The sequence below is a fragment of the Abramis brama genome (assembly GCF_963993115.1).
Source record: "Abramis brama genome assembly, chromosome: 19".
Classification (NCBI taxonomy): Eukaryota; Metazoa; Chordata; class Actinopteri; order Cypriniformes; family Leuciscidae; genus Abramis; species Abramis brama.
Genome location: NC_139981.1, coordinates 25,206,797 through 25,278,885, shown reverse-complemented (window position 1 = coordinate 25,278,885; position 72,089 = coordinate 25,206,797). Strand labels below are relative to the sequence as shown.

The following is a 72,089-nucleotide window of genomic DNA, read 5'->3' as shown; positions in this document are numbered from 1 at the left end:
GTTAGCAAGCACCGCCCCGTGGCCAGTGCCTCTGAGGAAGGATCTCCTTTCTCAAGCCAACGGCTCGATCTGGCATCCTCACCCGGAGCTGTGGTCCCTTCACGTGTGGACCATCAATGGGTACCCGCTGACCTCCCACAGGGAGTGTTAAACACAATCATGCAGGCCAGAGCTCCGTCTATGCGACGTCTCTACGCCTCCAAATGGTCGGTGTTTTCTGGCTGGTGCACAGCTCGTGGCGTGTCACCCCTGAATTGCGGAGTGACGGAGGTTCTCTCCTTCCTACAGGAGCTGCTGGATAAGGGCAGGTCCCCTTCCACGCTCAAAGTCTATGTGGCGGCCATAGCAGTGTTCTCTACGACAACGCTTGGCCAGTCTATAGGAAGGAACGATTTAGTAATTCGCTTCCTTAGAGGAGCTAAGAGACTGAATCCTCCCAGACCTCCCACAGTCCCTATATGGAACCTTTCTACGGTACTGGAAGCCATGAAAGGTCATCCTTTTGAGCCCTTGCAGAAGATTGATCTTAAACACCTGTCGTTCAAAACGGCGTTTCTTCTGGCTCTCGCTTCAGTGAAGCGCATAGGGGACTTACACGTGCATGGAATTTGGGCCTAATGACTCTAGGGTTATACTCAAACCTAAGCACGGTTATGTTCCTAAATCCCTCAATACACCGTTTAGGGCACAGGTCATTTCCCTGTCTGCCCTACCGGTCACTGAAGGAAATGAGGACGAAAGCTTCCTCTGCCCAGTCAGGGCATTAAGAGCTTATGTGTCTCGCTCGTCTGCCTTCAGACAGACGGAGCAGCTCTTTGTTTCATTCAGCGGGCGTTCTAAGGGACTAGCCGCTTCGAAACAGAGCCTATCCAGATGGATAGTGGACGCAATAGCGCTAGCTTACACAACCAAGGGCATGCAATGCCCATTGGGTGTCAGGGCGCACTCCACGAGAAGCATGGCTTCATCGTGGGCCTGGTCAAGTGGGATTGCCTTGCAAGATATCTGTATGGCGGCAGGCTGGGCCTCTCCGTCTACATTTATAAGGTTTTGCAACCTAGAGGTTCCCGCACTACAAGCCAGGCTACTGTCGGTCTAGTACGGCCAAATCTCTTAAACTGACACTGTCAGTCTTGAGTTATACGGCTATTGTGAATAGCAGTGCTGCTCTAAGCTGCCATATACGGAAGATAGTGGCTAAACCCCTCTTCTTCCAGGATTCCCTGTGAGTCCCCTAGGTGATTGTGCACTATATGAACTCCGGGCTGTCGCCCTTTGAGTCTATGGTGTCAGATCCCAATCAAATAAGTGCAAAATTGTCTTTTATTAATACAATTGAACTGTACTCCACAGTGATTAATCCAAAAAACAACTTATAAACTGCATTGGCATAGCAATACCAGTGTTTCTCACAGGATTTTTGGTAAATCTGTGGTGGGTGGACCTTGGGCCTTCTAGGGGGGTTTGGGGGCATGCCCCCCCTAAGAAAATTTTGTGCATTTTAATGTTAAATTCATCAATCTGGTGCACTTTGAGAGTTCAAAATTAAAAGTGCCAACCCATATTCAGTGTGCAAATTAAACAAAGAAACATTCAAACCTCTTTTAGTTGTGTCTGTCTACATTACACTACTACATAATAATAGTTATAATATTAATCCCATGACAGTAATAGCCATATATTGTAAAACAAATGCACAGAAAAATAAAGGACGGTCATTAAAGCGGTAATGTTTGCACTTAGGTTTTATTACGCATTTAGGAGAGTATTGCAAGAAGCTGCTTACATTAACCTTACTTTCGAAAAATAAATAAATACAATCATGATTTTTCATGAAAAATTATGTTAGAATTGTAGGCCTAAAATACCTTGGTATCAGCTTGTTTTCATCAATGGTATAATTAATACAATTACAATTAATTTGGTTTGTTGTGATTAATTTGTGTTCATAATCGGCAAAAAATCTTCTAACAAGATTAAACACATATGAACAATTAAATTATTATTATATTATTAATTATTTTTATATCTTGAAACTACCCAAGCAGCGTTTCGTGCTCAGATGTGACGGCGGAATGAATACATAACCAAAATGTGATTGCAGAATATATTTAAATTATCCATCAAATTGTCATTTTCTCCTTACTGTCTTGCGAGTTAACAATAATGCCTGACCAGTAAATTACTTGGTGAACAAAGAAAACATTTTGGCATTAGGGATTGGAATTAGTTAATGCCTAAAAATGTAAAAGTTTTACCTTATAAATAGAATAAAGTTTAATTAATTTTAAAATTCGTCGCCAGAGTGAATGGGAACATGATTTATTGAAAATATTTGAAAAAAATATAAGTGTTTCTTAAGTCAATACTTTTTAATGGCTTGTCAACTTTCCATTCCTCCGCTGCGTGATTCTGCACCACCGGATTGTTGTCAGCGCGAAACACATTTTTGAGCTCGTGAATGCTGATTCTTGTCAGCGCTGGATTCTAGTCAGTGCTTGAGCGCTGGTCTATGACTGGAAAAATAATAGTCGTTGCAAAAGTAACGATAGGCTACATGTCGCATTTAACTGGAAGATTTTAGAATGTTAGGCATTCTAAACTTTTGAATAAGAAATAATATCAAGTCGTCAAAAAAATACAACTCGTCAAAACTCCGCGAATCACAAGCGCGCGCGGTGAGAACACTCACAGCACATACTCGAACTTGACTGCACATCATATTTTTGACATTATTGATACTGCTTTCAATCGTAATGCAATAGAAATGAATACAAAAAAACCTGCGTAGTGCCTACCAACAACACTGACGGTCGACTTGCGGTCAGGACTAGAGCGGGTGCGGACGAATGTTTTTTTTTTTAGCGCTGCTGAGGTATTCTTTCACGCGCACCATAGATGCGCGTGCACACACAATATGATGGATATCACACTCTGCGCATATGTTTTACAACATAATTTAACAAAAACATAGTCCTAACACTTTTTAAATAGCCCACTTAAACGTACAGTATGGCATTTTTCGCCACTAGGGGTCGCTAACCTCTTTACAATAACAAAGGCGTAGTTTGATGACGCAACATTTGCTAAGAATTATGGATCTTGTCGTCAACGTCAAGCCGACCGATCTAATAATGTTTATGGATGACTGAATACATCGATGCTTTTATCATGTGTGATATGAAGCAGGCCGGGATTGCTAAGAGACAGCTATCAGCTCCAAACGCGACGCGAGTCCCGCGGATATAAAAGGAATATGGACATTTCATTCTACCGAACTACACGCAGAATTACAACTCACAGGTCAGTTTATTAGACAAATTAAACTTGTGAGGTAACGGAGCGCTGTTTCACTTGGTCTAACATTACACTAGCACACTAAACTGCATTTGAATGTGTTGAAATGTATGTGTTAGTTTGTCTGTATGAGACTAGCAGTAAACTAGATCAACATTAGAATAACATACAGATCATATTCTGACATTTTATCATTGTTGAACTATAAAACATTGATTAGTTTTATGTAAATGTGCTCACCTGTTTAATAAAGTACATGTAGGAGCGGTCGAAGTCTCGGACGTGGAGCTCTCGTTTATATACTGTCTATGGGAGCTCTCGGCATCTCGAAAACACCGCGCTGATATTGATTCTTGTTTTAGTTCTCCTTTTTTATCCAAAGTCTGCTTGCCATGGTCCATAATGTTTGAACGAAACAGCAACAGCGTGCAAATAGACATTGCGAACTACAAAGTTGTCCACGTCTGTCGCTTTGGTTACTATCAGATGGCTCTGGTTCATAGCTCTGGTTGCCATGGCAGCACGAGCGGAAACCAGGGACAACGCGGATATGACGCCATTGACGGCGACAAAACGGAAATAAAGAAACGGGACGTTTCTCGAATTAAATTACAAATTTCTCCTGGTTTGAAAGTTGTTGGAAACAGTCGGGATAATGTAAGTACACAACTAAAAAAAATATATAACAGATATAGTGATTTTTGCTATTTTTAAAGCAAAAAAGTTACATATTGTGCCTTTAAAGTGTTTATTACAGCTAAATTACTAAATGCTTAAAATGAATATAAGTAAATGAACAAAAATTTGCGTTACATATTTAAACTCGTGAACGCCCCCCATTAACGCCTGAACGCCCCCCTTTCAAAAATCTTGCTTCCAACGCCCCCCATTGTTCTCTGAACGCCCCCTGGGGGGCGGTACCACCCCCGTTGAGAACCACTACCCTAGCAGGTATACTGCGCCCCCCCCAAAATTTTAATGGGGAAATTGTCAGGTTTTGACACATGGCTGGATGAGGCAGGGGGCGAAAGCAGCTCTGGGCTGGACAGGACCAGCGGCGAAAAGGGCTCTGGGCTGGGCAGGACCAGCGGCGAAGAGGTCTTTAAGCTGGGCGAGACTAGCGGCGAAGTAAACGCCTTTGGGAAAACTGGCTCTGGCTCATGCTCGAAGACTGGCTCTGGCTCTGGCTCTTGCTCGAAGACTGGCTCTGGCTCTGGCTCTTGCTCGAAGACTGGCTCTGGCTCAGGCAGGTAGGCAACCGGACTCGGAACCGGACTCGGAACCGGACTCGGAACCGGACTCGGAACTGGGCTGATGGCTGGATTAGTGGATCTGGTGGGACGTGGAACAGATCTGAGAGCTACCCGGACAGACACCCAAGCTGGGTCAAACATTTTGGAGGTTAAATCAGCACTGTTAGAGATGTACGTGCTCTGGGCCATGTGATCTCAGACAGAGGTCCAGAACGGATACAGGGCTTAGTGGGGAGTGGTACAGTGGGTTTGTCTGGGCTGGCAATATGAGTTGGTTTGGCTGGGCTAAATTAATTTGTGAAAATAAAACTCTCCCGGCAGATGGCAACTGCTTCTCTCCAGTCCAGCCCCGTGAAATCGGGAAGTGGTCGAGGATCAATGTATCCGACTCCGATCATAAAATTTGTTATAATGTTTTCATCACTCCAATCACTGTTAGCAGCCAAGTCACAAAACTTCTCCATAAACTCCAGCAGATCACAACTTTCTCTCACCATCTTCACGAGCTGATCCCAGCACATCTTTGAAGGAGGTTATGTTCCGTGACTCAGAGAGGGAAGATTCTCACTGCAGTCAAACAGTCTCCTTTCTTTTTATGGTCGATTCTTCTGTCACAATGTGTGCAAGCAAATGAAGACCAGGTAGTCAACAGACTCCAAATAACAAGTATTTTACTCAAAATCTGGAGATTCCAGCACACAGAATACACACCATCTTACATGGACGAGAATCGACAAACACTGAAGGGAAACACAGGGCTTAAATACACAGGATGAATGAGGGAACAAGACACATAAACCAAAATCGCAAAGACAGGGGAAAACAAGATCACAAAACAGAACTCAACACATACAGAAATGTGACAATAAGACATTTTAATTCTGAATTATAACTTCAAGTTCAGTCTTTTTCGACAAAAAAAATAAATGACAAAGCTATTATATAGCTTCAGAAGACTTATAACACAACCCATAACACATGAGTTGTGAACTCATTGATTATTTTTAGGATCTTTTCTGGGACATTTTTGGAGCTTAACCATTTTTACATAAATTGTTGCATTGAATTGAACTAGACAAGTGTACATAAGAATGGTTTCCTGAATGATTTACACAAATTTTTTCTGCTTGTTTCATGCAGTGATCGGTAAGCGATCGGTGACTGGGGTTGCATTATGCCTGAGATCTGCTTTTGGGTTCCACAGACAGAAAGTCAAACAGGTTTGGAACGTCACAAGGCTGAGGAAATTATTTACTTAAAACTATCACTTTAATAACCTTACTAACAGTAAATTTTGTACTTTGCAGGGATCTCGGTAAGCTGAAATACAAGTTTGAACAAGAATAAAAATCCTCCTGTAGACCTGAAAATCATTGAAGTGCCTGGACCATCCACCAGAACAGAGGAAAAAAACACGGAAATCGAAGCTGCGGCACCTCTTCACTTTTCTAACTCTTTAAGTACCTCACACCAACTTGGTCCCATAGTGACATTTTTGACCACAAACGAAATTGCTGACCATGTAAATTCTTATTGAAGTGACTGGAATTCACCAGTGAACATTCGCAGAACAACAGATCATTTTACTGCACCTTAACTCTGTTATAATGGAAAATGTTTTCTGCTTGTTGTGACATAAGGAATACTGTTTCCGGGTTGAAGCCTCTACTTCTACTTCCTCTATCTTGTTTCATGAGAATACTCAACAACCATTTATGAACACTGTTGATTCAAGTCACACATTTAAGCTTTTCAAAAGCCATAGTGTACATTACAGTCTCCAGTCTCAAGGCATCCCAGACTTAAACATTTTATGATTCAAAATAGCTAAATATAGGTTAGGATCATAATTTTCAGGAATATTACAGCACAATGAGTGCATATTAGCACTGTTTGTTTGTTTTTGGCATCTGATAGAGCTTTTGGACTTGGAAACAGTGATGTCAGACTTATCATCGGACTGAAACACAAATGTTTTAAAGTTAAGTAAAGATGGACATTTTTAATTAATCAAAATGTATTTTTTTTACATTGATTCATTTCGTGGAACATATGCGTTCCCATGCATTTTGTTGAGATGTCTTTTCTTGTATAGCCTATTGTATATACATGGTTAATTATTCATGTTGCTTATGTATTAACTTTTTTTTGTGTATTCATTGATATTAATCTATAGTTAGCTTTTTTTCCCATGTGCATGGAAGTGTATGTATTAAAATGAATATCAAATATGTAATAAACAATTCTTATTTTGTATTTGGTTCAATTTGTTTATTATAATAGAAGTCAAAGGTAACCATAGTAACAACATGAAATTAAATATAAAAAAAAAAATGAAATTTGGTTCCTGGAGGCACCCAAAGTGGTTCCACACAGTGCCTAATATAAGAGTTCCTCAGGAAACCTGTGTGGTTCCTCAGAGAACCACCCCTTTTTAAAGGGTGCCTAGAGGATCTACAGACGGTTCCGCCGGTGTGGCAAAGTGAAGAACCCCAAAAGGTTCCTCCAGGCACCTTTTATTTTTACAGTGTAGGTGTACATTATCACTTTTTAACGGACACCCTGCAGCCAATCAGAATCGAGTATTCACCCAGACCATGGTATAACGAAGAATAAAACCCCAGATGTTTCCAAGCAGCACAGCAGTAATGACTTTATGAACTTTTTTACTTACAAACTTTACTTTACTTGATAATATCAGGAAGAAAATTATAACTATGCAACTGTCTACTACAGTATCACATCAGGCAGTGCATTGTCGTCTCCTTGAGGAAAAATTCGATTCATTCATTGCTATAGGAGAGAAAGAATTTTCTAAACTCGTTAAATCATCTAAATCGTCAGCATGCATGTTAGACCCTATACCGACTAAGCTATTGAAAGAGATGGTTCCAGAGGTCATATATCGTCTTCTTAATATCATTAATTAATCTTTGTCATTAGGATACGTACCAAAAACTTTTAAGCTGGCTATGATTAAACCACTTGTTAAAAAAAAACACAACTTGATCTTCTCGAATCTACCTTTTCTGTCAAAGATACTAGAAAAGGCAGTATCCTCACAACTATGCTCCTTTTTAGAAATAAATGGTATCTGTGAGGATATCCAGTCAGGATTTAGACCGTATCCTAGTACTGAGACAGCTCTCATTACAACATCACAAATGATTTGCTCTTATCATCCGATCGTGGTTGTATCTCTCTATTAGTGTTACTCGATCTTAGTGCTGCATTTTATACTATTGACCACAACATTCTTTTAAATAGATTCAAAAATTATGTTGGCATTAGTGGAATTGCATTAGCATGGTTTAAATCATACTTATCTGACCGTTATCAGTTTGGAGCAGTAAATGAAGAGATGTCATATCGATCACATGTTCGGTATGGAGTACCACAAGGCTCAGTACTAGGGCCGTTGCTGTTCACTCTGTACATGCTACCCTTGGGAGATATCATTAGGAAGCATGGCATTAGTTTCACTGTTATGCTGATGATACTCAGCTCTATATTTCTTCACACCCTGATGAAACTTACCAATTCACAAAATTAACGGAAAGCATAGCTGATATAAAAAAAAAAACTGGATGACTAGTAATTTCCTACTATTTAATTCTGAAAAAAAAAAGAGATTCTAATTATTGGAACAAAAACATCCTCACGTAATAACCTAGAATACTGTCTAACACTTGATGGCTGCTTCGTCGTCGTTTAGGAACCTGGGTGTGCTCTTTGATACCAATCTTTCATTTGAAAGTCACGTTTCTAGTATCTGTAAAACCGTCTATATATATTTTTCCATCTTAAAAATATATCAAAATTACGTCATATGCTCTCAATGACAAATCCGGAACAATTAGTTAATTCGTTCATGACATCAAGGCTAGATTATTGTAATGCTATTATGGGTGGTTGCCCTGCACGCTTAATAAACAAACTACAGCTGGCCCAAAATGCAGTAGCTAGAGTTCTTACCAGAACCAGTAAGTATGACCATATTAGCCCCCTTCTGTCAACACTACATTGGCTCCCTATTAAACATTGTACACATTTTTAAATATTGTTGATTACTTACAAAGCACTAAATGGTTTAGCTCCCCATTACTTGAGCGAGCGCTTAACGCAATATAGTCCTTTACGTCTATTGCAATCTCAAAATTCCGTCCAGTTGATAATACCTAGAATATCAAAATCGACGGCTGGTGGTAGATCCTTTTCCTATTTAGCACCAAAACTTTGGAACAATCTTCCTAACATTGTCCGGGAAGCAGACACACTCTGTCAGTTTAAATCTAGACTAAAAACACATCTCTTTGACCTAGCATACACATAACACATTATAAACTTCTATAATTCTATAAACTGGGAACACTTCCCATAAATCCTGATGTACTCGTTACATCATAAGAAGAATGGTGTCTACGCTAATATTAGTCTCTCTGTTTATCCCAAGGTTTACTGCAGTCTGCCGGATCCAAGCTGTATACAGATCTGATGAAGGACCTGCGCCTGGACACGACGACAACACAGTCCTGAAGTGTCAACTAGTCTCTCCCCTGTGAAGGCCTCCTTCCCTTTACCTCTGTATAGATAAAACGTTAAAATAATTCCAGTTCACATGGCTACGCGGAAGCGATAAATAATTCTGTATTATACATTTTTAAGGCCAGATTTGTTGAGGTCAAGTTCTAACACTCTCAATACTAGCGATGTTACATCAATAAAGATACCAATAGTTCAGTTATTTCATGATGCACAAAAATGTGGATTATACAAACACCCAGAATATACATATCATTAATCGAACACATGAGCAAAAGTCCACCTTGTCATTACTTACAGGAGTTCCCATAGTCTTTGCAACTAACAGATGAATCGCATATCTCTTACCACAAGCTTCGTTAGTCCCAGACAAATGTACCGAGGCATTTGCTGCAAACAAGGATATCCACCTGGTTAGCTAGAGGTCCGTCAATTGGAAAAGTTCCCGGGAAAACAACACACCACACATTGGTTCCTACCCCCTTATATACACATGAAATAGTCATTCATGAAGGTTTGCGTTTTTTAAGTTTGCGCAGAGATAACTTTTTTTCCCCAAAAATTTTCAAGGCTTGCACCTTGGAACCTACTTCAAGGTTTGCGTTCTTGAGCCACCAGGCACTGTTGTTGTGTGGATGAGCGGGCCGGAGCACATTAATGGTTTTCTGTTAGAACGGTGTCTAAGTTAAAAACTAACAGTCTTTGCAATGGAAGTGAATCAATCAAAACTAACTTTAGCTGGACAATCACTTTATTCTAGAGCTGCTGTTAAGCCAAAACAATCTCTGTTACTTTAATTTCCTATTATCACTGTAAAGCTGCTTTGAAACAATCTATATTGTTAAAAGCGCTATATAAATAAAGGTGACTTGACTTGACTAACCGATTCTGCGGGAGTGTGGGTGAGGCCCTGATACCGCGGCTCCACTTCACGTTCACTACTGCGCAGACTCAGGTCCCGAATCAATGCAAGATGTCAGTGCAATATTGGGACATTGGCGGCTTCACTTTTCTACAATGGAAAAACTTTATATACTTTAACAATATTAAGCTCAGATAGAAGAAAGTATTTTAACAGAAACAAAAAATTGCATCACCTTTTAGTTTTCAATCACTTCATGATTTATTTATGTAACTTGCAATAAAAAAGCAAAGATCCCCTTATTTATTTATTATTCAGCCACACTGGAATAAATGCATTTGATAAATGAATCAACATAAATATTTGGTTTCACTTTATATTGATAGTCCCTTTACCATATTCTGTTGACTATAAGTAATGTTGCACCTACATGTCTGCTAACTCTCATTAGAGTGTTAGTAGAGTATTAGTAGACTGGTAGGGTTAGAATAAGTTGACATACTTGTATAGTTACTTAAAGTCAGGAGAATGTCTGTTGGATGAGCATCACAATAAAGAGTTAGCACACATTAAGCAGACAGTCCATTAATTTTCTAATAAGAGTTAGATGACATTTAGTTGTAAAGTTTAAACAGAATGTTCAAATATGACCATCAAAATATAGTGTTACCAAATATTTTTATTATCTAAAACACAAAATTGTACATACTTAAAAATTAGTGTAATTTTACCATGACTTTATGGCCCCGTGTCTGAACACCATAACCTTACACACTTTGAACAATCGGGGGTCTTCAGCAGTGGTTTTGGAGGGAGTGGGGGGAATGCTGGCATGAGAATGCAGCTGTCCCACAGAAAGAAATGCTGTTGCGTTAAACCAGAGTTGGCAGTACCTCGGCTCGATCTGCTCTCCGTTAACACTAAATGGCATGTTGATCCCATTAGCAAACAGGCTTCCATAAGTGGATAATCATTTTTCATACTAAATAAAGTTTTTTTTGCAAGCAACACATTAAAATGCATAATTTGTTGTATGTGCTCATTAGCACAAACAATGCTGCATACTTGCACAAACACAATGTGCGCATGTACATAAAAGGTATGTGTGTCACGAACAGCAAATGTGCTTCTTTCTGCACAAATCGTATGCAAGCTAATGCAGTCATTCAGAACATGTTGTTCTAGAAATTTCTGTATCTCGCTTTTAATTTTGGAGACTGGTGATGTTCAGTGTTTCCTCTCTGCACTTCAGAGAGACCTGTGAGTACAGGAAGTTCATACTTACTAAACATTGTTTCTCCAGCCAGTGTACACACCCACAAAATGTGTTGTTGTCTGTGCAGCTGGTAGTTAATCTGCATTCTCATCTGTACACACCAGTGAAGTTTGTGTGCACCTGATATCAATTACGCACATTGAGGTTTCTCAGCTCAGCAACACACATGGCGACATAGCAACTCTCGTTATCTTACCACACTAACTTCCTTTTGTGAAAACACACATCTGCAAGTGCATATACACACTTAAGCATGCACACGTATGAATTGTATGCGAGAATACCAAACAACCCTTATGGACACATAACATCAATTTATCTCAAACGTTCACTTGCTTTTACAGTTGCTAAAACACACTTTACAGCTAAGTGTACTGGAAGTATTATCAATTTGTTTGTTGGTGTTATCAAATGTATAATTAATGTAGCCAAAAAAAGTGTGTATGTGTGTTTGATATTTTTACTTCTTCGCTTTCTGCTCTGTTTGCACAGTATGTATCCTGGATGGTGCACTTGACAAGTTAGTGCACAGACCTGCATCTACTGGACTATGTTTCAGGGTCAGGGGTTAACCTCACACATGTAAGTGGGGCTGTCGGTTTCAATACAGTCCAGAGACCACATTGCTGTCTGCCTGCACCCACACACTCTCTGACAGTATGCTATTGTATGTTGTTTGTTTCTTTGTACAAAAGGTCAAAAGGAAACTTTACATTAAAACAAACACAGGTAATTTTCATCCTGACATAGATATTTTCTGTGTATTTTCTTACACAAATGTATGCGTTCACACATGCTCTCAACAACATGTATTCACTGAGTAACAGAGATCTTCAGATGAGTGTGCAAATATAAACACAAGCTCTGTTACAACATATATTGAGGTGACTAGGTTTCCACAAAGATAGTGGTCTTCTTTAGACACCATCTTGGATCTAGATAGAATGCTCTAAATAGCAGCAAGATACAAATAGCACTCCTACTAGTCTTACATTTAATTAGATTTTGTCATTAGCATGATGCTAATCTAGCTGTGTAATACTCTAACAAAATGCATAACACACACAAATAAACTACAAACTAAACTACAAATAACACTCATTATGATGTATAGCCGAATGTACTGACAAGCTTTTATGCTAAACTACAATATACTATATGTCACTGAATGTCATTTCTATTGAAAATTGTATGTTGTGTATTTAAATATATTTGTAATTACAAGTTGCAATTTAGTATTTAATGTGTGTGTGTGTCTGTTTAAAGTAAAACTTTTTTAATTTAAGTATCATTTGTAAGAACTGTGTTAAGAATATACTGTATATATTCTGATTTTGACTATACTACTATGAGCTACTAGGTTTTGCAGATGCCACTAACTGTCAACGGTGTGCTTTACTAAACTTGATGTGTGACGTTTAACAGGGAATAAATAAGAGCAAGGTGTTCTGATCAGAGGTGGGCACAAATACATCAAAAACTATTTTGTTACAAACTACAAATACTGGCTCATGAAATGTAACAAAATAAAATACAAAATACTGATGTGAAAAATGTATTTAAATAAAATACAAGTAATTAGTATTACTTGATACAATAAATACAATAATCTTAAAGGGTTAGTTCACCCAAAAATGAAAATTCTGTCAGTATTACTCACCCTCATGTTGTTCCAACCCCGTAAGACCTTTGTTCATCTTCGGAACACAAATTAAGATATTTTTGATGAAATCTGAGAGCTGGATCACTCCTCCATAACTTGCTGGCCCAGTAAATGTATTAAAGAGATTGTTAATATAGTCCAAGTGACTACAGTGGCTCAATCTTAAGTTTATAAAGCGACGAGAATACTTTTTGTGCGCAAAAAAACAAACAAAAATAACGACTTTATTCCACTTTTCATTTCCTTCTCTCTGGGCCTCGAGTTGGTTCACGTAGTGTTTTAGCGCAGCGCGTCTGTGTTGTACGTCACACGCATCACACACATGACAAGCGTCGACCAATAGTGAGCCTCAGTGGTGACGTACAACACAGACGCGCTGCGCTAAAACACTATGTGAAAAAACTCGAGGCCCAGAGAGAAGGAAATGAAAAGTGGAATAAAGTCGTTTTTTTTGTTTGTTTTTTTTCGCACAAAAAGTATTCTTGTCGCTTTATAAACTTAAGATTGAGCCACTGTAGTCACTTGGACTATATTAACAATGTCTTTAATACATTTTCTGGGCCAGCAAGTTATAATGCCTTAGAAGCCTATGGAGAAGTGATCCAGCTCTCAGATTTAATCAAAAAATATCTTAATTTGTGTTCCGAAGATGAACAAAGGTCTTACGGGGTTGGAACAACATGAGGGTGAGTAATTACTGACAGAATTTTCATTTTTGGGTGAACTAACCCTTTAATGCCATTTTTAAGAGGAGCAGCGCCACTTCTTCTCCTGTGTTCAAAACTCATTCACTTCTTGGAGGGAGCCCGGTCTTCAGGGTGTCACGTGATTTTCGTGCATCTAACCTGGACATTGCCATTGCCAACATCAGACCGAAAATATGGCAAAATCATTTACTATGGTGATAAGCATATGGTGATTTTTCTTAAGTATTTAAGTATTTGAAATACTCTAAATACACTCCCTCAAAATATTTTGTTACAAACTACATTTTATTTTTTCCACACCTGCAAAATACAAATTACAAAATACACTAAAGTAATTAAATACGTATTTAAAATACATTTAATTGAAATACTGCCCATGTCTGGTTCTGATGCTATCATTGTTTCTGTGATCAGATCTGCAGGTTGCACACTCTGTAGACTGTGGGTCATGGCAAAGGTTCTGCAGAATTAAGCTTTGAAGAGGTTTTGGCTTGCTGTCTTGAAAAGCATGGTTCATTTAGTTGTTTCATGAATCTTCAAAGACATTTTGATTGCTTTTTTGACTAAATTTAAATAATATGAATCAGACATGGTATTTTGTCCATCAACAATATTAATATCTGCTATGAAAAAAAAAATAGCTTAAAGTGTCCTTATTATGCTTTTTCGGATATTACATTTTATGTAGTAGTGTGTAATACAGCTGTTTGTCAATGTAAATGGTCTGCAAACTTTCAAAGGTCAAAGTGCACTATAAATGTTATTGTTCCCAAAAGAAAGAACCAATTCTAAATTGCTTGAAACAAGTCATCAGTAATTCCAGTCTTACTTCCTGCACAAATCTACATAGATTTGTAACAAATTTGCATAATGCCATCCTATGTTCTTTCATTGGCTGCTAGCGAACAACATCTACTTTGTCCTGCCTTCAAACACTGTAGTTGAGGCCTGAGTTGAGGCCTGGAAGAGTTTGGTTCCTGTTGTCTACATGTCGAGAAGAGATTCTTTTCTGTGCTGCGAATGCAGGATATGGACTTATGCTTGAATTGATACGGTAAAATGCACGTGTTAAATTTAAGTCCACATGAATGACCAGACCCAGAGTTTACCAGCAGAACATTGCTCAGAGCATTACACTCCCTCCACTGGCATGTTGTTGTCCCACAGAGCATCCTTGTGACATCATTTCCCCAGGTAAACAGCTCACACACGGCTGTCCAAGAGATGATCCTCTCATAACCATCATTCAAATTTTGTTTGACTTGTGCCACAGTAGACCTTCTGTTGGCTCAAACCAGATGAGATAGACTTTGTTCGAAGAGCCTTCGGTGCCCAACACCCTATTGCCAGTTTGTGGTTTATCCCTCCTTGGGAGTAACCCACAAGCCTTGCCGTTTCAGAGATAGTCAGGCCCAGTCGCCTTGCCATAACAATTTGTCTCTTGTCAAAATCACTCAGTTCTTTATTCATGCCCATTTCTCGTGCATCCAACACATTATGAGGAATGATTGTTTGCTTACTATCTAATCTACCCAAACCTTAATATGCTGCCTTGTTAGGAGATGATCAGTGATATTCACTTCACCTGTGACCGATTATAATGTTTTGGCTCATCTGTATATACAAGTGCTGAGGAAGCCTTTGTCACAGTCACCAGCTCAGTCACCAACTCTGTAACCTGTCTGCACTACACTTCCCAGCATCCCTTCTGGTCCCCACCTACACTCAGTCAGCCATCACCACACCTGCTGCTGATCATCACCAGATACTGATTCCCTGCACCTGCACTCCCTCATCAACATAGCCTATATCAACCTGCATCACCCTCACATCAGTGTCTGGTCTTGTTAATGTTACTGCTACGTAAACAGTCAGACTCCTTACCTGAATACTCACCTGAGATCATCCCGTCTGTCTCCTGTCTTCCGTCTGTCTCCTGTCTTCCGTCTGTCTCCTGTCTGTCACCCCAATCCAGATCTCCAGTCATTGTGTTCAGTCATTGCCAGCTAAGTCTTCATCACCTATCAAGTCACCATCCTTTCACCACCGTCTGGTTTAATAAACCATTTCGCCTTACCATCTGTCTGTTCCCTTCTGTGAGTGTGACAGAAGACCAGACCACAAAGAAGCACAGGATGGGCATCCTCCTCACCCTGGAGAACCCAGTTAACTTTCTTCTCACTCGCTTTCAAGATGGTCGGCTGATCGAGGACTATGTAGAAGAGTTCCTTGATCACGCGCATGAAGTACCCTGGAATGAGGACACATTAAAGATCATCTTTTGGTGTGGGTTGGATGATCACCTGTATCAGCAAGTTCCTGCAGCTGCAACAACAGGTTCCTTGAAGAGGTACATCAAAGACGTTCTACGGTTATGTGGATCACCTTATACGATAGAGGAAGCTGCTCCAGAGTCTTGTCCCGCCGAGACGACCCCTACAGAGTCTCAAGATGGAGCCTCTATTATACGATAGAGGAAGCCGCTCCAGAGTCTCGTCCCGCCAAGACCACCCTTCCAGAGCCTCTCAAGATGGATGCCGCCACCCTTCCAGAGCCTCTCAAGATGGCTGCATCCACTCCAGAGCCTCCAGTCAAGATGGCCGCCACCACGCCTCGGTCCCTAGCCTTCGACCCAAGTCCAGAAACGACTTTCGTCTTCACCCTGAATTCAGAAGCGACTCCAGTCCCCGTCTTCCAGAACGATGAACGATCACTTCCTTCAGCTCCTCCTTGGTCCTCTGTCTCCACCGTGCCCTTCTGAGTCCCCGCCTTCACCTCAGTTGCTAGAGCCATCAGCTTCCCCATGTCCCTCTGAATCCTCAGTTTCACCATGGCCCGTCAGACCTCCGTCTCCACCCTGTTATCCTCTCCCACTGGTTCTGCCTCTGTCACTCGCCGCCCTGAAGTCCTCAGCCCTTCAGCCTTCATGGCTCCTCCCTCCATTGGCTCCATCATGGATCATGATCCTGCCCACTGGACCATTTGTTGCACGAGGTCGCACTTTCCAGGAGGGGGAAGTACTGTCACAATCACCAGCTCAGTCACTAACTCTGTAACCTGTCTGTACTGATTCCAAGTATATTTAGTCTTTTCCCTCCAAATTGTTTGTTTTTAGCCGCAAGAAAACTGATTTGTTGTCTACCACATGGAATAACGTTTCTTGGCAACCAGTAGTGGGAACGCGCACTAGTGACCTAACCACCAGGCACAGTACGGGACTTGCTACTGCTAATACATATACGACATGCTGTGAGTAAATAGAACATGCTGCTGCTGTACAATATAGCATACATACACTAAACTTGCCAATTCAAGAAATAAATGGAATGCATAGCTGAAAAATTTGGATGACTAGTAATTTCATACTACTTAATTCTGAAAAAAAACCCAGAGTTTCTAATGATTGGACCAAAAACCTGGTCTACTAACCTAGAAAACACGTCTATTGCGATCTCAAAATCGCAATAGATTAATTTAATATTCAACAATATTATTGATCTGCCTGCATTGAAACCATTATATGAGAACTGAACTGAGCTGGACGATGACATCACGGTTTTCTCCAGAGCGGCTATATATATATATATTTATGAACTAAATTAATAATTTTTTACAACAAAAATGAAACATCACTGAACTTATTTATGCTGGACTGTGACACTATTTTCTTCTGGAAACAAACTTTGTTGCATTATTTTCCTTTTATCTCTGTAAAGCTGTTTTGAAACAATCTGTATTGTAAAAATAAATGTGACTTGACTTGACATGAATTACCCGTAGTAGATCTATACATGTGGAGCTGGGGAAGGTGGAGGGTTTCTGAAAGCGCGCTGTGCTGCTAAGGCAAATGCTAACCAAATACATGTCACATGTATGATCTGTTTCCCTCCTTCATTTTGGTTTTGGTTTTGTCCTGTGACCTAGTTTTCCTGAGTTGTCTGATTTGTCATTATATTTACCTGTGGCCTGTTAATCATTTCATCTCATCCCTCATTTGTTCTAGTATGTATGCTTCCTGTTTATTTAGTTGGTTGTCCGATCTCGTTTATGTTTAACATCAATTTGAGTGGATGTATTTGCCTTTCTCCCGTGTTTCCTTTCTGTGGATTTATTAAAGACTGTTTTGGAATTCTCATTCATCGTGCACTCCTTACTACGGAGCCCCACACATGACATGCAAAAAAATAGTAGGCTAAATCGTACACACAATTTACTAATTCGGTCCCTCGATTTATAAATTGTGCGCACAATTTACTAATTCGTTCCCTTGATTTATAAATTATGTGTATGATTTACTAATTTGTTCCCTCGATTTGCTAAATCGTGCGCACGATTTACTAATTTGTTTCCTCGATTTGCTAAATCGTGTGCATGATTTACTAATTTGTTCCCTCACTTTATAAATCGCGCACACGATTTAACCTACAATTATTATAATTTTTTTGCATGTCATGTGTGGGGCTCTGTACCTTACTAATCACGTTACATGACAATTTGAAGGTTGATCATGCAACCTAATTGGCTACTGATACAGCAGGAACCAATCAGCTGCGCTCTATAGAGAAAGATGCAATTGCAAGTAGGTTGAGTTAAGGACCTATTTGCATGCGCCATGTAGAGTTTCATGACAGAACTTTGCATAAATTAAAAAAGAAAAATTGATTGAAATAAAAAAACAACCTGTGCTTGCAAAGATAATATGGCTGTATAAGTTTATTTTTTTTATGTTTAGACATTTTACAGTAAAAGTATTTATCATAATGTACTTTAAATAACATTAAAAAATAATGTCAGAAACATATCAGTTCTGCTGTTGTTCATAAATACCAGTAGTGATGTTGTACAATGTAGATGTTGTCATGACAAGCCCTTACAAAAAAATAAGTTTATTCAAGTGTGTTATTACTATACTTCTTTTAAACAAAAAAATAAGAAAGCCTACTGGAGATCGCTTCAGCCTGGGAAATCAATACACAACCTTGAATAGATAAATTTCTTTGGAGCCAACTGTTACAAATATTTCTTTCTTTTTTTTAAATCTTTGTTGATACATTTTCTATAATTCTCCCTGAGGCTGATTTGCTAATTACAATACCCAAGTATCTGACTACCTGTTTTACCTGTATTCCAGATATACTTGAATCATCCAGATGGTGAACAGCCATAATCTCACTCTTAGACTGGTTCACTGATAAACCAGAGGCATCAGAGAACAGTTCAAGTGCCTCTAGAATAACAGGGACCTTCTTTGTTATTCAGAAATAAACAAGTATCATCGGCGAGTTGACTAATAGTTAAAGTGAAATCTCCTATCTCAATACCTTTAATTTGAGAGCAATGTACTGTGTAAAGATTTAGAGTTTCAGATTCTAATAAAAATAAAAACGGGGAAATAGGGCATTCCTGTCTAATGCCTCTTTGGATAACGAAACGAGAGTATGTACCGCCGGATAAAGATACATTACTTGAGATATTATTATAAAATGTGTGGATCATATTTGTAAAAGTTGGACCAAAACCAAACTGACGTAGGGCTTAATACATGAAATTGTGCTCCACAGTATCGAAAGTCTTATAGAAATCTAAAAACAAAATAAGAGCTTCCTTAGTTACCAGATATGAATAATCTAGAAGATCTAACACCAGTCTGATGTTATTTGAAATATTTATTCCTTTCATAAATCCAGACAGGGTGACAGATATGATTTCCTCCAAACATGGTTTCAACCTGTTTGCATACAGAGATGCTGATAATTTGTAATTTGAGTTAAGTAGCGTAATTGGGGGCCAGTTATCTAAGTAAAACATGTCTTTATTAGGTTTTGGAAGTAGTGTAATAACTCCCTGTTTCATAGATTCTGTAAGTTCTACCAGAAAGACTCAGAGAATTAATACTGTGACAATGAACATTTATTTAAGAGCTCAGCAAACAATCAAGTTCTTTGGCGTAGGCCCCGTCCGTAACTTGCATTCTGAGGGTACGGAATCTGCATATCCTGCCTGAAGACGAAGGCAGGGGCGCAGCCCACCCCCTGCGAAGTAAGGAAGGGGGCCATCTGGTGGTGGTGGGGTGGAAGGAGGAAGAGGACATCCTGGCGTCTTCAGGATGGGGGGGACAGCCCGTCTGGAGGTGTTGGGGAGGATGGAGGGGAGGACCCAACATGGTGGTGTTGGGGGGGATGGAGGAAAGGTCCCGTCTTGGTGGTGGCTGGGGAGGATGGAGATGGTTGAAGTGACAGCATCTGCGAACTCAGACATGTGTAAGTACCACCCTTTTATACTGGGCTATTAAGATATGATTGGATAGATGAGAAGGTAATAAGTGACGAGAACGATTGAGTTGCGCAAGGCTTCATTTCTCCATTTGTTGCACACTCATTAAACACATTCAAAATAAACGCTCTAATATCTTCCCAAAAAACTCAAAGGTTGTCAAAAGGCAAACCATCAGGTCCTGGTGCCTATACCATGAAGCCGGTTTAGGTGGCTAGCCTGATATGTTTCAGGCCATGTCCACACTAATACGTTTTTGTTTGAAAACGTATATTTTTCTCTCCCTTTTGGCCTTCCGTCCACACTAAGATGGCGTTTTTATTAATGAAAACAAAGCTTTTTGAAAACGCACTCCAAAGTGGATACATTTGAAAACGCCGTTTTCACGTTGTAGTGTGGACTGTGAAACCGGTGGTATTTAAAAACGATTACGTAAATTTAGTCATGTGACGCATATTGTACCAATAGATATTCATGTTTATACCAGTATTGTGCCTGTTATGTGCTATTCACTTTCACACTGTTGCTAAAAATATTCTACATTGCACACTCTTCATATCACAGTCCTGCAAAGATGACAGAATTTACTCACATTTCTTGTCCTGCGGCAATATATTAGAGCAGTTGCGTTTTAGACCAAACATATGGTGACTGCGTGCCACCTGGACCGCATCAGTGAATGGTGAGATATTTTACTAAATGAAATTATCCTGTCAGAAGAATTGCGCGATAACTTCATTATTTATTTTTCCATCTGAATCATATCAGTGATCTTTTGTGGGGTTTTACGCATGCGCAGTAAGGTGAATTTAGCGTTTTCAGGCATTTTTCAAAAGTTTCTCATCCACACTGAAACGTCCGAAAACGCCTGAAAACGCTAATGTGGACGGAGAGCGTTTATAAAGGAAAATGCCGTTTTCAGATGTATCCGGATTAATGTAGACGTAGCCTCAGTTTAGTTTGCGCCAACCTTGGGTTTTAGGCACCATGAAAGTGGTTTGGCTTTTAGCAGTGTTCATCGCCATAGTAATTTACGCTCCACGGCTAACCTGGTCCGGGGCAGGTTATGTTCCAGGTAAGAGGTTGCAAACCGAACTTGGACCAATCAGCTGTGAGCAAAGTGACACATGTCTGATGCGATAAAATCACTCCACCTGTTTCCACTCCAAATTAAAGATCACTACACAGCAAATGATTTTTAAAGACAAAATTGTCCAGCTTTTAGTAATGCTTATATAGAGTGATAATTTTTAATGATTTAGATATTATTTATATAATTATTGCACCCTTAATCGATCACACATGTACAATTTTAGTTGATCAATTATTACTACGCACAGTTTAACTGAATAAATATATAATGGTAATATAAATATGCTTTAGAATCAATAGATAAAGCTATAAAATTAGTACATGTGAGCTTAAATGTAAAATTTTCTCTAGCTTTATCAAATGTATAAACTAACTTTACAACTTTTACTTGCACTGATATAGCAAGACTATTTTAGTTGTCCTCTTTCATAGACAGCTATTTTCTTCTTGCTCTGTAAATTTGTTTAAATTCTTTATTTTTTTCAATCTCGTAAAATTCTGTAGTGAATCGCGTAGCTTCTCTCGCGAGAAATGAATCTCAGTTTCACTCTTTCTCAGCATGTGATTGGTTGTTCACTACTGATGTCACACCTTAACTCCTAAACTCAGGATCAAAGCCTGAGTTGACAGAGAAAGTTGATGATCAGCATCATGGTACCAACAAAGCCTGGTTGGATTGGTTTGGTTTTGTCAACTCAAAACTAATTCTGTAACCCTGAGTTTGTTCAACTACCATCATGGTACAGGCCCCTGGGCTTTTGTTGGCATCACACACTTGCCACACACTTTGTAAGTGGTTATTAAGAAAAACAGGGGTAACACTTTATATTACGACCCGCAAACAACTGCGTAAGTAAACCGAAATTATGGTGTACGTTTCTGTAATTATAGTGTACTTCCGTGTAGGTATAAGGGAACAATATGTTAAGTTTTGGGTAATAAAGGGGTAACAAGCAGATATACAACCTGCAAAGAACTTCGTAAGTAAACTGAAATTACGGTGTACGTTTCTGTAATTATAGTGTACCTCCGTGTAGGTATAAGGGAACGATATGTTAAGTTTTTGGTAATAAAGGGGTACAACCAGATATACAAGCAAATTATTTATAATGTAATTATTTTAAAACTAACAGGTACCTATTCTGTTAATATATTCCAGGCAAAAATTGTACGTCTGTTGTATATAAAAGTTTTTATCACATTTCTAGCAAAATATGTTCTTGTGCAATGTAGTTACAGGGTAATTTTGACATCTGTGGGTTGTAAATTAAACATATATATATATATATATATATATATATATATATATATATATATATATATATATATATATATATATATATATATATATATATATGGCTGTATGTAAGCACAGTATGATAAAAATTGAATTTATTGGCTTTTCTTACTAAACTACTTAACGTTAAGCCAAAAAAATATATATTTCTGCTATGATTTTAATTTAGAACGTACCATGTAGTACTTACTTACCTTTTCACATTGTATTGCAATGACACTTAAATGTCAGGGCAAATATACTGTGTAATTAAAACGTTTTTTTTGTTTGTTTTGTTTTCTTAATAAGAGTACCTTTCTCTGTAATTACTGTGCAAATAGTGTTGTTTCGTATTGTTACATAGTAAGTAGTGTTTGTTACCCGTTTCAACTGTGTAGTTACAGGGTAAGTGCAACTCCTGCGGGCTGTAAATTAAAGTGGCGCTTGTTACCCCCTTGTTCTGTGTAGTTACAGGGTAAGTGTAACTCCTGCGGGCTGTAAATTAAAGTGCCGCTTGTTACCCCCTTGTTCTGTGTAGTTACAGGGTAAGTGTAACTCCTGCGGGCTGTAAATTAAAGTGGCGCTTGTTACCCCCTTGTTCTGTGTAGTTACAGGGTAAGTGCAACTCCTGCGGGCTGTAAATTAAAGTCGCGCTTGTTACCCCCTTGTTCTGTGTAGTTACAGGGTAAGTGCAACTCCTGCGGGCTGTAAATTAAAGTGCCGCTCGTTACCCCCTTGTTCTGTGTAGTTACAGGGTAAGTGCAGTAAATATACAATAAAGGATCCCATTTAATTTCTGACTTTGATTTTACAAAGAAAATTCAAAACACCTTTTCATCTTAATAAAACACTGTCTTTTCTACAGTATACTCAAACAACAAAGTAACACATTATATCCCCCCCTTTTATTTGCTTCTCTTGCTTTTCTTCTTCTTTCTTTTCTTGCTCTTCTTTTTCTTAACTTCCACTGGGGACTCTGAAGTTGAGGAGTTGATGGAGTCCCATTGGTCTTGCTGCACTGCAAAAATATGAATATATATACATGTTCTTAGCAAGCTACACCTTCAATTTTAAGTTGTCGAACAGTCCTCCACTCTAAAACATTTTGTGCCACCTGATATTACTGTAGTAACTGTAAATTTGAAGAAAACACATTTTGGTGAAGTTTGAGGCAGATCATGGGGGGGTTGTGATATTTTATAGTGATAATGACTGTAGTGCAGCAGAAAATGTTTAAAAAAAAGGCATAGTTGTTCTGACAGCAACAAAAAACAAAAAAGCATGAAACACAAACCTGAGGGATGTGGCACTATAGGAACAGTATATCTTTGTGCCATTGCAGATGGGAAAGCAGACTTCATCTTTTCAATTTCCTTTTTCAAAAAATCACACTCATCTTTGAGCAAGGTGATCTCTGCTTTAAAGGAACACTCCACCGTTTTTTGAAATAGGGCTTATTCACATTCTTTCATACATTTAGATAGGTGGGTAAATGCATTTTTGTCTCAGTGCATGCATTGTTTTAGTTTGACAGGGTCGGCGCTAGCTTAGCTTAGCACAATGAATGGAATCCTTTGTTGCCAGCTAGCATGTCCTGAGTAAAAGTGATAAAAAAAAACAAAAAAAAAACACGTAATTACTTCTTGTGGCCTGCGTATTCACAACGAGTACAAATAGCGATGCAGATTAACACTATGTGATTTCTTAGGCAGATATTGACTTGGGACTATATTATGGGGAAGCACAGGCGAAGCACGGCTACTTAGGCGAAGCACAGCTACTTGGGCGCAGACATATCATGCAACACATGAAATCCCACGACTTCCGTCAACATACCGGTGTGAATAGTAGCTGCCTGGCTATTTTCCCTACAGTACATGAATGGCGATGAACATGGCTGATTTTGTGTGAGCCAGAACCATACCTATATACAAGAGTTTACAGAAAATGAGTGGAAATAGAACGACAGGCGGAGGTTGCGATCGCTCAACAGCCCGAGGACGTGAGGATGAGAGCCAACACGAACTGGTGGTGTGAATGTGGGGGAATATGCCGACTGAAAGAGTGTCTGTGCTGTGGCGAGTGGGACAAGTTACTGCCATCGATAACCAGGCTCAACGTGTCAGATCAAGATGAGCGTGCCCGCAGTTGTGTCACAGCTACCGAGGATTTCACGGTGCTGATCCATCCGGCAGTACTCGATTTTTTTTTCCGGTGTGATAAAGTGAACTGGAAAAAACGCCCCACGCCGAATGGACCAAATGGACAGCTGTCCACAGAGTAAGTGATTATTTTAAACATGACACATGTATAGTAAACTGCTTGTAGCCTTCTCCTCATGGTAGTTATACTAAAACTCCTGAGCCTAACTCGGTGAGAGAAATATAGCTAACTTAGCCCTCAGTCATTTCATTTTACAGGTAACGATAACAGCGATTTTTATTTTAGCTTGGTTGTTCATGCTAAACAGGTTGAATTCAACATGAGGTTATACTAGAGGAGGCTAACGTTATTTGAACCGTAGTCTATATACAGCTTCTCAGCATCTATCTTACAACCGAATAAAGACACAGATTAACATAAGGAAGAGTAATAAAAGACAACTTACATGTGCACTTTGTTCTGCCTGTGCTTTGAAAATAGATGGGATGGGGACAGCCGTATGTTTCATACGTAGTACCGTCTTTCTGGGCCCATATTCCATTTTTTCAAAGTAACTTAGTCCTCCGGTGCAAAATGCTCTTTGCAAACACGATACTGTTTGATTTTGTAAAGAGGCGTTGAAGTACAGATCTCCAGAGCAGCTAGCCATTTATTTCTCAGTTCCACATTCGATGGAATTCTGTGAAACATTACATTCGTGTATGTCCTTTGCTTGATCTCACAACCTTTTGCTACGCAGATAATTACCATGTTTGCTGTAACTGTAGCTGTAACTTCTCAAAAAAAAACAATCCAAAAGCGAAGACACTCGGTGCAGATCACGCGTGTTGTTCTTCTGTGTTTTGACTCCTTGCACACCGTATGTTGACAGAAGTCGTGGGATTTCATGTGTTGCGTGATATCTCTGCGCCCAAGTAGCTGTGCTTCGCCTAAGTAGCCGTGCTTCGCCTGTGCTTCCCCATAATATAGTCCCAAGTCAATATCTGCCTAAGAAATCGCCTAGTGTTAATCTGCATCGCTATTTGTACTCGTTGTGAATACGCAGGCCACAAGAAGTAATTACGTGGTTTTTTTAATATTTTTTTATTACTTTTACTCAGGACATGCTAGCTGGCAACAAAGGATTCCATTCATTGTGCTAAGCTAAGCTAGCGCCGACCCTTTCAAACTAAAACAATGCATGCACTGAGACAAAAATGCATTTACCCACCTATCTAAATGTATGAAAGAATATGAATAAGCCCTATTTCAAAAAACGGTGGAGTGTTCCTTTAAGAGTGATAATCTTATCTTTGAAAGAAAAAAGAAAAAAAGAAAGGTTAGACGTTTAAATTGTATTCCTGCTCTACTCCAGGGCTTATACTTGTGACCACTTTCCTAATTTTTAAAACATCAAATTGAAGAACTAAACATCACTGGTACTGTACATTATAAATGCACTTGTTAATATGTCCAAACACAATTCATCAAGTTCCGTTGAAGCAATGTTCTCGTACCTAATTTATAAACAAACTTATTGCATTACACATTAATGTTGGAATGATAATATACATAATAAATATAAAGTTGTGGCTACATAGCATCATAGACTTCATAAAAATAAATATTGCACATCTATCCACCTTATTTTCGAACGCGGAAGTAAGTGATGTGACGTATTTCCCTTGACGTCCGTTTCAATATTCATGGGAGCATGCATAAAACATGATTTAAACAGTTATGGTAAAAATTTACTACACCTGCCATGTATGAACCAATGGGAGGATGAAATTAATAAGTGGCCTGATATATCATAAGAAGATATATTTAATCATTGTGTGTTGTTGCTCGGGGGTGACGGGTATTCAATGCGCAATTATATACCAATATCTTTACAATGGGAAAGTCAGTCGAGTGTTTTTACATGAAATATACCAAGACATTTTTAACCTTTTCAGGCATATGTTTAAAATTAGTGGTGCAACGGATCATCATTGATCTGTGATCCGTTCGGATCAATATCTTCGGTTCGGCACACACGTGATCCGCAGATTGATTTAAGAAAAAAAAGAAAAGAAAAAAGTTGTGCGCATGTTTAGTCCACACACAGCGTGGTCATGGCGAGCGGAGGAACAGAGGAGCTTGAACGCCCCGCGTCATTTAAATCCCCTGTATGGGAGCATTTTGGCTTCCCTGTCAACTATAATGATGAAGGAAAGAGGTTAGTGGATAAAACCGTGACGGTGTGTAGGCACTGTGGTACAAGAAAGCAATATGAGAGTGGAAACACATCAAGCATGGCCACGCATTTGAAGTGACATCACCCCGGTGTTTTACTGACAGGAGTGAAAACGACGAAGGCTGCTCAACAACCGCTTATCACCGCGGCATTTAAGCAGCCCCTTGCTGCACAATCAGAGCGGGCTAAAGCCATCACAAATGCTATCGGTGTGTTTATAGGTGCAGACATGAGGCCATATTCGGTTGTGCAAAATGAGGGCTTTAAACACATGCTGAAAGTGCTTGAGCCACGTTATGACATTCCGTTGCGCACCCACTTCAGCGAAAAGATTGTGCCAGATCTTTATGAGCAGGAGAAGAAAAAAGCTGTGGATGAACTATCCCGAGCATCCTCTGTTGCGCTCACGACAGACGGGTGGACGTCCAGGGGAACGCAGAGCTATGTGACGATAACCGCTCACTTCATCACAGCTGACTGGGAGATGAGAATTCCGGTGCTGCAGACACGCCCCCTCTACGAGAGTCACACAGGCACTCATCTTGCGCAGGTACTGACACAAGCAGTGGAGGAATGGAAGATAAAGAGGCCCAGTACTAATATCCCAGTCACAACTGATAATGCCAAAAATAAAATAAATGCAGTGAATGAGGCTGGACTGGGCCCACAGATAGGGTGCTTTGCACATGTAGTGAATTTGGCATCACAGAAGGGAATCTCAGTCAATAGGATGGACCGCCTCCTTGGGAGGATCAGGAAGGTGGTTTCCTACTTCCACTGAAGCACAACAGCTGCTCATGTGCTTAAGACAAAGCAAGAAATGCTAAAGCTGCCTACTCATAAGCTCATACATGATGTCCCAACAAGGTGGAACTCCACTTATATGTTGGAGCGTTATCTGGAGCAGCAGGCAGCTATATACTCTGCGTTGACCGACAAGACCCTGAAGAAAAATGTCAAAGACATCATCACCCTGTCTGATGATGATGTGAGAGTGGCAGAGGAGGTCCTCCAGGTGCTTAAACCCCTCAAAACTGTTACATCTCTGCTGAGCACTGAAACTTCACCATCTGTGTCAATGATCCTGCCACTGAAAACAAGGATTCTACAATCCATGGCTCCAAGTGTGGAAGACAGCACCATCACTCAAGATGTCAAGAGAGGACCATGCCATTAGAGAGGACCTGGAGCCCAGATACACTTCACCCCCTACTCTACAGGACTACCTTCACAGATCTACTGCCCTGGATCCGAGGTTCAAGCCCCTGTCTCACATGGACCCTGCCCTACGCCAGAGGACATACAGTGACCTCACCACTGAGATTGTGAGCAGTCTGGGCACTGAAGACTGTGATGAGGTAAAGAAAAATAATATTATTTAAAAATGATGAATTTAAATCTAAATACATTTTTTATTTTCAGTAATAATGGCTTTTATTAAATGTTATTGCCACATTTTTCATGTCTATATGAAACATGAAAATAAATAATAGGTTTAATTAATCAACTAATTTTTTTCTGCAGGGTCAAGCTGCAGAGCCAACAGGAGCAAACTTGGACACATCTCCTCCACAAAAGAAGTCGGCGATGGCAGAGCTTTTTGGAGAGACCTTTGCCAGCAAAGATATGGACAGCAAGACTCCTGCTGACATCATCAAAGAGGAGGTGGCATCCTACCTGGCAGCAAGCGGCATTACAGTGGATGGTGATCCACTGACATGGTGGAAGAGCAATGAGTGTAAATACCCTCATATTGCCAAGATGGCAAGATGCTATCTCGCTGTGCCAGGCTCTTCAGTTCCTTCCGAGAGAGTGTTCTCAACAGCAGGGGACATAGTGACTGCAAAGAGTCCACACTCTCCCCAGATAATGTAGACATCCTTGTCTTTTTGAAAAAGAATTTGAAATTATAAGCTCAGGTATGCTTTGCTTTCTTTCTTTTATTCTTCTTTGATGATGTGGACATAAGCTTTATTTCACTATCCATGTTTCAAGGAAGAGGATGTGCCTTCTTATGTTGCACTTTAAGTTGTTTTTTATTAATGGTCATTGGTCCATGTTTAAAGGAAGGAGATATGCCTTTTTATGTTGCACTTTAAGTTGTTTTTCATTATGTTAAAAAAGAAGATATTATGCCTTGTGCACTTTAAGTTGATTTTATATATTTTAATTTAATAATTGAAAAGTGTTAATAAACAAAAAGACAAAACGTATGTTGATTTGTCTTGTTTTTTTTTTTTTTTTTTTTTTTTTTTCTGATCCGAAAAATTATCCAATCCGTGACTCTGATCCGAGAAACGTTCCGAACCGTAAGTTTTTTGATCCGTTGCACCCCTACCTGTAACTACACAGAACAAGGGGGTAACAAGCGCCACTTTAATTTACAGCCCGCAGGAGTTACACTTACCCTGTAACTACACAGAACAAGGGGGTAACAAGCGGCACTTTAATTTACAGCCCGCAGGAGTTACACTTACCCTGTAACTACACAGAACAAGGGGGTAACAAGCGCCACTTTAATTTACAGCCCGCAGGAGTTGCACTTACCCTGTAACTACACAGTTGATACGGGTAACAAACACTACTTACTATGTAACAATACGAAACAACACTATTTGCACAGTAATTACAGAGAAAGGTACTCTTATTAAGAAAACAAAACAAAAATACGTTTTAATTACACAGTATATTTGCCCTGACATTTAAGTGTCATTGCAATACAATGTGAAAAGGTAAGTAAGTACTACATGGTACATTCTAAATTAAAATCATAGCAGAAACTAATTTTTTTGGCTTAACGTTAAGTAGTTTAGTAAGAAAAGCCAATAAATTCAATTTTTATCATACTGTGCTTACATACAGCCATATATATATATATATATATATATATATATATGTTTAATTTACAACCCACATATGTCAAAATTACCCTATAACTACATTGCACAAGAACATATTTTGCTAGAAATGTGATAAAAACTTTTATATACAACAGACGTACAATTTTTGCCTGGAATATATTAACAGAATAGGTACCTGTTAGTTTTAAAATAATTACATTATAAATAATGACATTATAAATAATTTGCTTGTATATCTGGTTGTACCCCTTTATTACAAAAACTTAACATATTGTTCCCTTATACCTACACGGAGGTACACTATAATTACAGAATCGTACACCGTAATTTCGGTTTACTTACGAAGTTCTTTGCAGGTTGTGTATATGCTTGTTACCCCTTTATCACCCAAAACTTAACATATTGTTCCCTTATACCTACACGGAAGTACACTATAATTACAGAAACGTACACAGTAATTTCGGTTTACTTACGCAGTTGTTTGCGGGTCGTAATATAAAGTGTTACCCTAAAATTAGCTAAAAATATTCAAAATGTTTGATCATCTGACTGGATAGTAGCTGTATCTATCATGCACTACACAATTTTCGATGAAATCTGTCAACTCGGACTGGCCAATATCAGAAGAATGGCTTTGACTTTCTGTCGACTCGTCCAGACTGTAAATTGTGGCAAAAATCTTTGCAAAAGTGGTGTAGTGTATTTCAGCCTTAAGTTTCAGCTTAAATCTATGGGAGTTTTGTCATCCAACAGGCAAAAATCACAATTATTATCAAAGAAATATCAGTTACATAAATAGTGAGTTATGCTCCCAAGTTCTTCAAATTCCTAACCCTAAGTATGCAAAATAGTAATCATGATACTTGCCATTGTAAGCTTCACAACTGAGCTGTCATTCTTTTTGACCAAACCTTTAACAGGCTTATTTACACACACATCTCTTTTCCGCTCATGCAAACACCTTCATCCTCCATCCATCAGAATCCTATGCCTGTAACACAATAACTTTCCCTCTCACCGAAACACCTTTGTTCTCTGTCCTCCCCACTATTCCCTGCCAAGCAGCCATAGAGCCCTCCTATTGTCCTGTCCAGCAGAGACATCGATTTGTATGGCCCCTTCCACACAATGCTTCCTAGCCTAAGTAGCCCTTTATAAACCCAACAATCTCCCTTTACGAGTCTTAAATAAATGAGATAGGTAGGCGCTCTCAAGAATGGTTCTTTAAAGAGAAAAGTGACATGACAAAAGGACTGGCGCTAAGCTTCCTCCTGTCTTAAAGTGAATTATATTCTGGTGTAGTATGTGTGGCTTTGATGCAGCAGTGGGCAGAGGATATGGGCCTATAGTATATGGGCTGGGGTGAGTGAAAGGTGTGTGTGTGTGTGTGTGTGAGGATTTAGAGCTAGCTGAAGGGTGAAGACCATAGAAAAGCTGGTTGATGGAGTCCGGAAGTGGAGATAAAGAGAGGCTCAGCTGGGCAGATGGGTGCGCTGAGCCTGCTTACCCCCTCTTTACACCTGCTTTTTCATAAACCAAGCCATATGCTTTTTAGCATAATGCTGACATACATGCACACACATACATCCACACATGCAATTACATCTCATACTTACAAAAGAGCATACTTGCCATGATACAATGAGGGGAACACACTGCTATAAAAACTAGCTTATAATATATATTATATTTCTGTAGAATATGCTGCTAATTTGATAATGTTAACCAGATTTAGCCACCAAATAGTTGTCCCTCCATAATCCTGCACTCCAAAGATATGTCAGCAAACCAAAAGACTGGATCCTGAACCCTGGCAACTGGTTTCTAGCTGGTCCAAACTAGTTGGCCCAATCTTGTCATTGGTTGTTCAACCAGCTGCCTACCATGTTCCGAAAACAAGCCAAAAACTTTGAACTTGTAATACCATCTTATCGATTGCTCTTGTCTGCCTTGCTGCTGGTCTGTGTCTGTAAGCTCCGTATAGCCTTCTGTTTTGAATCTTATTTGCTAAATTTAACTTACTCATCAACATATATTAGATATTGTCTAATATTGCTTATCACATTAATCTGGCATTGCTTGCTTTTATCTAAATCGTTATCGCTAGCACAACACGCTAGTATCTCGCTAGCCTGTTAACCTGCCATCCATGCTTGCCGTCTCCCGCGCACGCCCGTGCCTTTTACAAATCAAACAACTGTGGTGAGTAGGATCAGTCAACAAACACGGTGAGTAATGTCTTCTCCTGTTATTGTCACTTGCATTTCATGTCACATGTATAGTATGGGCTACGTGCACAGGCGAAGGAACAACCTTCCGGTTTGTCTAGAAGTTGGCGTATTCATTTCCGGTCATTCTATTTACATCCTAGCAACCAAAGCGGAGCCGTCGGCGTTGTTCGCAAAATGAGTGGTGCTGGTGTACGAAAGAAGTACAATGTACGTGGTACATTTAAACTGATGAAAACTGTGGCCGGCTCAAAGGATCACTGCTGTGTGCCAAGTTGCTCGGCTTCAAGTCGACACAACAGTGTATTAAGTTTTCATCGGTTTCCTCAGGAGGCTATCCTATGTGCTAAGTGGCTGCACAGAATACGGAGGGCGGAATTTACAGTCACTCAAAACACAAAGGTATGCAGTCGTCACTTTGAAGAACATTTAATCCGGATGACTGCTAAGGGTAGACGGGTTTTATCACGTAATGCAGTGCCATCGTTGTTCCACTGGAACGACTACTCTGTGAAGAGACGTGCCGGGGTTTGGGAACGGCGTACTAAACCCTCGAGTCCAGAGCCTGAGCTGGAGGACATCGAGGATGAGGCCATCCCAGATGAGGAAGCCGTCCCGATGGAGCACGAAGCCCGACCCACCGTTTGTGTTGACAGGGAAGAGTACGAGAGGATGAAGGCAGAAATTGAGGCCTTGAGAGAACAAGTCCAAACTCTCCATCTAAACAATTCTTTTGGACTTCAGCGATTTGCCTCGTCACCTGAGGACATTAGATTTTACACCAGGTAAGATGTACAATCCCACTTTCTGTTTTCAGTGTTGGACAGTAACTAAGTAAATGTAATCCAGTACCTACTTTTCTTGGGGAGGCTAATTATGTGAATTACTACATAATTGTTATTGTTTGCTCTGGCCTATCGGTAGTGGATCCTAGTCTGTCATTGCAATGGCCACTATTATACTTGGGCTATTGACCCCTCTGTGCGCAATATTAATGTTATCATAACCAAACTCAACACAGCATCAGTCGAAACATTTTGCATTTACCTTGAAAAATAGAAAACAATGAAGCAATATTTAAAAAAAAAAAAAAAACATTGAACAGAATGAGAGGCTAGGCTGTGTAATTTCAACAGCAGTGAATATTAAGTGTTTTACTTTCACTGATGTACAGTATTTGTGTACTTTGTCTGCCATTGTCCGTTTCTATGTGTTACTACAATTTTCTCCATTTTCCCTTTCTGATGAGGATACTATATTTCAGATTCCCATCTTACAAGCACCTGATGGCGTTTTGGAGCCTGATAGAGAGTGCAACATCCAAAATGATCAGGGTGACCAGCAGAGCCAAGAGAGCATCTTCCACCAGCACAGTCACTGAAAGCCCGGTCACCAGACCAACTGTAAGTGTGCCCTTCTCATGGTTTTATACACATGGTTATCTGTGAGGGATTTAATTTTTATGTGGGTGAATGTATGTATTTGTGTGTACTAGGGGTGGAACGGTACACAGAAGTCTCGGTTCAGTTCATACCTCGGTTCAGACATCACGGTTCGGTACGAGTTCGGTACAATGGAGGGAAAAGCAAAACAAAAATGTAGAAGGCAATTTTTTTTATTTATTGTGCATGTCTCAGGCTGTACCACCAAAAGAAAATAAACGTCTTAAGCCTTGTATTTTTTAAATAAGTTTTATTAATAAAGTAAAGGCATATAACCAGTTTATTTGTAGTGCATTGACAATAGTTTTATATAATTAGTTTATTAATTAAATTAATAAAAAGACAAAGACCTTGAGATATGTTTGGTAATTGTACCTGAATGAATTTAAAATTAATTTGCTATATTTCAGATCCATATATTTGTTTTCCTTAAAATTTTAATTAACACTAACTTTATTCTCATTTGAATTATAAATTATTGATTTCTGTATAAAATAATACTACCATTAGTGTTGATGTGCTCTGATAAAAAGCTCAAAAGCCCACATTCAGATAGCGCGAAGACAACCGGATGGATGCGGGTCCGTCACTGATTATGGCCCCCCTGGAAACATTTCCGTTGTGTCTTTGCAGTTTGCAGTTCGTTTCCCTATTTGCTCGTGCTGTGAATATTTGCAGCGTACGTGATGTGAAATCGACGAAGTTGTTTTCTGAATATGTAGTTGTTGTGGCGTTTGTATGTGTTTTCTGAATTTGGAGGTGTTTTCTGAATATGTAGTTGTTGTGGCGGGCGTTTGCATGTGTTTTCTGAATTTGGAGGTGTTTTCTGAATATGTAGTTGTTGTGGCGTTTGTATGTGTTGTGACCCTTCTCGGCCACCGTAGGTAACAGATGTAGGTTTGTTTGTACAGTTTGACAAGAGTTTACAGTTTGACAAAAGCACAATGTTGTGTTTTATTGCGTGTGTACACAAATATAAGTAAACACTTTGCAGTTTGAAAGATGTCCTGTATGTACAAAATGACGGAGTATGTTTTTATGTTTCCACTGTTCGATCGCGCCCGCGCTTCTCTCTCTCTCTCTCTCTCTCTCTCTCTCTCTCTCTCTCTCTCTCTCTCTCTCTCTCTCACACACACACACACACCATATTCCAGCATTGCAATCTTGACATCGCAGCCTGTTCATTATAACCACAGAGCTTCAGAGCTAATGCAGGGCTACAGATTAGGTGTCCCTAAAGAACCCACGTATCTAACAGTAGTTATGCATTACATTAATTAATTTGCACGCAAATTTTATTTATTTTTTGTACCATGTATTCTCCGTGTATATTCATACACCGAACCATGACGCCCGTACTGGTTCGATTCAATACGAATACATGTACCGTTCCACCCCTAGTGTGTACGTAATATAAGCTACTGGATGTCTAAAATGTCCTTCAGGATGAATAAAGTATTGTTGAGGCAAAAACAAATAACTAACAAAACAGCATCAGGCATAAGAGACATCAGGATTCAAATTGTCCTTAAAATATATTTATTCTTGCAAGAATGTTCCCAGTCCATCCACAGTCCAGCTGCAGGCGGAGTGAGACCCAGAGCAGAGGTTGACCAGCTACTTTATAGTGTTCTATTCAAAGGCTATCTCTTACAGCCCCCACTAAACAAAATAACAAAAGGGACCCCCCCCTTGAACCCTCCCCAGCCCGGGGGTCTTCTCACCTCTGAAGTCTCACACACACCTTCCAGCTGTATCAGCCTCATAAAAGAAACTCAAAATACATCCAAAGAACGCATGGCATTCATTTGCTAAATCATTGAAAATAAAATACAAAGAAAAGATAATTTTTTTCCACAACAATTCCTCCTCTTTATCATTCTCTGATAAACAATTTGGTTTCATTAACATTAGGTTTGGTCATAACAACTTAAAAAAAAATAAAAAAAAAAATGTTTTTTTCCAAAATTAAAAAAAAAAAACGATTGTTTCTAATTCTGCATCAAACCCATAAATGATAAGAGTTGTTTCAAGTCTTTACATCACAGTTACCTTTCATATCTGATTTTCATATACCTGATCACTCTACTTGAACCTTGAAAGAAATAATAAAAATAAAAAAAAATAAAAAATTTAGCAGCAAGCAAGTAAACATTTTATCTGAAGCCGGGCTAAATGGATAAGCACTGCTACCGCATTCCCGATAAATCGGACCCTCAGTCACTCCAGTATAACTTAAAGTATAGTAAGAATAAAGGATATTATAATACCGAAAAAACATAAATGATTATAATTTCAACTTCTGTTACTCGTACGATCTGCATAATTTTGTTCACCCTTAGGATAGACCGTACCCATTGATAACAAAATTATCAGAATAACACATACAATCATAACACTATGTATTCAGCCTTTTTTCAATTAATCACAATATTTTGTCAGGAAATGGTTTTACTTCTAAAGCTATATTTAATTAAAATCTATTTAATAAAATCTAACCAGAAAAGTTTTATAATTTGATCATTCGTTGTTTGAAATTATCCCTGACTTTTCCATTACATACCGTCTTTTTTCTTATCACCATACTTCACATTAATTAATAGATCTTCTACCTGAAAACACATTTTTCTTTGCACAAGTCAAATTATTAGATTTATATCAATACTAAGCCCTAATTTGATTCAATCAAATAAAATCACAAAACTTTTCTTCAACCATTAATTGGTCAACATTTTCTCCAGATATGTTGATCATCTCGTTGCCCCATGGATGTTCCGTTTTCACCAATATGACACTTTGCATGCCGTAGAGAGGATTTTCCACCGTAGGCAGGGGAGATATGTTTCTAGCACATATCATTGATCCCCCCCACTTTATTCTTTGCGTTGGCGTGTGGGGTTGCTGACGTTGGTTTTGTAGTTTAAGGTGAGATGCTTGGACTCAGGTCTAACACTCTTCAATCATTTTCAAATCCTTACAAGATTTTCCCTTAGATCACGATCGCACCCCCACTGGAATGAGTCATTTACTGTCTGCTGTCACCTGTGAAAGCAGACCTTAAGTGATTTTGTTAGTGACCGCTTGTCTTGTCGTCCCTTTTGGTGTGACCTGTGGAATTTTCAACCTGAAACATATCATCTGATAATTTCTTGCTCATTGAATAGCACTCAGGGTCCTTTTCCCCTGAAAAAAACACTCAACCCACATTGCTCATGTTAACAAAACAATACAGAATCAGTTCTGTTTGATTCAATCCATCCTGACATCCTGCAAAATTAAAATTTTAAGTTAAGCGCTGCGCAAGGTTAGGCACTGTTTCTTTCTGCCACAATAATAGCCCAGGCTAGGATGTTTAGCTGTAGCCATTATTTTATTGGGCACATTCTGCCCTGATTTTGTCGGCTGTCATGCCGTGGCCTTTGTTGCCCTGGCGTTTCCTGTTGAAACAATCTTTGTTATTAGCACACTTACAGATACAAACAATGCACACAGCAATTTTGTTAGGGGGAAGAATGGCTTCTTGCAGGGTTTTTACCCAATTAAACCCAATGTCCTTCCAACATTTATCTTCCCACCTGTGCAATGGCTTTCAGCAAATGTGAACCCCTTAGTAAACCATGTTTGGCAACTGTTATCATCCTCCTCTTGATGCACGAGATCTCATCTCATGCATCAATTTAACATAATAAGATTCTCTTACATTTATCAGACGCTTTTATCCAAAGCGACTTACATTTCAAGGTACACATTTACATTCTTATCAGTTCTTGCTTTCCCTCGGAAATCGAACCCATGACCTTGGCGTTACAGGTGCCAAACTCTAATGTTTGAGCTACAGGAAAACTGCAATATTTGTTCATATTTATTTGGTAACATTTGTTTGGATAAAGTTTGCTAACCCAAACGTTGTCCTTCAGCCAAATTTCCTTTAGACATCTTTCTCTGCCTCTGAAATAAAAATATTACTTAAAGCCACAATTTCATCTTCTTATCAAATTGTTTTAAGGCAACGGCCCCTAGTCTCACAGCGTTTCTTGCTTTTCAGGCCTATTGTTTGGTCTCTTAAGCAACTGTCATCTACGAACATTCTCCAGGTCATCAATTGGTCAGGTCAGGTCGTGGTGTGCACTCTTCGTCAACGTCAGTCGAATAACAATCTCCCCTTTTTACAATACAAAACTGTTAAGGGCTCTCTGGATAATCTGATATTTACTTAGCCTACGTGTTTGTTGCTGTCAAATCTATAACATTTTCTCAACACATGACTGACGGCTATCTACGACTTCACAATTCTAATTACACATCAATACTTAAACCTGTCCAGAAAGTAATTCAAATCTGCTGCACATCATAAATGACCAAAATAATAATTAACAGACAGAGCTCGATGATCAATCAACTTAAAGCTCGTCCTATGTTCTGTGTTGCCTTCTCATCAGATTGACTCACAATCCTCAGCTTACTTTCAAATTTGTCATTTGCCTTAACCCATCTATAATGCTAAAACACTCTTTCCAGAGGTTAATGACAAATTTATACACACTATTCAGACAGAATGGTTGTCCTAAACTAACACATACTGTACAAAACATGAATTAACACTCACACTCATCCCTGACTATGAACTGCTCATATTTCTTATTCATATCTTTTCTCTAAAAAGATTTAAATTTTAAATGACATTTTAACCTTACATTTTCCTGTATCTTTTATCTAATGTTTTTTATGGCCTCTTAACCAGTTTCAAAGCATGTCTGTTCATTATTCATTTGATTTTGGAAAAGTCAGCTGGATTGTTTTGGTGCATAATTATTACTTTGCTTCAGCTTTCTTTGGCTGACTGATAACAGAAAAAACAGACAGAGTACCATCCCTTCATCCACTCAAGCAGTCTCTTTCTCTCTCTCACTATAAGCAAATAATCTTTTAAACAGCCTCCTAGGACTGTAACTAAAATAATCATAGTCAGAGTCAATCCTTAATAGTTCACACATGTCAAAATACAAATGTTTGACTCAAATTAGAACCATTACAACAATCTAAAATACATTATGCTATGATCTTTTCTAAGGTTATCTTTAGTTTAAATACTCAATTTACCTAACCTTTGTTTTCCAGAAAATTCTCTTGACTCATCACAAGCTGTTCTCATCTTTAGCCACCACCATATCTTATAATGGTCCTTTGTCATGTCTAATGATCTACAGGAGTCAGAACTGACACATTAGTTCAATATCAACACAATCTCTGTGTTTTTTCTTGCCCATCAGGCAACTAACATTACAACATTTTTTGTTACTGTCTCCACAACAGATAATTATTAGTTCAATGGTCTCTGCTGGCTCTTGAATGCCCATTCAGATCAGCTCTTAAGCTATAATTGTCTTTTCTTCAGGGTGTTGTCCCCTGGCCAACCCTGTATCACATGAAATACGTTCTGAGGAAACTATTTTGCAAATCGCAATTACGTTACATGCCAACATATAAGCAGTGCTATTACGTTGGTCCTTAACCTAATATAAGCAGTGCTATTACGTTGGTCCTTAACCTAATATAGCCAATCTATTGCAGTGCTATTACGTTTGTCCTGAACATAATACATCCAAAGCAGGTTTCCATAGCAGCTAATGCTGTTCATTTTGTTTAAATTATTTACTCCTTTTTTTCTCATTGGGCTACAAAATATTATCTATGCCAGGGCGAGTCAAATGGCGGCACCCAGATAATTTTTATCTGGCCCTCCAACTGGTTTTTGATGTTTAAAAACCCTCGCAATCTGATATTAAAGTCCCCGCAAAGGTTTAGCGCGTTCAGCGGTGAGTTTAACAACGCACGTGATCATTCAGCGGTGAGTTTAACAACGCACGTGATCATTCAGCGGTGAGTTTAACAACGCAGCGGTGAAATTAACAACACTCAACTGCAGGTAAAACGGCATTCAGAGGTGAGTTTGACCAAAGCAACCCTCAACTGCAGGCAAAACGACATTAAAAGGTGAGTTTAACAACGCTCTCAGACGCTTGCAGTTGCAAGTAATTGGAGTTTTAGCGTTTTCTTGTCATAGTAGGACACTGCTTTAAGAAGCTGGATAACGTATTTTTATCGGAGGTTTGATTAAAAACTGTTGAGTCAGGACAATAAGTTGTTGTGTTTAGAAACTTTAGATTTGTAAGGTGGCCATTTCTTATGACTATAAATAATAGAAGAAATTATAAAAATATATTTTTATAATTTCTTCTATTATTTATTATTTTATTTTTTTTAATGTTATTATTTCGGTCTTATTGCCAGGGAAGCTGGATTGCTTTGCTGTTTATTGATATTTTTTAAATTATATTTTATCAGTAGGAAATCGCGCTGAAGAAGTCTCGTTCCGAACACATCGCGATATTTGGCATCAGTTCACGTGTGTCAGATGTTGGTAAGTAAATACCTAAATACGCTGTCCTAATAATGTGTGATATAATGTCTTTTCTGTTTGTCGATATTAATCTGCCATTATATCTGCCATCTCCACGGAGACTTTGCGTTTCATTGCTTTCTAATTCAAAACAGGGTGATTAACACTGCCTGTCACGTGACGTGCTATAGGCCTAGAGATAATCATATCAGATTAAAAATAGTACAATTAGTTCCAAAGTTGTATTTGTAGTAGAAGCACAGTAAAAACAACACTTACCATGCTTTTACCACAGTAACATTAGTTTTACTGTGATAAGTGTAGTAAAAAGACAGTAATCACAAAACTTGCCATGCTTTTACCACACTATTTGTAGTTTTAATGTGGTACTTATTGTAAATGCACAGTAACCACAACACTTACCATGCTTTTACCACAGTAACCATACTTTTTACTGTGATTGATTTAGTAAAGGACAGTAATCACAAAACTTACCATGCTTTTACCTCAGTATTGATATATAAGTGATATTTGTTGTAAATGCATATTAACCACAACACTTGCCATGCTTGTAAGGCTTTATAATGTAACATCCAATATTTGTAAGGTATATCAGTACTTTTTCCTTTAAATAATCCTATATATTATACATAATGATATTTTCTTTTCTCTTTTTTCAGCTGAAAAGACCAAAAGGGCCTTTCGGACTCAGTCAGCCCATTATTGTTGGAGGAGAAGTAAACGGATTGACAGCTGCAAAGGCAAATATTCGCAATGGTATGTATGTGTTGGTTTTAACCCTAAATCAAACATTTTATCAAGCATTTGTTGTTTCTTAAAACTTTTCTCACAAAACCCATAGCCCAATCAGTACAAATATAGACTGAAAGTCTTAATAATTCACAAGATTTAACAAGTTGTCAAATTCGTATCATACTCGTACATATTTGTATACTCGTACACAATCCTGCAGCTTTTACTCCTAGTGCTGTCATTGGCTACTGCCTCAATTCCTGTACATATTTATCGCGATATTTGTAAATCAGTTGCGCCACTTCTTGGAAAGTTGTTGGATGTCACACACACTGTCAGAAAGTTTATATTAATTGCAAATTGGTCCCCGTCTGTTTATGTTCCAGTGATACATGATGTCTCTCCACAGTGTGAGGAAGGAACATCTGGTGCCCAAAGACGACAGAAAAGTGCGCGAGTCCATTGGTATGTATTGTATTGAAACAAGGCTGTAATATGTTGTACATAATTTTGATGTTGACAATTTTACATTGTACAGGTTATCACTTGGTTTTTGACCAAGTGAAGCTCTTGAAACAATTGACAGAAGAGTATGTTGTCTGGAAAGAAATCAAGCATCACTGGCAAAGGCTCAAAAGAGACCATGCCTTTCTTAAAAATCTTTTAAAATATGTTGCTGTTGATATGGGTAAAACTGTTTTTGTTCAGTACTTAGCTTATATTATGTGCTGCAATATTATATATATATATATATATATATATATATATATAATACTTCAATGTGTATATTATATAATGTACTGACTGCTGCTTTGTAAATTTCTGTAAGGAACAGGCAACTCTGGCTCTTTGCATTCTACTTTTTGAGGTTAGTTAAGAGTTAACCTCCAACCCTAATCAAGCACATCTGAAAATTTTAACCAAAGTCTTCAGGTTTACTTCTAGACAATAGGCAGGAGGGTTTGAGGTCGGAGCTAAATGTGCAGGACAGTGGACGCTGAGGGCCAGAGTAAACCATCACTGCTTTAAATAACGCAGAACATAAGCTGACCCGACTGTCCATTAAACAACTTTATTTGAATGGTTTCTTTTTTTTTTTTTTCTTTCAGACCAGGACTGGAGAACGCCAGACAATGGGATATTGAGACTTCTTTCTTCTGGTTGAGAAAAAGCTACACCACATCAGTGATCACATCTTCTGTTCTTTAACTGAACAAACTATTTAGACAAGGAAGAAGAACACGATAGAGACATACAGGGAAGAGCAAGAAACCAGTTTAGCTGTGATAATGAATCATTATTTTCCAACACAATATCAAATCTGTTTTCTGTAGGTGACTGAATATAATTATCTGGCACTCGTTTTGTGGCTTCAGCAGCTGTGAATGGATTCATATGATGTTAATGTATTTTTGAAGACACATTTTTATTTATCTTGAATCTCATTTGTCTTTATGCTACTTTATCAACTTTATGCTTTGTTCTCCAATAAAGTGTTGTTTAATAAAGTATGGTGACTATTGTGTATTGAAAGTGGTGTTTGGTACAGTAAATCTAAATTTTTATTTGAGAAATTTTAATTTCTTATTTCTTTAAAAATAACTACATATAATTAATAACTTATAAATAATTACATATAATTAATGACCATAATTCTTTTACTTGGGACATAAAAATTTAGATCTGGTTAACCCTTGTATGGTGTTCGGGTCTGTTGGACCCTTTTTCATTTTATCAAAAGAAAAATGATACAATTAATTATTTTTTCAAACTGAGACTCATTGGCCTTGGCTCATTTTCTGTGAGGAATATATCAATATATATATAATATACCCTACACATTTATATTACACACAGGATGGCTAATAAAAGTGTAGAAATTGTAGGTCCTGTGTACCTTTACTCTGTCCTCCTCCTGTCAGGGCCTGCTGTTAGTGTGTATGGTTTGTGAGGACACAAATGTGTATAATGACATGGGTATTACAACGTAAATATGGTTTATGACGACATCTGTGTCCTCATACTAAAACATACTAAATGGTGTTTTTTGAAATTCAAAAAATGCCAAAAGTTTTCTGTGATTGGTAGGTTTAGGGCTAGGGTTAGTGTAGGGGGATAGATTATACAGTTTGTACATTAGAAAAACCATTATACCTATGGAGAGTGACCGTACACCACATATCCAAGTGAGTGTGTGTGTGTGTGTGTGTGTGTGTGTGTGTGTGTGTGTGTGTGTGTGTGTGTGTGTGTGTGTGTGTTGTGGGTGTGTGCATGAGTGTGTGTGTGTGAGCGTGCGTGTGAGAGATTGTGTGTAAGGGTGAAAGAGTGCAAGAGTGAGTTTTGTGTTTCTGCTCCTGCCATTCCCACACGAGGTTGCAATTCTTAAATGTGATCTAATAAAGGTAAAGAGAAAATATTAACCATATATGCAGTTTATATTGCTTGTAATTGGGATGAAGTAAACATCTGTTGAGTATTTTAACATAACATTTTTGATTGTGTTGAATTAAAAAACCCAAAATGCAGCGGGTCCACCAGACCCACGAACACTGGCTGAGTAACAAAAATATGAACACCACACAAGGGTTAATGATATTTGGGACAACAATGCAACAAAAGTTGCACATACATGCATGTATGCCAGTTTGCAGTGAAATAAAAGGAAGCTATGTGAATAACAAGGCTGCAGTGGGCTATCTTGCTATAAATACTTTAAGCTTAATTGAAGATGATCCATGTTGATCATTCTAGTATACTCTATATAGTATACTCTATATATCACTGATGTCAGGAATATAAGCAGCAAGAGGCGGTGAAAAGGAAATGTTGGCACTGTTTTTTTGTTGTTTTACTGAATGGTGCATTATCCTTGTGTAATAGTAACAGTGTGTATAGATCTGTGTAGATTATACTGTTCTTCCACCCCCAGGGCCCCAGCAATGGCCCCCAGAAGAGCAAACAAATGCACATTTCAAATGGCTGTAACTCAAAGTCCGGTTAGTGTATCAAAGAGAAAATTGGCTGGACAACTGCTTATACTATGTTTAATAAATAATGTTGGCCACAGTTTTCAGACATATATGGAAAGCTGGCATAAAGGTTATTTTTATAATGCTCACAGTAAAATATCAAATTTCAGCCTGTCCCTCATATATGTCATAAAGGTTTGCACAATAAACAAATTTAGATATCCAGTTGTCCATTAAATATATTATTTATTTAACATTTATTGTTTTATTACTAAACGTTTTAAACTACATTACCCACATATCTCTGTCATTCTATCAGTGAACAGGAAGCATTGTATTGTAGTTCATTGAAATGTGCAGACATGCTTAGGGTTAGGGTTAGGATCTCGGTAGAGGAGTAATTTCTCACAACATAGAGACACTTTATAGTTAGCTTAATGTATAACTAACGTAATAATAACACCAAAACATACTTTGTAACATGAACCGCCGTTTTATATGGGTTAAACGATTGTCCAATCACAGCGAGTTCTGCGATAAAGTCACAGCCAATACAAACCCAGCTGAACAGATGCGTCACACTTACATGCCCATTTATGGTAAACGATGACAGATCTCTTCTGGTTCCGGCTGCAGGGATAGATACCTTAAATATTTTATATTTAGGCTGTTAAACATGCATTCCTTCTAATTAAATTATAAAACTCATATTTAAAAACAAAAGACTCCTTTGTGTGGTTACCATCCAAAAACGAGTTCACATGATCAATGACACAGATTTGCTTAGACTGATGCATAAATACATTTGAAAGGGAAACTTTTTTCTAAGCAATGTCCTACAGCAGGGTAGTTTTGCAGTATTTTAATTAAAAATAATTACATGTACTAAAGTGCTTCTAACATGTACAGTGTATGTATAGTATATTAAAGGTATATCAGTTATATTCAAATAAATGTAGCAAAAGCACAATGAATGGACACCATTTTGAAAGCTTATTCCAATATTTAATGTCAAACTGTTTAAAGACAAATGTAGTGCCAAAACTACTGCACAACAGTATAAAAATCAGTTAATTAAAAATTTCCAGATACAGGAGCAATCTATTATAGTGACACATACATTAACGTTAAAAAATTGCTATGATGAAGTTATATATTTACAAACCAAGAGATGAGATTCAACTTTGTTATGTGAACATACATTTGTTTCTTCGCTTTAAAGAACAAATAGGCAAAAACATAAGCACAACATTGTACATTCTCAACTTTCATTCTATATCCTTGTGATTATTGGTCACTTTTATTGTAACTATGCAATGAATATGTCCTTTAGCAAAACACCTGATGAGCACCGACACTTTTTTGAAAAAGGCATTAGGCAGACATCAAGTACAGTTTATGAAGCTGAAAAGAGAAAACAAAATGCTTTAACAATATGGAAAAAGATAAATCACTATTTTCAATATTGGTTCTGCATATCAAAGAGATCCTGAGGAGGAGTGGACTCCACATGAAGACTTTCAGAAACTGAGACAGAGCAAAGGGTGCACCTCGCTGGACACATCCTACGCATGCCCAAACAACAACACCCAAACACAGTGATGAAGTGGACACCACCAGGAGGATGCAGGAGACAGGGAAGACCAAGGAAGACACGGAGACAGATGTTCCACGAAGACCTGAAGACTGTCAGTGTCCCATGGGAAGATGTGAAGAACTTGGCCACGGATTGAATACGTTGGAGGACACTTGTTGCCCAATGTGCCCAGCACAGCACTTGATGACGTAGTGAGTTCATCCATAACTGTGGGATATTTTTCTGTGAAGAGTGATGCATAATTAAATGTTAAAAGCATTTTTATGTATTAAGTTCACTAAAATGTGGGCATTTCTATGAATAAAAGTTTGTCTTTAATAGCAAGCAATAATCATGAAAATGATTTACATGCAAACGGGACAGTTATCAGCAGTGTAACTGATCTGATTATGACAAAATAATCGAGTATCTGATGTCATGTGACAAGTCAGATAAGCTTTTCCACTCTTGCAAACAGAGGTAGGTTATGAGGTGTGGAGAGACATCATGTATCACTGGAACATAAACAGACGGGGACCAATTTGCAATTAATATAAACTTTCTGACAGTGTGTGTGACATCCAACAACTTTCCAAGAAATGGCGCAACTGATTTACAAATATCGCGATAAATATGTACAGGAATTGAGGCAGTAGCCAATGACAGCACTAGGAGTAAAAGCTGCAGGATTGTGTACGAGTATACAAATATGTACGAGTACCGTACGAATTTGACAACTTGTTAAATCTTGTGAATTATTAAGACTTTCAGTCTATATTTGTACTGATTAGGCTATGGGTTTTGTGAGAAAAGTTTTAAGAAACAACAAATGCTTGATAAAATGTTTGATTTAGGGTTAAAACCAACACATACATACCATTGCGAATATTTGCCTTTGCAGCTGTCAATCCGTTTACTTCTCCTCCAACAATAATGGGCTGACTGAGTCCGAAAGGCCCTTTTGGTCTTTTCAGCTGAAAAAAGAGAAAAGAAAATATCATTATGTATAATATATAGGATTATTTAAAGGAAAAAGTACAGATATACCTTACAAATATTGGATGTTACATTATAAAGCCTTACAAGCATGGCAAGTGTTGTGGTTAATATGCATTTACAACAAATATCACTTATATATCAATACTGAGGTAAAAGCATGGTAAGTTTTGTGATTACTGTCCTTTACTAAATCAATCACAGTAAAAGTATGGTTACTGTGGTAAAAGCATGGTAAGTGTTGTGGTTACTGTGCATTTACAATAAGTACCACATTAAAACTACAAATAGTGTGGTAAAAGCATGGCAAGTTTTGTGATTACTGTCTTTTTACTACACTTATCACAGTAAAACTAATGTTACTGTGGTAAAAGCATGGTAAGTGTTGTTTTTACTGTGCTTCTACTACAAATACAACTTTGGAACTAATTGTACTATTTTTAATCTGATATGATTATCTCTAGGCCTATAGCACGTCACGTGACAGGCAGTGTTAATCACCCTGTTTTGAATTAGAAAGCAATGAAACGCAAAGTCTCCGTGGAGATGGCAGATATAATAGCAGATTAATATCGACAAACAGAAAAGACATTATATCACACATTATTAGGACAGCGTATTTAGGTATTTACTTACCAACATCTGACACACGTGAACTGATGCCAAATATCGCGATGTGTTCGGAACGAGACTTCTTCAGCGCGATTTCCTACTGATAAAATATAATTTTAAAAATATCAATAAACAGCAAAGCAATCCAGCTTCCCTGGCAAGACCGAAATAATAACATTAAAAAAAACAACATAAAAATACATATGATCTCGTGAATAAATGTTGATTACACAGCTTTTCTTCTCGATGATAGAAGAAATTATAAAAATATAGCTTTCTGCACCAAATGTGCAGAAAGCTATATTTTTATAATTTCTTCTATTATTTATAGTCATAAGAAATGGCCACCTTACAAATCTAAAGTTTCTAAACACAACAACTTATTGTCCTGACTCAACAGTTTTTAATCAAACCTCCGATAAAAATACGTTATCCAGCTTCAAGCAGTGTCCTACTATGACAAGAAAACGCTAAAACTCCAATTACTTGCAACTGCAAGCGTCTGAGAGCGTTGTTAAACTCACCTTTTAATGTCGTTTTGCCTGCAGTTGAGGGTTGCTTTGGTCAAACTCACCTCTGAATGCCGTTTTACCTGCAGTTGAGTGTTGTTAAATTCACCGCTGCGTTGTTAAACTCACCGCTGAATGATCACGTGCGTTGTTAAACTCACCGCTGAACGCGCTAAACCTTTGCGGGGACTTTAATATCAGATTGCGAGGGTTTTTAAACATCAAAAACCAGTTGGAGGGCCAGATAAAAATTATCTGGGTGCCGCCATTTGACTCGCCCTGGCATAGATAATATTTTGTAGCCCAATGAGAAAAAAGGGAGTAAATAATTTAAACAAAATGAACAGCATTAGCTGCTATGGAAACCTGCTTTGGATGTATTTGTTCAGGACAAACGTAATAGCACTGCAATAGATTGGCTATATTAGGTTAAGGACCAACGTAATAGCACTGCTTATATTAGGTTAAGGACCAACGTAATAGCACTGCTTATATGTTGGCATGTAACGTAATTGCGATTTGCAAAATAGTTTCCTCAGAACGTATTTCATGTGATACAGGGTTGCCCCTGGCATAGTTGTAGACGCTTGTCACGATGAAAAACAAGCCATTCAATCAACGCGGTTTTCTTGTGAGTGCATAGAGGGACTCACATTTTCTGGGGCAGACTGAACTTCTCACAGCTCATCTCCCCTCTCAATGATCTGCTGATGCTGGTGGCCTCTCCCAGTCATTCAGCGCCACTCTCATACCCATCTCACATAAAAACACCTCCATCAGGAGATGCCCAGTGTTTGTGGCGTGACTTCCCCTGTCTTAGGTTGCCCTTTTGGCCAAAAAAGGTCTTACCCGTCCCTGGGGTAATCACTTCGTACACACTTGGTTACCGCTCTTTCCCATCACAGAATCTGTGACCGTTTTCTTCAACATAATCTGTTGTTTTCTGGAGCTTAGGAAAAGGTGCATTCAAGAGTCATCAGAGCCATTCGGACTACCTACTAGTGTTAAACATAGTGAGACAGATTAATAACAACAGTATTTAATCACTTAAAATTCATTAATCATCTTAAAGGTAGCAACCTAGCTGCTTAGATTATAGTCAGTGAATTTAGATCACAATCGTACATTCAGTGTACTGTTACTTCTGTAGCCGGAGCCATCGGCCCTGTTTTATGGTGGAAGCTAAAATGAGAGCTAAAAGTCTCTGGTCCTAAAATAAACAAGTCCTAAACAGTATTATTTTAAAGACTTCTTTAAAGTCATTCAGTTTTACTTCTAAAACATTTAGTACAAATTGCCCTTTGAATGGCAACGATTTCCTTTAACATCTCTGTGTCTATGATTTTCAACTGAAACACTGTGCTTTACACAGGCTCAGACAACAGCTTTCAGCTGACATTGAATGAGAGAGAGAGTCTTGAGCAGTGGCGGACTGGCACCAAAAAGAGGCCCTGGCAATTTTAGCAGAGAGGCCACATTTGTCTTCTCAAGTCATCTGCAACCAACACAGAAACATAACATTACACAAACAACACACTCCAATAATAGCTTAACCAAGACATGAAAAATAAATGTTTTACCTTCATGTGGTTACAGTAGCAGGTTGCGCAATAATTTGCTTTTCTCTGCCACTCAGTCAATCACTGCTATGCTCTCATTACCCATCATTCACTTGTCATTATCTATCATCTCATCAGGTCAATGATCGCGAGAAATTCCACTGACTAAAAACATTCAAAATACCTTATAAATAGAGAGATTACATACATTTAGGCTATTTGTCCTTCACAGGAAAAATAGAAATAAAAAGTCATTATTATTATTTAGTTCATAGGGCTATTATTTTTCAGAGATAGGCCGTGGTGTTTGTTTGTTTGCTTTTTTCCTTGTTTTTTTGTGGCCGCCTGCAGCTCCGCTTAATTTATTATTATTTTATTCATATTTACATTTACATTTATGCATTTGGCAGACGCTTTTATCCAAAGCGACTTACATTGCATTCAACGTACACATTTTTACATTTTGTCAGTTCATAAGTCTGTTGATTTGCGACGGCCTATTGTTGCAGACACTCCGCTTTATTTATTTATTTAGCCTTTTTATATGGTTGTGATGAGCGCCGAGCGAGCCGCTGGCTGTGCTGCCGGTTGCGGGCGGACAATCCGCCAAAAGGCGGCCGCATCTCCGCTTTATTTATTTATTTAGCCTTTTTATATGGTTGTGCGCCACAAGTTGTGATGAGCGGCGAGCGAGCCGCTGGTGGTGCTGCCGCTTGCAGCCATTGCGCCAATAGGCGGCCGCTTCCTCGCTTTATTTAGCCTTATTTAGCTTTATTTGTTTGTGATGCGGCCACAACAAGTGATGAGACCAGGCGGCCGCAGTGGCATTTGCCCACATTGCCCAATGGCCAGTCCGTCACTGGTCTTGAGGCATCAGGACTGGTACACTGCATTCTCATAAACTTTTAACTTCAGACTTTATCTACCATCTTTTTAACTGTAGCCCATCTTAAGGCATCTTTTCCATAAATTACATGTATTATAATTTAGACATTACAAATATCCACTCAGAATGAGTCTCTGTTGCACTGAAACTGTGGCAGTTTCAGTCACAGCACATGCCAGATTCAGATAAGCAAACCTGTTTTGGCCAAATCACAATCTTATCTTTTAAAATCAACATTAACAAGCCTTTGTTTAATCAAATGCCTTTTACACATTTTACATTTAGCAACTGTTAATCCTGTGACACTGCTTCTGTTTATTTTATCTTAAAGAAATAATAAGAATTATTCTAGTTCTTAATAACGTTTAAAATTTCATTTCAATTTTAGTTGTCAGGTTTTCAATTGCCATAATTTAATACCTGACTTCAATGTTTTCTCTAGGAGTTTATCAATCTGCTTCTATGATTCAACTTTTGAGGCTGCGCTCCCTGCTTGTGATACATTTTTTTTGATTATCATTATAAATCATTCATTAGATTTGTCTCTCCATACCATCTAAAACCTTATCAAAGCGTTTCATTCAAAACACAATCATCCTTTTAGTGACCGGTACTTTTAAAATATTTTGCAACTCATTTAGTCTTATCCGTAATTTTATGTCAACCGGTACTTTTTATAGTTCTTTCCTTTCAAAAGGAATTCCTTACACTTAAATCTTTCAATCTTCTTACAACTTTCAAAAGTTCCAACTATCAACTTTATTTCTCCCTCATTTACTTTTACAGTCATACAGTGCGCATACAGTCACTGAATGACCCAGCTGACCGCAATAAAACACTCTCTGTTATTCTGCCTTTTATCTTTCTAACAGCTTCACCCTATTTTGCACTTCTGAAACATTGTGTTGTATTCAGGAAATGCAAACAGAGCCATTGATAAGCAGTTCTCTGTCTTTTCTTTTACAGTCCCAGTTGCAAATTCAATTTCAATAGCTGAAACAATCTTCATCATATTAACATTGATCTACTTCTAACCCATATTAACACAGACTTTTCTCTAAATTTGTGTCATTTTGGCACTTTCTTTGTTTGGAGCCAGTCAAGTTATTGTTTATCTTTCCAATCACAATCAAACTTTTACAAAACATCATCTGCAAATCTCTGCAGCTGCTTACAGCATTTGCTCTCTTTTATCTCACTATTTATCAGGACTGTTCAGTTACCACCCTAGACTGAATGTCTGGCCTATCCTAATTCAGTCAGCATAACAGTCTATTGCATTGCAAATTGCATAGACGAATCATTCGTGTGCTAATCCCATCAGTCTGAGTGATACTGGGACTCGAAGAGCCATTAAAGACAAAAGGTGCGTCTTGGGGCTACTGGCTCGAGCCATTAACGACAATAGGGTGAATTATAATAGAGAAAACAGCCTGGCAGAAACTGTTGATACCATTATCCTAACCTAACCTTAAAATGCTAACTTCAATGTACTCAACTTTTACTGTTATACTGTATGTTGCAAACTAAATTAAACATTTAATAAATTTGTAATCCAACAATACAGTATTAAAACTTCAACGTGTCATTAATTTCATCAGCACTGGTTTTAAAAGCTTATTCTTCTATCAAATGGTTAGTTTGCAGATTCAACTTAAATCACAAGATTGTATTACAATTATTCAGTCCCACTTATTCTACTGTTTCACAGAAACCACAAGATTCCCTAAATCTTCTCAGTCTCTAAATTACACAGACAGCTATCTTAGCCGCTTGCACCTTCAACTCTTGTTACAAAAATATGGCAATCTATTCTTCAATACTCTTGTTTTCATAACATTAATACAATAAAGCATTCACATCGTCATTTCAATCATTATTTTATCTCTAAAATATAGAATTTTTCCCGTTTTGCTTACATTTGCGTACATGATTCCTTATCTTTATATCATGTTAATCCCTGTTAATCATACTCGATGCCTTATTTTTATCTAAAACTCATTTCATACCATTTCAACTTAATTTGAATTATATATTTCCCTACATGCCACTTCCTTCTGTATCTGTTCAATCCAACAATTCACTGTTTCCATCAGGAAAAACATTCTATCTTTCTACTATCTTTCCCTAAATGCTAATCCTTTCTGCATTTATTTTCATTTTCTTCTATCTTCTTCTTCAGTTCAATAAACTACTGTCTGTTCACAGTTTTACACTCATGAACAAAACTACAACAACCCTTTGTTTAACAATTATCCGTTTCCCAATTTCTTGCATGCATTTCTCATTTAATTTTTTTCCCATTTTACAGAAAAACTGGTGTAGCCTATAAAATTTTGTTCAAGCTTGGTTTGAGATGACCCCATATTGGCTGATTTCTATCTCTCCTGGATTTTCCTTTGACGCGCGTCTAATAATCTGTTAAACGTCTTCAACAAATCCGATTTTGTCACCTCAAATCGGCAAGGTCTAGCAAATATGCTTCCTTTAATTACGGTCTACTCAAAATCTTTCCGTGAGCACTTTCTAGCGCTCGATTAATTCTGGTTCACCTAATTAATCAGGTGTGACTCTTCCGTCCACTTTTACAAGACTTCCTCAGGTTACAGAGATTTTGAGTAAACCTAATTAATCAGGTGTGGCTCTTCCGTCCGTGTGGCTCTTCCGTCCACGTTTACGAGCTAGTTTTCGGCATAAAATTTGACTTGACTTTTGTGTTTGTGTATGCAAGAAGCTGCTTTGATACAATCTGTATTGTGAAAAGCGCTATACAAATATACTTGACTTGACTTGATTTGACAATCTCCCCCTCGAAAACCTTCTCTGCCCGTACCAAAGAGATAGTTCCAGCCACTATGGTTCACCCACAGTTATATCAAATTACACCACACAAATTAAAATAATTTTACTGTCTCTTACCCGAGATGCTTTTACTGCCACCGAGTTCTTTCTGATTCCAGTGGGTTCCTCCTGGCCCTGATAGCAGTTTTGGCTCTTCTCTCTCAATTCGGCGAGGTAAGACTAAAGCCTTTTGTGCTTTAGGGTGATCAGTCCGTCAATACGCTTTCTCAGGGCCAGAAGAAACCTCATGGATCGCACTTCTGACACCAATTTGTTGAGGCAAAAACAAATAACTAACAAAACAGCATCAGGCATAAGAGACATCAGGATTCAAATTGTCCTTAAAATATATTTATTCTTGCAAGAATGTTCCCAGTCCATCCACAGTCCAGCTGCAGGCGGAGTGAGACCCAGAGCAGAGGTTGACCAGCTACTTTATAGTGTTCTATTCAAAGGCTATCTCTTACAGCCCCCACTAAACAAAATAACAAAAGGGACCCCCCCCTTGAACCCTCCCCAGCCCGGGGGTCTTCTCACCTCTGAAGTCTCACACACACCTTCCAGCTGTATCAGCCTCATAAAAGAAACTCAAAATACATCCAAAGAACGCATGGCATTCATTTGCTAAATCATTGAAAATAAAATACAAAGAAAAGATAATTTTTTTCCACAACAGTATCTATCTATATATTTCTCCCCAACCCTTAGAAACTGCTGGCGATAGATGAGCTCTTCTTGTTCCTGACATACCTGTCCACTGGCTGCACACAGAGGGAACTGGCTCATCGCTTCAAAATACATAGGACAACAGTAAGTCGCATCATCGTCACCTGGGCCAACTTCCTCTACACTCTGCTGGGCTCAGTCTGTTTTTGGATGTCTCCTGCAGCTGTTAAGGACAATCTTCCACCAGAGTTCAATGCATACAGTGACACACAAGTCATCCTTGACTGCACTGAACTATGGTGCCAGACACCATCTTCCCTGGTTCCACAAAGTGAAGTGTTTTCACACTATAAATCACATTGCACTTTGAAAAAGCCATGGTTGGTATGTCCCCTCATGGAGCTCTGACATTCATCTCGCCCCTCTTCGAGGGCTCCATGAGCGACAAGGAAATATTCCGTCAGTCTGGGATCAAAAACCTCCTTACCCCTGACACAGCAATTATGGTAAACAAAGGGTTCTTGGTGGACGACCTGGCCCCTGGGACTCTTTACCGCCCAGCCTTTGTCATCCAGAGGGCCCAAATGGCAGAGGCAGATGTGTAGAGAGGCTAATCAGAAGAGTGAAGGAAAACAAACTGTTTGAAACCACAATCCCGCTTGCCATATCAGGGAGTATTAATCAAATTTTTACAGTCGCCTGTCTACTCTCTAATTTCCAAAATGGCCCTCTGGTCAAGACCTGAGCAAATGAGGTTTGAAATGTTGACCTTGTGTTGAATGGTGTGTGCGTGTGTGTGCATGTGTATTCTTAAAATAAATATGTTATTTATTTATATAAATGTTATTTATTACACTAGGTGTAATAAATGGTGTATGGACTCCACTTTTATGTGCTGTTTGTCTAAACCAACATTGTAAAAAGTAAATCAGCCAAATTTGCATGTTTGTTAAGTTTGCATTGTTTATTAAGTTGATCAGTTACATGCATTTTCGCATATAAACATTGAAATAAAATTGGTCAACTTTGTCTCTGATGACCTTGAACACATCTACGTCTCTGTATATTCTGTCAATCAATGTGTCTTCCTCCGCCGACACAACAAAATCACACCACATCATGCCACTTACCAACAGCTGCCCCTGAATTTGGTAGTAGTACGCATGTGATGTCTTCAGCTCCATTTTGCCTAAGGTCATTTTAACATAGGAACAGTCAATGTAGTTTTTAACACCTGGGCACTTAATTTGTAGAAGACCAAAAGGAGAGGGTTCTGTCGGGTCAAAAACTAGTCCATCCGGAGATGCTCCCAGCCAAGGCGTGTCTGGGTGGATTATAAATCCACACGAATAGTGGTTGACCCTCTTTATTTGAGTGTACTCCCATATGGCATCAGCCTCCAACTCCAGTCCTCTTCTCATGGCCTTTGTCTGATATGTTCCCTTCAGGATCCTATCAGCCAGACTGTCCTCACATTTGTTGCTGACAAAGCAGATCTCCCTGAAACGGGAGGCAGTGAGTCTTGGTCTCCGCAACTGGTGCCATTCCTCGCAGGAGCTTTGGCTTCTTGTGGCACTTTCCAGTTTATTTGCCATGTCCCAAGTCGCCTGTAGGCTCTGTAAGTGCCTGCGCTCTGCCTCAGTGGTGTTAGACATGTAGATTGAGGGCTGTAAATGGTAACCTTGCAAGGGTAGGGATGGACGAGGTGGGGCAACGTGGAAGGATAGATCTCTATGTGCTGCTGCTGGCTGTTGGTAGGCAATCGGGCTTCCGGCTTGCACCATCTCAAGGGCAGAGTTGACCAATGGAACCTCACAGCTGATGTTCATGCTACACACCATTGGCGACTCCGCTCTGGAGAAGTCGGCATATGTCTCAGTCACCTTGGGATGGAGTAGTGTATAGTTTAGCAATACAACTCAACATCAACTAAGCACAATTTTAGTTCTATGCACACAGTATCTGGCACATTTTGTACAGCTCCACACAACATTACAAATGGTAAGACTGGTTAAATAAGAGGGTAAACTCACCCGAAGGATGGAAAGATCAGGTAGATCCCCACTAACCCTTTGTAAAGCGTGCTCCTGCGAAGTGAAGTGTAAAACATGTATAAGTGGAAATGCTCGATGGCTTATAGACCTGAAATCAAAATACCCATGTATTGTTACAAAATTGCTTTTACCTTATACCCTCTGTTGTTGCTTTAGGACGGCTCTTCGGTTTAGCAGACAGCACAGCCATTTTGTCTACTGGGCGTGGTTTTATACCCTGTAGTGTTTGCAGGACATACTTTAAGCACATCTCCAGTAAAACAACATAACAACTACAAAACAGTAATTAGTTATATGTTTTTGGTTGACTTACCAAAGTCCTAGGTTTGTGCCACTGCTGTTCTCCCTCAGTACAGCTTAGCACAGGGGGGACTACAGGCACCTTCAGCTGCGAGTAGTGGGCTGACTGGTACAAAAGAGCAACACAGTGGTTGCACAGCGCAGCTCCAGCAATGCAAGAACATTTATGGTGAATCAGCTGCACAGGCTTGCTGTCTTTAAGCACCACCTGCAATGTCAGAATGTCACAGTAAGTCACAATTTATCATAGCCTGGTCAGTCATTTTTTTAGGATACTCATTGCTTACAGATTCTTTTGTTGACTCCTGATGTTGAATCCTCTGTCTAACATTTTGAAGTTAGGAGATAAGACAATATTCTAAGCTATGTGTTGGATTAATGTGCTGAATATTATGCCATATCATTTTCCACTTGTATTACAGTAGTAGTACCTTTCACTCCAGACTGTAGCTTAATTGAAGGATCAAAACAATGAGCAAGAAAACCTTCACCCAGTGGGGACCAGCTAGGTAAACTTACCTTTTAACCTGCTTGCTCTTACATTAGTCACTATTTTCTAGTCACCATCGTCAATTCACTAAACTTTACTCTAGCTGATTCCCCACCTGCTAACATAATAACTAATGCAAGCAAAAACCCAGTGGGGACAAGCAATGCACAGTAAACCTGTAACAGCTAGCTGCTAAGGTACAGTAAACATGTAGCACTACAGTAAACATTGCTAATCCCCAGGAACATCAAAAACGCTGGGTTATTTGGCTGATAAGCAAATCTTCTTACATTATCTTACATTATCTTATCTTCTTACATTATCTTACATTATCTTATCTTATCTTATCTTATCTTATCTTATCTTATCTTATCTTTTCTTATCTTATCCATAACTAGCATCACCATACACTCAAGCTGTGAGGTTCCTCTTTTTTCGTCAGCGACCTGTAGCACATTGCCCTGATGACCACCTCTCCTGAATCCTGATCTTTTATGGAAACTGACGGAAGGAGGAGTATATCATTTGTGTTGAAAAACAACATTAGTATTTGATAACAAGCAAACATTTATATTCATTTATATTAAACATTTATATACATTTATAGTCACAAACACTAGCTGGTACTTTTACTAGGTAGCGTTAGGCAAGCACTAACGTTAGAAGTTATCAGATACTTACCCTCATAGTTGTGAATGTACAGAGAAATGTACATTTTAAATCCCTTGTCCCTCTTACTTGTCGGGGTGCGGGACAGGACGCCGACGATCCTGTGGATGTCGTTGACGCTCACTGCCGGTAAATCCGAAAGACACCGGGAAAAGGAAAAGGAAGAACTGCTAGCGGCGGCTGCCATTTCTGTGGTAAAATTCTAGTAGTGAAATCGACAGGCTCATAACCGGAAATTGATATGCCAACTCTGAATGAAATCGAACGTTCGCTCCGCCCATTGTGCACAGAGGCTATAGCATTCTCTGTCAGCAATGAAGGATTTACATGTGATCAGGGCTTGACATTAACACCCGCCAACCCGCCAAATGCGGGTGGATTTTGCTCGTGGCGGGTAACATAGTCACTCCAACTAGCCACTTTGGCGGGTTGAATAATTGTAGTCTTTTCAAAAGGCATCTGAAATAAGTGTGACACTACGACACTACAACTCCCATGAGTATTAGGGCTGTCAACGAATATTCTAAATTTGAATATATATTCGAATAGTTTTAAAAAACAGAATTTCGAAGGTGAAAATTAATATTCGAATGTGGAAAAACGCCAGCGGTAGGCGCGGCTGTCTGCTTTGCGAGTGGGCGCGCTGCCTGAGGGGTCAGGGACAGGTAACAGGAAGAAGCGTTAACGTTAAACAGAAACATTACTAAAGTGTAGGCTACTGTACTGACTGAATAGATATTGCATGAATAAGGTAGGTTAGATACAGCAGTTTCATGCACTGCAGGCTTCCACTGGTTTGATTATTTACCGTTTCATGTCAAGGAAAAGTTCCATGTTTACCACAGCACAGCTCGCTCGGAGCGTTCAATGTTGGTTCTATATACTGTAAAACTTCAATTAATGTTAATAATATTTGTTTCAATCACTGAATGAAGCCTGCTATTGCTTGCACAAAACTCTTGATCAGCACTCAACATTTGCTTGTTGTTGTTCATTTAAACCGTTATGCACAGAGAGCGTGACGCCTCATTCACGCCGCAAGACCTCCAGACGCGCGTAAACGCATCTTTACATTGACTTAACATTGAAATCACTCGCGCCAGACGCTCTATTCGCGTTTGGTGTGAACGCAGCATGAGGGTGAGGGCGAGAGAGAGAAAGAGTGCCTGCGAGTGCGAGAGCGAGCGAGCGAGAGTGAGGTCTGCGGTCTTGGCCATTAGTTGATTTACTTGTTTTTGTGTAGGTAATACGTTGTCAAATATGTTTAAACTTAAATAAACTACCTATACAAGTAGTTATGTCTCTTTGTATTAATTTGACCTGTTATTGACGTAATGCGCGTCATTGATAAAATGCGCAACCAAATGTTCGAATAGTTCGAATATAGGCTGTGTTTTCTTTTAGAGGGAATATTCGAATGTCATTTTTGAGCAATTTTGACAGCCCTAATGAGTATTACATGCACACAGTGTTGCCTTGCACTTGCGCGCTAGTGACCGACAACACAGAAACGAAGAGACAGCTAGCTGCCCTGCCGGAGTTACGTCGTATGCCGGTGGAGCTATGTGGCGACATATAATACATACTACATGGTTTTATTAAAAAAAAAAGGAGCTTTACACACAACCTTATCAGAGCTAATGATAATGACCTGTATTGTTATACATTTATATAGTCTTGATTTGGGTGTGTACAGTGGTTTTACATTTAAAAGGGTTGTAAATCTAGTTCAAGTAAATTTTAGCACGCCATAGTCAACTTTTATCAGGTAATTTCACAACAACAAAAATGTGGCTAGTAAAAATGCTGTGTGGCTAGTAACTTTGGAAAACCACTAGCCACATTGGCTAGTGAGCAAAAAAGTTAATGTCAAGCCCTGCATGTGATAAATGCATGGAGACAGTCAGGCTGACGGAGAAGATTTCAGAACTAGAGACACGCATCCAAACTTTAATCGAGGTTAGTAAGAGTGCAAGGGCTTTAGATACTGCTTTGTATGCGACTAGCTTAGTGAACTCTACATTGTTGGAACTCTACGGTTCCGACTGTAGAGCCCGTGCAGCAGGGCAGCAGGGCAACTGGGTGATCGTGAGACGCTGTAGTGGCGGGACAAAACACTGCTCTTCCATTCCGATTACCATAACAAATAGATTCTCCCCACTCAGTGAAACACCCACTGAGAATCCTGTTGAATGTGCCCTAGTTATTGGAGATTCTATTACACGGAACATGAAAATAGAGACACCAGCCACCATAGTCACATGTTTGCCAGGAGCCAGAGTGCCTGACATCAAAGCAAAGCAAGTGCTGGCTAATGCTAATCGTAAATTCTCTAAGATTATTATTCACGTCAGCACTAATGATGTTCAACTTCATCAGTTGGAGATCACCAAAATTAACGTTAAAGAGGTGTGTGAACTCGCAAGTACGATGTCAGGCACAGTAATTTGCTCTGGCCCCATTCCTGTTCGCAGGAGTGATGAGATACTTAGTAGACTACGCTCACTCAATGGCTGTCTGTCTAAGTGGTGTCCGCAAAATAATATAGAATTCATAGACAATTGGAAAAGTTTTTGGGGGCAGACCTGACCTGTTGAAAAGAGATGGTATTCATCCTTCCTGGGATGGTGCTGCTCTTCTCTCTAGTAATATGGCACATAGTCTTAGAGCTCAAACATGAATTGGGGCTCAGGTCAGGAAGCAGACAGACTGGCTAAACCGACCATCTGCTAGCTGTCTCACATCACTGAGTTCAGATAAATAACATCACATAGAGCCTCTTTCACCTAGATATAATCATATAGAGACTGTGTCTGTTCCCCAAATTAAGAAATACAAAAAACTCCTAAACCCATTTAAGGGTGAAAATTGAATTGATGTTCAACAAATAAAAAACGTCTCAGGTTACAACTGTAACCCTCGTTCCCTGAGAAGGGAACAAGACGCTGTGTTGAGAATCGACACACTGGGGAACGCCTTCAGCATGACGCGTCTGAAGCCTGTATGGAACTAGTCCAATCTCGATTGGTGTTACGTCATTACGTCACTCGTCCCAAGGGAGCTGGATGCGTGAGGAAAAACCAGACAGACAGTGAGTATTCTCATGAGAGGCGAACAGATCCACTTACACCTGACCGAACTACCTCCATATCAGCTCCACCGTCTCGGGGTGGAGTCTCCATTCCCCGGGCCTCAGCCCCTGCCTCGACAGGATGTCTGCTCCCACATTTTTATCCCCGGGAATAAACATTGCTCTGATTGAGAGTAGTTTGCCACAGAAGAACCTGATGTGCCAGTCTGCATAGAGGGCCCGATCTCAGGCCCCCCTGTCGATTTATATATGAGACCACCGACGTATTGTCTGTTCACACTAGTACATGATGGCCTCTGAGGTCCAGGAGGAAATGTCTGAGAGCCAGAAATACTGCCAACATCTACAGGCAATTGATGTCCCACGAAAGATGCTGGTCCTTCCAAAGACCCCTAGTATAGCGGCCCTCCATGACCGCTCCCCAGCCTGTGAGGGACGCATCCGTGGTCACTATTTTTCTCTGACACGGTGCTCCCAGCACAGGGCCCTGGGACAGGAACCATGGTTTCTTCCACATGACCAAAGAACGAAAGCATCTGCGCATTACTTTGATCGTGCAAAATGGGTTCCCCCTCGGGGAAAACCCTCTGGTCCAGAGCCACCACTGCAGGGCCCTCATATACAGCAGGCCAAAAGGTATCACGTTGGACACTGCTAGCAGAAGACCCAGAACCCTTTGAAGATGTTTGACAGTGATGGGCTGGCCTAGCTTGATACTCGTGACTGTGGTCAAGATGGTGTTTATACGAGCAGGAGACAGCTGTGCCCGCATCGTAACTGAATCCCATACTACCCCCAGGAATACCGTTCTCTGTAGAGGAATTAGTGAACTCTTCTTGACATTAAGTCTCAACCCCAAGCACCTCAGATGGTTCAGAACAACATCTCGATGTTGAACCGCCATCTCCTCTGACTGTGCCAGAATGAGCCAGTCATCAATATAGTTGAGAATGCGAATGCCCTGAAGTCTCAGTGGAGCTAGAGTGGATCCATGCATTTCGTGAAGGTGCGAGGTGACAGTGCTAGGCCGAATGGAAGAACTCTGTATTGATACGCTTTTCCCCCAAAAGCGAACCTCAGAAACTTCCTGTGCTGGGGAAGGATGGATATGTGGAAGTACGCATCCTTTAGATCTATTGTGACAAACCAGTCCTCGGACCTGATCTGACTCACGATAATAGGTATGGTTAACATTTTGAACCTGAATCTCATCAGAGACCGGTTCAATACACTGAGATCTATTATAGGACGTAACCCCCCATCCTTTTTGGGAACTATGAAGTACCGGCTGTAGAACCCGGCTTCCCTGCTCTATGGCTTCCTTTGCTAAGAGGAACTTCTTGTTCCATGACCCGACCCTGCTCGGGGCTGACAAGTGTGTGCACAAACCCGCTGAATTTCGGTGGACGATACTCAAACTGAATTCTGTACCCCTTTTCCACTGTGCGCAGGACCCACTGAGATATATTTCGAAGACCCTTCCAGGTGTCTAGATATTCTACTAGGGGTACCAGTCTCTCAAGACTGACCTCGGATGTTATATTTTGGATTTCGGTGACCTGAAGCAGTTGACTGGCAGGAACTGACCGATTTAATTTTTCTATAGGCCTCGTGAGAGGAAACAAACTCGACAGGGCCGCAATATTTTCGGGCGGACACTGCGATTTACGTTTGCTGGAAACCGATCTCGAAGCGCACTTGACAGTGGGAAGCAAACATCGATTTCCTGAGGGCTCCGCGAAGGAGCGAGCTGTTGATGCTCGATCGCGGGGGGGACCGCCCTCAGAGGCTTGCGCATCGCGTCAGGACCTTAGTCGCGTTAGTCTTCCTCGCCTGAATGACAGTCCTCAGATCTGTCTTCGGCCTGGAGGACTTTGGCTGAGGGTGTTTTGTGGGGAAACTGAAACAAAACTCAGCGAATACTTGTCACACATTTATGAGCCATATATCTTTATAAACATTTAAGTGTGCACTTTTAAATTATCGGATTCAAAATGAAAACAAATATTCTCTGTTTAAGTAATCTGTATAAAACCAACAAGATGTCCAGTTTCTCAAACGCTTGCTCATTAGTTTTAATGTGACCACGCCCATGCGCGCAAAAGAGATTGACATGCAAATCTCCATGTTAAGGAATGCGAACGCCCTCATTACCTCAAAAACAAAGCACCAAACTTCATCAGGGGCCCGTTCTTCGTATGTTGCTTAAAACATCCAAGATCAAATTACACATCCAAGATGATATCATCGTGCTAATCATGATCTGGCTAATTAGGTTCTTCGAACACGCTTGCCGGATAAGATTAGTATAGCTGGATTGAGTTATCTGAGATAATTGCACGTTCATGCGCTGGTTTAAAAGGGGATATATATATCGATAGTAGAAACATTGATCAGCAACGCTGCTATTGGCTGCACAGCGTGGCCAAAGAGCGGGCTCAGTTTTTCTTCTCAGCAGAGCAATAACTAATAGTCGAAGTTTATTCCGAATTTTGTTTAATCAAAACACCAGGGAACACCTCAAAGTCTGCAAAAGCCAGGAGAGAGGGCTGGCAAAAAGTAGCAGACAATTTAAATCCGTTAGAAGTGGCCATGTTAGATGTTTTTATCACTTAATAGCCTATATTTTTGTATTTTAATAATTGCATAATTACTTTGTTCATTGTAATGTCAGAGTCACCACACTAGAAATGGGAACAAATAAAAGTGAAGTACAAAAATATTCTACATAATAGTAATTTTTAGTTATATTATAGTCTATTTTATAAAAGGCACTGTTAAATAAATGGTTGTCTGTTTACAAAAGCAACCAAGAAAAAGGCTGAGAAAAAAAAGAAGAAAAGATCTTAGTAGCCTACACTGTAAAATATTTTTTGCTGCATTAAATTAAGGCCGTATAGTCATTTCAACTGTTACATTTTGAGTAATGATGAATTGCTTTGACTTGTGAAAGTGAAAACTGATAAACTTATGTTAATGTAAAAATATTTTGAGTTATCGATCACATTTTTCCCGAGTGTAGTTCATTGTAATGACATTGTGTTTTCCTCTTTTGTGCACTTTTACATAATACACCAACACTTGTATCTGTTCCCAAGAAAGTGGTGGCTGAAATATGTGCAGTAAGTGGACATTTTCTAACTTTCCAAAGGAAAGAAAGTATAAGACTTTGTAATGTCCATTTGTTTCCATTGCACTGGACAGTGAATAAACCCTCTCAGATAACTGTCATATGGAGGAACTAGCCTACCTGCAAGTGCATAAATAACTTTACTTAATTTATACTTGTATGCTTTATGGCTGCAATATAATTTGCAGGATTCCACATCTACAGAAAGGCCTACAGAAGAGTCTGCACAGACAGAGGAGACATAGGCCTACAGGTGGGCAGTGTATAGCCAACTTTTCCTTTTTATTTGTTGCATGAGGCATGTGTCTAATATCTCTTGTTGCAGGCACTTGACCACTGGCTTTTTTTTGGCAATGTTGTGTAATATGGCACATGCAACAATGTCACAGGCCCTGTCAGGTGTGCAACCCCTCAGACTTTTCAGACACTGAAATCTTCCCTTTAGTTAGCCAAAGTTAATTTCATTGTGTGCCCTTGTCCTGACAAGAGCTGCATTGTAACTGGTTTGGGTCAGGGAATGGGGTCATAAAACACCTGTCTGCAGGCAGGAACATGTCATAATCACCTATGAAAAAATGCAGTTTCAAATAATGTGCATAAATGTGAATCTCTGAAAATTCTTAAGTCATGCACAGTTCCTGGCCATTTTGCTTTCACACTGTAATCGGCATGGTCATGATTGCATGATTTTCATAAAAAATTATGATAGCCTAAAAAAAAAAAAACTGCTTTAAAAAAAACTGCTTTACAACATTGGGTCTTAAGTGGCTTGGAAATGCCACAAAAAAACCTAAAACTGTTTTTTAAACCTAAAAGCACCAGGTAAACTCCGAATGACACGACAGACAACACTTTCCATCAAGTTCTCCGCATCTCCAATAGTGTAGGAAAGAGCCACTCGCAAATAATCTTAGGGCAATGCAAACAGTTTGTGCTGTAGTTAAAGCTCGACTCCGACAAGTCGAAAATAAATGTGCGTTTCCAACAAATTAATAATGTAAACGACAATCTCACGAGTCACGAGAAAAAATATATCTCTCAGAAAGTGCACTATCGCGCTGCGTTGGACTTCCCGTATCAGCTCCGCTTATGAAGCCGCAGTCTAATCCTGTTAACATGAAATAAGCCTGCTCCTGAGCAGGTTTAATCTTACAGACCTGTTGCTATGACAGCAAGTCCAGAATGAGCTTCGAAGAACCAAACAATCCAAGATCATGCCATATCGCCAACAATCAAATCCAGCTAACTGAGTTAGCGACGTACGAAGAACGGGCCCCCGTCCTCTGCTTTTCGTCGAGTTTGGAAGACACGCTGTGAGCATACATTGGATTTACCTCAGAAGAAGAAGAATGCGATTTGAAGACAAGAAAGATTTTAAGGTAAGAAATGGATTCTGAATTATATTAGTTGGTGTTATTGTTGTATAAACTTCACATTGCAGTTGAACTGTTGCTAGACTAAAATGTATGAAATCGACAGAAACATGTTGAAATATGAACTATAGACAGGCAGGCTACCTTTCAATGCGAAATTTATATTCATGTACGACACAAGGATGTTTTTATGTTCAATAATAAAACACAGCATGATATAAAAGTAGGCTAGTGTGAATGTTTACTCTAATATGGTGAATATTATAATGTTTAGACCCGGGTTTACTGTTAAATACGGTGTTTGTGGATATCTGCTCAAACGTAGATATGTATAATATGGTAACAATAATGTTTCATAGTTTGTAGCGGGTCGATCGCTTCAGTAAATGTTCTCTGCACTCTGCAGTCAGTCGTGCTGTGCATTTGAAAAGCAAAACGCACCAAATGTATATGTATGTGTATGTGTGTATGTGTGTATGTGTGTGTATTTAGTACATTTTAAAAAGCAATTTTAACCAGGTAAATATAAAATGTATTACCAAAATCGTGCAGCCCTATAGTTTCTCTTGATATCAGCATGTTCACAGCTGTTTTTTTTTTGTTTTTGTTTTTTTTACAGGGACCAGATGCCCCACTGATGAGTCCTGCTGACTTCAACATTCACATGAGTACATGAACATGGTAAAGTGAAAAATCAAACACCTTGGAAATGACAGGTATGTACTATGTTTCAGGAATGGCACAAAGGTGTGTGACTGATTAAGTCTCTGTTTTTAGTTCAGTGTGTTAAATAATGTGCTTTTTTTGTCATTTGTTGTGTATCTTTGGATTATGTTGTTTTGTAAATAAATCCAAACAATCAAAAAGCCATTCTTTTTTAAATCTCCTCATTCTTTGTGCAAGGTTCCTCATAATGATAGGGCCTGATAGCACCTGATAGGGCCATTATGGGAGGGTCTTTGTCTTTCTCAGGTGTGAAATCCATCAATATTAATGATGTGTTCACACCTCCTCGCATAAAGCTTTCTTACACAAAACATGTCTTACAAATTTAAAATCGATATATTGTTTTATCTGAATGAGTTGTCAGGATGATTTTCACATAGTTTTGGAGCAAATATTCTAGGCTACGTGATACAATTTTCAAAAGTCTTGTGAATAAATAATCAGTATGGGTTTCATGACCTTATTTCAGTGACATTTTTAGGGCCCTAGCACCGATGGTGTGAGGACCCTCTTGGAATTGCTCCATTTATTATTAGGGCCCAAGCCCTGAAAGGGCGAAGGCCCTATTGTTTTCGTAAGGATTATTCTTTATTATTATTATTATTTTTTTTTTTGTCAACCTTTCGGGCACTTTTGGGACCCTTAACATGCTCAAAAACTCTTGAAACTTTGCACACAGGTCAATGCTTTGAAATCACCCTCTTATTTTTACCCGATTTGCTTAAAACTTTATGTGTATAATGTAGACAAACAGCAGATGTAGACCTGTGAAAGGATTATTTATATCTTAGATACTGTTGCCGTGACAACGCATCAAACTTTAATATTCTTTTCGGATGCTTTTGAGACTCTTCACATGCTTGAAAATGCATGAAACTCGACAGACACATCACATTTATTATCCAGTAGACGTGTGCAAAGTTTCAGAAACGGGCGTGGTGGAATGGCTCAGTAGCGCCACCTTTAGTCAAAAATGGGGGCTTAGTTTTTCCTAGAATCACAAAACTTGGTACGTATATTGTTCTCATCAAGCCGGACAACTTTCTAATTTACAGTTATTAGCTCAGACCAACAGGAAGTCAGATATTTTGGTTTGAATGTGGAGTTTCTGGAGAATTTTCTCTCTCTCTCTGTGTGTCTGTGTGTGTGTGTGGGAGGGGGGGGGGGGGGGGGATTTGTCTGTTCCATTTAATCTTTGTTTTTCAAGGTTTCAGGGGCTTTTGGGGCCCTTAACATGCTCAAAAAGTCTTGAAACTTTGCACACAGGTCAGAACCCACGGTCATCAGGGCCGGGCTGAAGCTCGTACCCGGGCGTGGCAGGGGGGCTCAACAGCACCCCCTTGAACACGGTCTGAAAACTTGGTCCATATATCGAACACGCTTGCATGAATTAATATGAAACTCTGTACACATATAGATCTCATCGGGCCGAACAACTTCCGCACTCTAAGTTATTAGCTCCGCCCAACAGGAAGTCGGCTATTATGGGTTGTTTGAAAAACACATGCTGTGAAATTTGATGTACTCATCCTAGAGAATTCATCCAATCGCCTCCAAACTCGGTCAGCATGATGTCAAGACATTGAGGATGCTAAATTGCGGACGGATTTTTGAAATCTCGAACAGTTTGGTCGTGGCGAGGAAACGAATTTATGGCGAGAAAAGAGAAACACGAAGTGTTATAACTTCTGCATACATTAACTGATCTTGATGAAACTTCAGCAGTGTGTTCGTGGTAAGAGGCCGATCAGATGGATGTAACTATTGTGAGTCAAAGTTATAGCGCCACCAACTGGCAGCAGGAAGTGTGCCACTTTCAAAATGCTTTTGACAAAAGTGGGTGGGTTAGTTTTACCAACAGTTACAAAAATCAGTACGTATATTGGTCTCATCGAGCCGGACAACTTTCTAATTTACAGTCATTAACTCCGACCAACAGGAAGTCCGATATTTTGGTTTGAATGTGGATTTCTTTGCAAAATCAGCCTCTGAATTTTTACCCACTCCTCTTAAGTGGTTTATTTTATTCCCACCAAACTTTTTCAACATGATGAAAATACATTAAAGATGCTAAATTGTGAACGGATAATACATATCTCAAACGGTTTTGCTATGGCGAGGGATTAAAGTAATGTCAAAAATGGAAACACTAAAAGCCTCATATCTTCTAAAAATGTAATTATACACCATTTATTTCTATAGAAAATTATACAAATATCAGAACTAAACCCATTTTATTCTTTTTTTTTTCAATTTTATAATTGTTTAAGTTTAAAAACAGCCAGAATGTTTTTTTAGTCCAAAAAATAAATAAATCATGTCATTCATAGTGCTATACTGCCCTCTTGTGTTCAAAATCAGGTAGGCCTATTGTATCTATATAAAAATATACTAGGTATGTGACGGTGAGAATATTTTACCACCGGTTAATCAACGGGGTTTATCAAAGTTAATCAATGTTGTGGAATATTTTGAGTGTATCATAAAATAAGAATAAGGTAAGACAAGTAATATTTTCTGGTTTATATATATATATATACATATATATGTACATATTATGGCAAGCCGTTCAGGAAATAATTATATTTATAATATGAAGTCTGAATATATAGAATGAAAGTCTGAATATATATATAGAATGAATGTCTGAATATAGAATGAAAGTCTGAATATATATAGAATGAATGTCTTAATATATAGAATGAAAGTCTGAATATAGAATGAAAGTCTGAATATATATAGAATGAATGTCTGAATATATAGAATGAAAGTCTGAATATATAGAATGAATGTCTGAATATATAGAGTGAATGTCTGAATATATAGAAGGAAAGTCTGAATATAGAATGAATGTCTGAATATATAAAATGAAAGTCTGAATATATAGAATGAAAGTCTGAATATATAGAATAAAAATTCTGAATATATATAGAATGAATGTCTGAATATATAAAATGAAAGTCTGAATATATAGAATGAAAGTCTGAATATAATCAGGGTATCTTCCGTCCATTTCATTTCCTATTTGAAATGAAATAAGCAGAAACGAGAAGCGGCGCCTTTATTCGTTTTTTCGTTTTTTCCAAAAAACGAAAAAACGAGATTTCGGCTTGATTTTTCGTTTTTTAGTTCACAGGCAAAAAACTAATAAATTACTTCAAAATTCGTTTTGCACATGTGGACGGTCATGAGGCGCCCCTGTCAGCCGATTGGTCAAGAAAATCTGAGCATGTGACGTCATCGGTAGTTCCCTAGGTTTATTCAACAAAATAATAGTCCTATGGCTCTGCGTACCGCATATTAAACTGTTCAGGGCAGGTCCTGGGCTTACTTATGTGCAACTTAACGCGTTTCAGAGAAATATTTATATATCAGAAATATTAAATATTAATCTGCTGCACCCAGACGGTTTTATTAGCTGTGCGGAGTTAAATCTGTCTGGTGCTGCACAATGTTCAGTCAAGTGTAGCATATACGCAGCAGTCATAACTCTTCTTTTAGACAATACGCTCAGTTTTGGACAAGGGGTGGTTATTATTGCAAATACTGTAATGCAAAACTGCTGATGGTGGTGGGTACCGCGATGATGGTAAATAAAATTGTACTGTAACTGTAGCCGCGAGAGTGAGACAGCGAGATGATTGACATGACGATAGCGGAGGAAAAAGCGCAAGATTTTGTTAGTAAAGAAATATTTATTTGTTTAATATAAAAGTGAGTTTGTCTTTGAAAACAACAACAAAACGGTGAAATAACAGTGTGATCACAAAACTGAGCTTTCGTTTTAAAGGGAAATTTCCAAATATATTTTATTTATTTGTTAGCCTAATGCTGTTGTTTTATGCTACAAGTTTAATACTATGCGGATGCGGGAGTTAAAACTGTGCTGGGCTATGTTGGTGACCCAGTGTAATTGTAGCCTACAGCGTAAAATACAACCACAAACACACGTAATATGTATGCATAGCCAAAACACAACACGAGTTTGTTTAAACTTGATTTTTACCATCCATATTTTTTTTTCTTCCGGACTCCACGCCAGAGGTCCCCCTCAGCACCCCTAACCCTTGTGTTATGTTGCGGGTCAATTTGACCGTTTAGGGTGCTTTCACATCTGTAGTTCCGTTCATTCCGGACCAAGGGAGAAAAATTATACTTTGTAGCATTTTTCAGGCGTTTTGGTTCCTTTTCACACCACACATTTGTGATGTTCCCGCCCGGGTCAATTTGTCCCTCAGCTATTCAAAAGCAACTGTATGGACACATGTGTTTGTATGACAGGGCACTTCAACTCCAGTTCTAAAGTGCAAGTGTCTAAAAGTGATCTAACCCTATCCAAACACACTTGAAAAAGCTAAATCACGTTGTTCAGAATTAATTGCAAATTACAGATGAAAATCTTTGTCAGACAAATAAGCTCTCATTTCTATATTCAAGATATCTGAAATACCTAGCTTTTAACCTTTTATGATTTTCAAAGGCAGCTTTACAGAGCCAATAAATAAATAAAAAACATTTATTTGATGTATGTTTTTGTTATGTTTTGTTTCTCACTCCCATGTGAGTGAATAATGAGCTTTCCCACAATTTTGCTTAGTGTGGCACAAGACTTTGGCATAGACAGCAGGAAAAATGAGCTCCCAAAGATTGACATTTAAATAAGTATTTTCATTATACAGCTACATTTAATTGTTTAGTTATGATGTTATAAGCATAAAATGTATAAGAAAAAATGAAAACGTAAAAAAAAATTATGCAAAAAAAGTCAGTAGACCTATACTGTTTATAAAAAGAAAACGTTTTTAAAAATGGTTAAAAAACAATTTGACCCGCTCCGTAAGTAGGCCTAGCCTAAGGAAATCGAACAGTGCACGAGGGTACGTTCAGCATATAGCGCTTATTTTAGATTTTTTTTAATGTTTGACAACATCTTCCTCCACTCTTTGAACAATTTTAATTAACATTAGCCTATTCGTTATTAACAAAGCGAATAAGACGGATGAGATAACACAACTTATCTCATGGCCGCGGGCCGCCAGTTGTCGTTCCCTGACCTATGGATTAACCTTTCAAACGAATGCGGTTCATTGTTATTTTTTAATGAAAACACAACAACAATAAAATAGTAGGCTACAATAAAAAAACCTCCTGCATAGTATTAAACTTGAATTAACGAAACGATTAAGACGGAATAACAACAGCATAGGCTAACAAATAAATAACAAATAAATAAAATATATTTGGAAATTTTCCCTTTAAAACGAACGCTCAGTTTTGTGATCACACTGTTATTTCACCGTTTTGTTGTTGTTTTCAAAGACAAACTCACTTATATTAAACAAATAAATATTTACTAACAAAATCTGTTAGACCTACAGTATTTGCAATAACCACCCCTTGTCCAAAACTGAGCGTATTGTCTAAAAGAAGAGTTATGACTGCTGCGTATATGCTACACTTGACTGAACATTGTGCAGCACCAGACAGATTTAACTCCGCACAGCTAATAAAACCGTCTGGGTGCAGCAGATTAATATTTAATATTTCTGATATATAAATATTTCTCTGAAACGCGTTAAGTTGCACATAAGTAAGCCCAGGACCTGCCCTGAACAGTTTAATATGCGGTACGCAGAGCCATAGGACTATTATTTTGTTGAATAAACCTGGGGAACTACCGATGACGTCACATGCTCAGATTTTCTTGACCAATCGGCTGACAGGGGCGCCTCATGACCGTCCACATGTGCAAAACGAATTTTTAAGTAATTTATTCGTTTTTTGCCTGTGAACTAAAAAACGAAAAATCAAGCCGAAATCTCGTTTTTCGTTTTTTGGAAAAAACGAAAAAACGGATAAAGGCGCCATTTCTCGTTTCTGCTTATTTCATTTCAAATAGGAAATGAAATGGACGGAAGATACCCTGATTGAATATATATATAGAATGAATGTCTGAATATAAAATGAAAGTCTGAATATATAAAACGAATGTCTGAATATATGGAATGAAAGTCTGAATATATATAGAATGAAAGTCTGAACATATAGAATGAAAGTCTGAATATATATAGAATGAAAGTCTGAATATATATATAGAATGAAAGTCTGAATATATAAAACGAATGTCTGAATATATGGAATGAAAATCTGATGTTATCAGCGCCATCTTGTGTTATTCATCTACTATTTTTTATACACATTTTGAACACTGAGCGAGTCCGCACGAAATTTAGTAGCAGCAATTTTAAGTAACGATCATCTAATTAACACCCTTGCGAATGCGTGTACTGGCCAAAATACTGGCAACCGTACTCAACATCGTTCTACTGATGAAGAAATGTATTCGCTATTTCATCGCGGAAGAGCGAATGCGGTGAACTTCACAGCCCAGGAAGTTCCTGCTTATCAGGCAAACGTTACAGACTTCTACCTCACAGGGACAACCCACAGCTATCTACAATCTTCGCCCGTTCACTCGAAAGGGCCCTAGACATAAGAGGTAAGAACAAAATGAATTGCGGGTGATAAGAGTTTTTGTCATAGCAAAATTCAGAAATATCGGTGAAATGTGTTAAGTATGATTTCAGATGTAGACAATTGTAACTCTTTAAATTTAAAATACATTCATGAGGCTTAAGTAGTTAAACTTTGGAATTAGTGGTTTTGCACTGCTGTAGTAATGACATATGGTTGTGCATAAATGTTGTCTATAAACTAGAGGAAAAAAAATAATTCTTAATATCAACTACATTTTACAATAAATTCATTGAACACAGCTTCCAATTTATAAACAGAAAAGATAACTTAATATGAAGTACATACATATTTAATTGAATTGAATATGTTGATTTTCTTTAATGTTAAGGTTTCAGGCACTAGGCAGTTTACGTCCTGTGGCTCAGTCTTTCACCAAAGAAGTTATTCTCCTGCCAGACCATACATCTACACATGTGCCAAGGTGTGCCAAGAAAGCTTGGCTTTTTGAAAATGGACATATAAAATCTGCCTTAGAATTTGGGTGTGACTGGGACGCCGACAGAGTTATGCAGACTATAACAGCAGCCTTCCAGCCAGTCGTGGAGGGATGCAGGTAAACGTTAGCTGTGTTTAATCACATTTTTTACTTATTTTATATTTTTGCAGTAATACTAGTAATATGATAGGTTAATTTGGAGTGTTTGTGCTTTGATAAATATCCCTTGTTGTGATATGTAACAAAATTAACAAAATATTGGATTTTGCCAATACATTATGGTTGTAAATATCTAATTATTTTAAATTTATATTCATTTATCTGATTTAACTGAATTAAAGGTAGGGTAGGTAGGTAGGATTT

At 38.7% G+C, this 72,089-nt stretch overlaps 1 protein-coding gene and 3 long non-coding RNA genes across 4 annotated transcripts; 1 reads left to right on the top strand and 3 right to left on the bottom strand.

Annotated features, from left to right (window-relative positions):
• Positions 1-40,716: 40,716 nt before the first annotated feature.
• On the top strand, positions 40,717-41,815 carry LOC311070179. Its single transcript, XR_014603629.1, has 2 exons — positions 40,717-40,771; positions 41,416-41,815. It is a non-coding gene; the product is annotated as an uncharacterized lncRNA (long non-coding RNA).
• A 2,443-nt stretch (positions 41,816-44,258) lies between these two features.
• LOC311070082 lies at positions 44,259-46,619 on the bottom strand. Its single transcript, XR_014603616.1, has 3 exons — positions 46,484-46,619; positions 45,729-45,825; positions 44,259-45,094 (listed from the first exon to the last, which is right to left on the bottom strand). It is a non-coding gene; the product is annotated as an uncharacterized lncRNA (long non-coding RNA).
• A 2,204-nt stretch (positions 46,620-48,823) lies between these two features.
• On the bottom strand, positions 48,824-49,288 carry LOC311070025. Its single transcript, XR_014603604.1, has 2 exons — positions 49,175-49,288; positions 48,824-49,063 (listed from the first exon to the last, which is right to left on the bottom strand). It is a non-coding gene; the product is annotated as an uncharacterized lncRNA (long non-coding RNA).
• A 4,612-nt stretch (positions 49,289-53,900) lies between these two features.
• Positions 53,901-60,628, bottom strand: LOC311069996 (uncharacterized protein; the record flags this gene model as incomplete). The annotated part of the gene is made up of 4 exons (XM_084093628.1): positions 55,288-60,628; positions 55,106-55,191; positions 54,954-55,007; positions 53,901-54,803 (listed from the first exon to the last, which is right to left on the bottom strand). Exon 4 carries the CDS (start codon positions 54,759-54,761, stop codon positions 53,901-53,903), a length of 861 nt encoding a protein of 286 aa, XP_083949754.1. The 5' UTR covers positions 54,762-54,803; positions 54,954-55,007; positions 55,106-55,191; positions 55,288-60,628.
• Between the last annotated feature and the right edge of the window lie 11,461 nt (positions 60,629-72,089).